This window comes from Rhea pennata, chromosome 3 (assembly GCF_028389875.1).
Source record: "Rhea pennata isolate bPtePen1 chromosome 3, bPtePen1.pri, whole genome shotgun sequence".
Lineage (NCBI taxonomy): Eukaryota > Metazoa > Chordata > Aves > Rheiformes > Rheidae > Rhea > Rhea pennata.
Window position 1 is genome coordinate 10,826,009 of NC_084665.1, and position 69,770 is coordinate 10,895,778.

General features: G+C 40.1%; 1 protein-coding gene across 2 annotated transcripts; it reads left to right on the forward strand.

The window, feature by feature from the left end:
- Window positions 1–28,584: 28,584 nt before the first annotated feature.
- Window positions 28,585–58,630, forward strand: SNAP25 (synaptosome associated protein 25). 2 transcript variants are annotated; one of them, XM_062571552.1, is made up of 7 exons: window positions 28,585–28,656; window positions 29,425–29,466; window positions 38,359–38,407; window positions 47,829–47,946; window positions 52,023–52,148; window positions 54,047–54,191; window positions 58,364–58,630. In XM_062571552.1, the coding sequence occupies exons 1-7, from the start codon at window positions 28,585–28,587 to the stop codon at window positions 58,430–58,432; spliced, it is 621 nt and encodes a 206-aa protein (XP_062427536.1). In that variant the 3' UTR covers window positions 58,433–58,630. The 2 variants fall into 2 exon arrangements, with proteins under 2 accessions (XP_062427536.1, XP_062427535.1); XM_062571551.1 differs by lacking the exon at window positions 47,829–47,946 and adding an exon at window positions 48,084–48,201.
- Window positions 58,631–69,770: the final 11,140 nt, after the last annotated feature.

Genomic DNA, 69,770 nt, shown 5'->3' on the forward strand with positions numbered 1-69,770 from the left:
GTATTCCACAAATGCCATTAGGGAAACCTCTTTCACAAGAGAAGGAGATGCAAGAAAAGAGTCTTCAATGAGGCTATGTTTTACATGGTCAAAGCTCTGCAGGAACATGAATCAAAATACAGTTGCTCTGAGACACGGCCAACTGCGCACTGCTTACTTCTGTTTTAGTGACTTACAGAAAACAGTCAGGAAGGCCAGGAAGAGACTCTGTGATGGAACCAGGACATCACCAATGCCACATTAATTTCTCCAGACCACACTGAACAGCAGTATTAGCAAGTATCAGTGTGGCACCCAGCAGCCCCATTGAGGACAGGGGTCTCACTGTGCCTGTGCAGGCACAGGGAACACGTTCCACACCACGGACAACCCACAACACAAACATACAAGCAAGGAAAGAGTAGCAAGACAGGAATGCAGTGCATGTGCAGATGAAGAGCTGACTCTTAACTCCTGGCTATATAAGAACCCTTAGCTACAAGGACTCCAGTGCTTCCCTCCTCTTTGACTAGCTCATTGATTAAGAGGCCAGAAGAGATCACTCATCAGCTAGCTGAACCTCCTGTAAAACAAAACACCCCACAGGCTATAAGGCTTCTCTGAATTAACTGCTTCTCTAGCAATACAATTATCTATTCTTTATTTTAAGAATTGTCACTGGTGGACAACGTGACAATACATATTTTTAACTGAGCAGTGAAATCTAACAAGGTTTTCATTGTGGATGTGATCATTCATCTCTAAAGTTATTAAACTGCTACCTAGATTGAAGAGCTGTTATCTCAGCCTAGGGACAATGGCAGTGGTGTTGTATAAACACCTAGATTTTTAAAATACTTGTGGGTAAGAAGTTAGACTACTTCTGGTGTGACAAGACCAATCAGAAGAGTTTTCTTCTTAAAGAGTGCCCCTACAACCTACTGTATGTTAGCAATATACTCTGGTGCTCAGTTTGACACTGACAAATTCCTATCTGGCCAGTCCCACTGGCTTACTCCTCTTGTTTCTTGGATCAAGATCGAGCTCTACTCATGCCCTAGTGTGATTTTTTCCATAGTTATTCACATTCCTCTGTGGAGTAAGACTTGCTTTCCTCTGTATCATTCATATTCTTGAGGGCTCTATTCTTTCCCAGTGAGGATCCTACTACATTTATGTTCCTTCCTTCCCTGGGTCTTTTCTTGCACTTGGTAGACTATAAACAAAGTTTTTAAAAGGATCCCCCAGCCTGGCAGGTGAAGGGATAAGACACTGACCCAATGGCTAAAGCATGCTTCATGATTAGACCTTCAAGGACGGAATGCAGGACTCTAAAGCTGTGTATAGATTTCAGTTTCTTTACCTTCTACTGTGGTCTAGTCTGTTTTTCTCTTTATAAAGAGATTTGTTTTACACTCAGCTGTTCACCAGACAAAGAGCTCTTCCATACATGCTTGCAGCCAGAATCTATTCCCCAAAAGAAGGGACCGTGTTTTTTCATATTGTCAAATATGGTAGGACAAATTCTGGACTCAAAAGGGTCGTTTACATCTTAAACAAACAACGATCCACCAGGGAGGCTGAGGAAGGAGACAAGAGAATAAGAATGAGAAGGGGATAACTAAAGCAGTAATAATTAAAAGAAGGAAAGAGGCCAAAGGGCAGGCAAACTGAAGTAAAATAAGAGAAAGGATAGGATGGATTTTTTTAATTAATTCTCTTTCTTACTGATATTTCCATGTCAGCATGCCAATGGCATTACCTAGACTTAAAAAAATAAACTTCAGCAGTCAAGGTTTTGGCAGTGGCACTATAAAACTGCACTCAAGTGTTAGGTTATACAATGTTCTCTCTCTCTGTCTTCTGCCTATATCCTTTCACCACACAGCCTTCTGTATAGTCTTTGTATTTTAATCAGGGCTCATCTCTGCTCCCCTTTATTCCTAATCTCATTAAGAGTTTGCACGAGTCTCAATTCCAATTCTTTCACTAAGAGATGAAAATCTATTGCCTTTGGTGGGCACACACTCTGAAAGACACCCATGCAAACCACTTTTGCAGGCTGAGAAAAAATAACTGACAGCCTAGGATGATCTGTGCTTCGACCAGCAGACAGCATCCCCAAACTCACACCCTAGCATGTGCCCTTTCCTTAAACCTTTCTGCTTGCTGATTTTCTTAAGTGATAAACTTTCTGGCACCAGATCTCCTGGCAAAAAAAGCCAGCAGGAAAGCAAAGCCACCTTAGCTGTTTCCCACCTTCAAGTCTGGCTGATTCCTGAGTCAAAATCCCTGCAGTGCCAGCTGCAGGCGAAGATGAGGAGTGGAAATGCTTGGCTGCACACTGTCTTTCTACTTCCTTACCCTGCTGCTGGACAGAAGACCAGTAACCCATGGAGAGGGAAGCAGCACCACTGATCCAGGTGTCGCAGGGAACAGTGTGAAGCCAGAACAGTTCTCTCTGCTAACACCAAAGACCTGCATACCTGGTTCTTGCAAGGCCCATGGGGGTGGTATTCACATTCAGGCACATAACTTGGCATCGCATCTCAGGGCAGCACAGGCACATCATGACACTATTTTTTTGCAGGGAATACATGTTCTTTCATGTATTCAAGCTATGTTACTTTTGACGGCTGCAGCAAGTTAATTCCCTGCTAGAAAAGGGGGGAATTAAAAATCAGCCACAAAGTTTAGCCACACTGAAGTCTTGCATGTGTATATACAGACACCAGTTGGATGGTAGTATTTGTGAGAACTCAGACAACTGTTCCACTGTAGTTACTGTTTTGGAGACAAATTACTGAACGAGACATTAACCACTACTATCTACTTGCTGTGATATTTGAAATAGCATTTGGTCTGCAGCACTTGCTTTGAAAATCAAAGCAAATCATTGTTTATGATATCACAAGGTAGAGCACAGACTTCTTCTAGCTAGAAAACCCCAAAGAGGCACTCTTTTTAAGTGCTTTAGAAATAGAAACCTATTTTAGAAGAGACATGAAGTTATCTGTGCAAATTAATGGTGTGAGATGGGAGAAGAGTCAATTACTGCCTCACTTGAAGTCATGAGGCAGAATGAAAGAATGAAATACGAAAAAGGGCATTACTAGAACCGGTAGGATCACACTGCAAGGTGGGATTTGTGAGCTCCACACTCAGGCTTGTAAGCAGTTGCTCAGGGGACTGGTTCTATCAGAGCAGGAGGAAGGAAAAAAGTCACAGCTCTTCTCAAGACTGTGTCTCATCATCTACTGCTCTGCTCAGGATAAACTGTTCAGCAGCACATGCACAACACAACACAACACAACAAAAATGTGATGGAGCTTTATCTTTTGACCTGTCTCACAACTGCCAGGACAGAGGAATACCCTGGAGGAGCGGAATAGATGCGGCTGTTCAGCAGTGGTGGCACTAAGTGAAGCTGCTTCCAGAGCAACAGGGAGCCTCATCAGAGAAATTCCTAGCAAGTTTCAGGGCGTTGTTACTGAAATAGTTCACGCATTAAGAAAACAATTCCTTAATACAGGCATTTCTCAAACATTTCAGTTTCATATCACTTAGGTAGGAAAAACATTTCTACATTTCTTCCTGTCTCATCTCCACTTTCCATGGGTGAAGAGAAAGAACTGGAAGTAAAAGAACTCTTTCACTAATTTTGAATAATGCAGGGAAAACAATGCGGAAGAATTATTCAAATAGTTTCTTATACTGAGTCCTCAGCAAAAAGAGACATTTAAAAAAATATTTTGGATAAGTTTTTTAGAGCAGGACTTGGAATAGGGGTGTCCTGATGCATAAAGGTCTACAGGTTTGGTCCAGAAACACTTGTGCGGGCTATTGGCAACAGGACGGCCAAGAACTTTGGTTTCGTAGTACACTGCCACAGGCAGGTCTTATCAGCCAGGGAGACGGCCCTTCTTCAGCTGACAGATCACACTTGCAATAAGACATCCTGCAGAGCTAGTATAACCAAAACAGCAGATAAAGCAAAAGGAAGTTGTTTCAGTGGCAGGAGGCTTCCCATTTCAACTGAGTATTTAGCCCCTGATGCTTAGCTGAGGTAAATCAGTACAGTGCCACTGCAGTCAGCAGAGCAAAGCTGATCTGCACCATGTGAAGATTTTAACTAAAACTGACTTAAAAACAGACTTTAAGAGGAAGAGGAAGGTCCTTCTGGCAGTAAACAAGCCAATTTTAACCCTCTGGACACAATAACAAGCCTATTCAAAAAGCAAATAGCTTAAGTGCAAGCACATTAATAATGCATAGCCATAGTGCACGGAAGACAAGCTGTGGAGCTTCTCCTCCTTTGAAAGGGAAGCGCAGTGTGCGACTGGAACGCACAACGCAGGACGGAGGCTTAGGAAGCATCGAACGTGAGTCCTCACGAGGCCTCAGCAAGCAGGGACTGTGCTTTTGGTCTTTCACACGCAATTATGTACAAATAACCGACAGCACAGCCACAGCCAACTTTACCCTATATCTCACTCAGCCAAGAGTAATTTAATTTGCCAGCTGAGAAGCTAGCCAGCAAGCTACACACATACAAACATACAGTGGATTATATAAAACAGGAACATAACCTAAGAGAAGGTTCAGTTACTTACTATCTGTAAAACCCTCATCCAGTTGAGCTCAATAGGAATTTTGCTAATAATCATCATCTGTCTAAAGGAAAATTTGGTCTGGTCTTCTCTCCAAAATGGCAGAACTGAACTGACTCACTTCTACTGAATCAGCTTTGTAAGTACAAAGCAGAGGCAAAGCTGACAAAACTGGCTCATTGGCACCTCAGTAATCACACAGCTATCTGAGGACATATTCTTAAAGCGTGACTCCATTGAAGAAACAAGGGAGCAGTTTTCAGCAAATCAATTATATAGAGAAATTTCCATTATTTTTCTGGCTTTTGGGACTGCTCACCACCAAATTGTGATTTTTCTCAACTTCTTCTTCATTTGAAATTATTTGCTGAATCATTTCTGAGAAAGTCTTTTCTAGATCTTCAGACTGCTCATTGCACACATTCAAAACGCCACCTCCTCTGTGTTCCTTTGATTTAGTGTGAACGGCGCAGAAGCTTTTCTGCTCTCTTACTCCATGTGCAAGGGCTACAGAGGTTGCTAGAATGAAAAGCTTGGATTTCAAATCTAGAATTTTCTGTCTGTGAGAATTCTTAATTAAATATATAAAAAATTGATGTTTCTTCAAGCATTACTTCCATCAATTTTGTCTGCAGAATTTTCATAAGAATTCTAAAAGTGGGATAAAAAGCAATGCTATTTTGAGGCATAATGAGTTTGCTATTAAAAATGCAGAACTAAAGTTGCATGTTGGTCACATTTCCCCAGCTGAGGCTATCATGTTCAGCTCTTCAGAAATAGAAACTGTCACTAGCAACAGTCAATAGAGATGCAGCCCCAGAAAATCACATTGAGTAAAGAAGAATATCAGAATGGAGATTTAGCTTGTCTGGATTACAACTTCCCTCATAGATGCTTTATCATCGTTAAAGACCTCCTAAATGAAGATCGCTGGCTATTCAGATCTGCCGTGGCTACAATAGCGCAATAAACAGCAATTGCAGGAATGCTAATATAGTGTGACACAAACAGTTATATGAAAAATTCTAAGCAAATTTCTGGAGATGCTGGAAAAAGAACATTCAATTCGATTTTTCCGAAAATTCCTCTCTCTGCTGCTAAATGTATAATGTGTGGAGGAGGTCCAAAAATGGCTTTGAACCACTGAGACATAGACAGTTTTGCGTGTCTGGTCTCGGTTTCACAAGCTCACAGGTCCAGGGCCACTGGAGACTGGACAGAGTACAAAGATGCAGGAGATTAAAAAACTGTAGACCTCAAGCCAGAGATGAATCATTTTGACCTCTGCAGAGGCACATGTGATCTGCTGCTTAAAACTTCTTAATAGAATTGCTGGAACCGGTCTCTCTCCCCAGAAAGACAGGATGCTGCAGCACGTGGACCAGCAAGGGTCAGCAGCAATCTGGCATTCTCTGAGCAAATTGTACACACTGCAGGACTGCCAGATACAGATGGACCACAGGGAAATGTCCAGATGTCACCACAAATGTCATAGGAAATTAAGCCATTCACTTGTGTTTATAATTCAAGAAGTTCCATTTTTAGGTCAGATGACAGTTTAGCTGGCTATTATTGCAAACATCTCTGACTTTCCTTGAAGTTTTCTGTCAAGAACTTATAAAAAAAAAAAAAAAACAAAGGAAAAGCACCATTTTTATGGGAAGCACATTGTAAAATCATGTGAAGAATTAACTTCATAGTTAATAACAAATTAAGGGAATATGATGTTAAATCATGAGGTTTTGTAATACTCAATAAAAAAGTTAATTGAAAAGACTTGTAACCATTTACTATCTCTGTGAAAACTAATTTTGCTAATTTTGCTTATATAGAAAAGTAAACATTTGTTCTTGTAGATACAATTATTAGTAGTTGTGCTGAATTAGATTTTCGAGTAAAGTACTAGTAAAGTTTATTCATCTGTACTGTTGCAGTGTCCTGCTGAATGAAATCTTGGAATAGTTGTTATCTATGGGTCACTGAGAGGCAAGCAAATACATTGCACATAAACTGTTTGTTTAACAAGTCAGTCCAGCAAAGAATATAGGAACATTCTTTAATCAATGCAGTTGAAATTAGTTTATTTCAGAATTTAATCACCTCACTGTATAAATGTCTTCATTACTACTTAAACTATTTAATATTTCTTAAATCAGGTCATTTCAATTATATGGTAAAATTTGAAACCTCTGAATGTAAAGTACTGGGGGAAATTCAGTATTTTAAATGAGAAATTCTATCCATTTTCTACCTATTCCAATAGCAAAGAGTACCCTCCAGTAGTAACATGATCTATTGCATTTATTTTAGCAGTTGGTTAATCAGCAGAGGTACAGAAAATGTGATAAGGCAGTCAGATTCCTAGTCACTGAAGGTGGACCTTTGCTTTTCTAATGAAGAGGAAAAGTCAATGCTTCAAAAAGAAGCTTTTAGAAATAAATACTTCTCCTTTATTTAAATTTTTTGCTGTAAGAAATTAAGAGTTTAAATCCTCTTAATAAGTTTTGATCATTATTTGTTGAGTTTGTAAAATCAGTACATTGTGTATCTCTAATGATAGCAAGCTTTTTTTTCCTGCTTCTTTGCTTTCTTGCATCTAGCTATGTATCTGGCAGGAGTCTGGTGGCTGCCGAAGAGTCTATTCTGATGAATATTGCACTGTTGTTCAGTTCAAACTTCCCCAAACCACTTAGACTGGTTATACATTTCAGAGCCAAGGAATACTGATATATAATCAGAAAGGGAAAGAGAAAGGACCAGGTTTTGTTGCTTGTGCTTTGGAGATGTTAAAAAAGTTATTCTGGCCCTGTAGATTTGTCAATGAAAATACAGCCAAGGTCAGAAATTTTTACATCTCATTTTTGGATAAGATCAAGCAGATAAAGATGGATTGGGCTTCCCATGGCTGAGCCACTTCTGGAGAAGGTGCATCAGCTGTCTGAGATATCATGGAAGCTGTGGTTGGTGACCTCTGAGGTGGACTCCTGCCTCTGTTGTACAATAGCATCAAACATAGTATAGTCTTGAACTGGAAGAATGAATATTGGCTGGAATAGTGAATGCTGTGCCATATTTCAAAAAGGAGCATCTTTTTTTCTAAAATAATACAAATAACTGGAGAAATCATATTTTAATACTGATAATTCTACTGAATTCTGTATTTAATTTGTATCATAAAATACATTTGTAATTCATGCCCATAAGGCACCTGCTTGAGTCTTAGGCTTTCATGGGAGAAAAGCATCCACCACAATCGCTGCAAAATACTAACAGTTCTTCTTTCCCTGGCTTTCTACATGGTCCACGCCACTTTTGCTTGTGAACCTTAGGGTGTCTTAAAATAAAATATCCTAAAAAGCATTGCTGTTCCTTAGTGGCCCTGGATGAGGCCACTAAGGGTCTGAGGCTAGGTATCTATAAGGGATGACTGCCAAGTACATGCTGGAAGGTGATTTTGCGGGTGCCTGAAAGGCTTATATTTTGTAACTTCTGTCTAGCTTTTGAACTGGTCATGATTAGAGACTGCTGCTACCCTGGGAGTGGGAACACTGAGGGCCAGAGGACAAGTATCTGCTTTCATTCCCTTGTCTCTGCGAGCAGCATTCACACTATGAAGTTCTGGGATTTGCCCAGAGACTTCTAGTGGGTCCAGAAGAGCTCAGGTAGGGAATCCTAATGGTTAGACTTCTACTTCGAGAAAGGGGGAAGGGGAGCATGTACTTAAAGACACCATGCATTGTGTATTAAATGGGTACAAATGATCAGTATACTGGTTTGGGATTTTAGTCTAGATTTTGTAGCTTCTTGGGCAGAGGCCTCTAAGGCTCTACTAATATCATGTGCTGACTCAGAAGGAAGACTATCTTCACAGGCCATTTCACATCTTACCGTTACTACATCTGCTAACCAGGGTCAAATGTTAATTAGTAGTGGAACGAAGAAGCCTTCTCAACAGCCCAAACATGGCACATCCCTTACCTATTCAAGCTTTGCTGGCTCAGTGACACTAATTTACTCCTGACCTAGTGCTCCCAGTGCTGCAGTTCAGTATGTTTATTAATTCTAGGAAAGAGTCTTTGCGTGAATTTTGTTGCTGTACTGAGACAGAATGAGGTAAAGTTATGTGGTTTCTACTCCGTTCTACAAATGTGCTATAGAACAGTGTTTGCTGTGCTTGTATCATTTCTGAGCTGGTATTAGTGCTTAGCTTAAAGCCTAGTGAAATCTCTGGGAAAGACAACAGCCTCCATAAACTTTGCAGTAGATCTTTAATTACTGTTCCTGTTTTCAGTCAGATGAGGTTCGAAGCAGTAAGGCTTGCCAAAGATGAGAATTCCTATTTCATGTGAAGTTTCATTAACCTGCTTCAGAAATACAAAATAATGAGGAGAAATTTCCTAGTGGATGATCATTCTGGACATTAATCAGCATCTAACTGAGGACTGACAGGTTGCTCTATTGTTTTTCATCTCAACGGATGGACCGGATTAAGTGGACTCCTATTCTGCAGTATAGGAATTGCCATATTTCAGTAGCAGAGAGCTTTTTCTTCACCAAAGGGGAAAATCACTTGATATTGCTAAACAAGTGAAATCTCTGCATTCAAAGAATGATTATAAATACAAATAAATGCTGATTGTTTTCATTATGAGTAGATATCTGTAGTTAGACAAGGTAGTCAATGAGCTACTAAAATGTATTAGATATACTAGACTTTTGAGTTAAAAACTGCTATTACTGAGTTCATAAGCAAACACTTTGTTGCTTGAGCAGAAGTGAGGTGAGAAAACTCAGGAGACTCCTCCGAGAAAAGGACTGCAGGACTTTTTTTCTCACCCTAGCCTGACAAGAGGAAGAATCTTTGGTGTCACATTAAAATGAGAGTGACTTGTTCCAGGCTTTTAGGCCAAATCCTCAGAAGAGATCCACTGATTTTAAATCATTCTGTCAATGAACCTACCAGTGGTTTTGTACACCCAGCCTAGGGTATGATTTTATAGGCTTTTTAGAAGTGAAGAAAAAGAGGAGGGCAGAGCTCTTCTTCACAAGCTGGCTTTGATTTCCTAAATATAAAATGAGTCTAAAATTATTTTCCCACATTTTTCAGTGTCAGCCACCACTACAATTGTTTCCAATGCTAGGACAAACTTTTCAGTCATGGTCTCTATTTTTGGGGTGCCTGAAATACTGAGATTGAAGTTGAGCCTGAAGTTGAGTGCTGCCAACTGTCTATGAGCCATCAATGATGGCTCCTGTTCACTAGGGTCTGTCTGAAATTTCAGACAGAGATTACCCTCAGTGCCTAAATCTGAGCATGTGTTTGGTTGTTTTTGTGACTCCACTATCCTGTATTACTTAAACTGGATTCTAGGCAGCCTCATGATGAGGAAAGGCGGGTGTAGGGAAAAGGGAGAATACATAAATAATTTGTCAGCTGGTGGCTGTGCTTCATTGCATCTATGTTGGAATAAAAGCAGGACACAACACAAAGGCCTGGCTCACAGCTGTACAGCTGTCTGGTGGAGGGGGAAGGAGTCTGTCTCCTCCCTACTCAGAGGCTGAACCTGACCCCATTCCCTGCCCTATCGCCTGCTGCGCCCTCTCCTCCGGGGATAAGCACTTAGGCATTTTCGCTGCCCAGTGAAGCCTTCTTGTTCCCACAGTGCTCCAGTGCCATATCCTGCAGCAATCTGCAAATTCTGCGGCAGCTCAGAGCAAATCCCAAAGGCAGAAGGTTTCATTGCATCAAATATTAAAATGGATACTGCAGCACGCCCTCTCTGCTTTTATCCTGTCCCTATTTAACACACCTCTCAGTCTCCTCACTACAACCTTAGAAAGAGCCCTTGGAGCAAAGCAGACCCCTTGCTGCAGAGACCCAGATGTGGACACATTAGCCCGTAAGTACTCCCTAGCCATAACAACACTCACCCATGCTCAGCAGCTTCATGGTTTTGTCTGCAGCCGACCCTCACCCACAGTGAAACTTTGCATGGGGAGGTAGAGCTGGCAAGCGGCAGGCAGTAGTCATGCAGGGCCAGGGACCAGGGCTGGAAGACAAGGCAGGCAAGGAAGGACAAGAGGCCCCTTGCACCACCATGAAGAAGCCAACTGTGCTACGACACTGTCCGTACAAGGTGAGAGACAACCCATGCGAGGCCTTATTGTTTTACCAGAGACAACCTGAAGAGCATCGTGTACTGTTTTCCCGGTGTCATCCAGTTTGAGGGAAAAAGGGAATTTCACCAGGGGACACGGAGGCAGCAGTGCCAGCAGCTCTTCCTGCAGGGGAAGAAAATATTTCTGGGTCTGGCTGCTAGCAGCGGGAGACAGGGAAAGGTATCCCACTTCTAGTGGGACCACTCCAGGAAGAGGAGCCAGCAGTCAAGAGCTGCAGAGCCCAGAGAGCAGTTTCGAAACTGCCTGCGATTTTAACAGTAAGTTTAATCAAGCCAGACTGCAACTGCCACCAACACAGAGCATAATTTGGGCCCCTGCACTCTCCCAGTGTAAGAGGTCTCCATCAGGCCAAAAGGAGCCAGCAAGCCTTTGCATGCTCTGTATTCAACCCCCAGCCCGACACAGCAGCTCAAAGTGAAGGAGGGCCAGGAAATCCAGCAAATACACTGTGACCAATACCCGAGCCTGAGCAAGCAGTGAGGATAGGCAGGTGCTGCAGCAAATTTTAAGGCTCACAAAGGGTTTGCAATACACTCCTCTGAGGAGGAGGATGCTCCTTTTCCTCTGGCAGTAATACAGTTCCCAGAGTGTAATCAATTCCCAAACTGGATTATTTTTATTTAAAAATAGAGTACAGCCCTCCCACGAGTTCTTTAAATAAATCTCTTGCCCCTGTTCTTCTCTTCAGGTCAAGGTCATCTGGAAGTGCATCTCTTCCACCAGAGTGTAGGTATTTCATCACACTCAGGAGAAGGCCAGAGGGCCAGCATGTTGTGATCACAGATATGCTTGCTCTCTTTGCCTCCTGCATGTTGTATTTGGGTTGAGGCTAGGATATTTCAGACAATTGTTCAGCCTTCAGTAACTGGGCTCCACACTTACAGAGGTTGAAATACAGTTACAAAACTCTGTTAAGCCATTAACTGATTCAAGTGACATAAATATTACTTTCTTTTTTTCTCAACAATGGCCTTTTTTATTTGCTTGAACAAGGGGCTTCTAATCTACCAGATGGGTCCAGGTTGGATGTCCTCGAGATATGCTCTTTATATGTATTTTCAAAGCTTAAGAAGGTAATTTAATTTAAAGCTGTGGTCCTCAATTTACCCTAAGGTTAAGTGTGAAAACAGCAGCTGCACTACAAGATGTCTAACACCGCGTGGATTTTCTGCAGTATGTGTCATTAGAGTTTCATGAAGTAAGGAGTCATAGTCCTTTCTTTATTTCCTGTTATTGAGAAATAAATGTCACTGCTGTGAAAGCAGTCCAGTCTGAAATATCTGAACAATACTCTGAGGAGAGATGATGCTTACAGAAAATAAATTCTGCATGAGATGCGGAATTGTTTCCACATTAGTCTTAGGTCCAGAGTGAGGACTCACTGATCCCTGATCCTGGAATTTAGCCAACATAAAATACACAAGAAAAAAATTAATATTTTACATTTAAATTGTATTACATTCAAGCAAAGTTAATGGTCCATCCTCATGTCTTTACTTGCAAGAGTAGTATCTAGAAATATATTAGTAAAGCAGGTCAATATTCCTGATTGGAATTTATTTTCCTGAGGAATTATTTCATTAACAAGTATTGTTCTTGCTTGAAAACATGCCAGTTTCTGAAAATCCTCAAAGAAACATTTGCAGAAGGGGTAGATGGAAGGAGTAAGCGCTCCAAAACTAAAACGAGATGAAAAATAAAGGATTCTTGGATGATACTGAAAGACCAGAGCATTTCTACCAAAACCTGAAAAGATGGATCTCTGGTGGATCTCTCAGAAGGGACACATGTACTGTTTCCCAAAGAGCTCCAGCAAAACACTCAGGTGCCAACAGACTCAGTAGTGCACTATCTGCTTGAGAAGCCTAGCCTGCTTGGCTATTTTAAAGTGTAAAAGTAACCTATAGGGTAGAATTTCCTTGCTCTACAACACCTGATCTCACACACACCACTGTGTACCAACTGCTAACATCCCATTTGGGGACCTAGCCTGCAGCCACCTATTGCTGCTGAACGTGGCTTTTGGGACAACACGTATGCTGCCACCCCTATTATTCAGGCATCTCCTCTCTGCTGTTGTCGTGGACTGTGCTTGGCCAGATGTGCTCAGTGTTATGAACTGTACAACCCCCACTCAGTCTCGTCATGGACTTTGCCCTGTGGTCCTTGTCATGCTGCAGCTTTGTGCCTGTGCTCTTTGTGCCTCTTGCTCCTGGGTTGCTGGCCTGAGTCATCTGTGTGATGCTCTGGAGGCAGAATTGTTGATAGTCGCCTGTCCTTGGGACAAACTCTGCTCTCATTTAGAGGGCTGTAAAGGCAGACTGTCTCAACTAAAACCAAGAACTCCTCTAGATTTATGCTCAGGTGAGTAAGTGTAGAAGCAGCTAAGTATGTACGAATCTTAGGATGACAGAGGTTAGAAGGTGAATCCCATTTTTCTGATGTAAAATAAGTATCATTTCAATGTTTTGAAAATCAGATTGACTGTCACTATTCATCCACTGCAAGGAGTATTTTATTCCTGCATTTTGGCATGACTCTTTAGAAAGCCTCCAGTCTTAAAGGCCCAAAGTCACCCCATGTAACTCTCAGAGATGGTAAAAAAAAGGTTTAGGAATTTGAAAGAAAAAAAAAAGAGCTTTCACTGCTAGATTGTGAAGCAAAATCCTTCTGCTCTCAACTACATAGCACACATTTGCTCCCCAGCTTGGAATATGAAGCTGTAGAGTATTGACAATGAGATTGTAGGAACATTCAAGCACAGTTCAGGGGAAATCCTGCATTTGCTAGATGCTATGATTTGTCCACGACTAGTACAGCTGTAACTGCTGTAAAATGTCAGCTATTAATTTGTTTGCTGAGTTTATTTTTGCAGTTGGTTGTATGTGAATTGGTCTCAGCTCAGCTCACTGCTGTGGTCCCCCATCCAGCAGCTGAGTGAGTGAGTTAGCCTTGTTTCAGCACACGCTGCAGCCAAAGAAACTGCTTGGTCACGCTGTGCGTACACATGGTCCTCACTCGACGTAGTTCTAGGTGTGCTTTCACACCTTACACGTAACCAGACTGTTTTTATGTTCTGTTTTCTTCGGTAAAAATATGCCTGTGCTACAACAGTGAATGTACATGGGTTCCTTCCTGCTATTGTAAAGAGTTTCAGCAGGAAGCCCCATGTATCTCTACATGGTAAAAAACTACCACATCAGCTTCTTGGTAGCCAGGCTGCTGTGGCCAAGAGTCAGTCAACTGTTGTTTAGTTTATTTACATGATCCAATTTCATCCCGTGGCCTACCATTTAGAAGAGCCTTGTGAGTTTAATGCAACTGCTAAAGACCTACTCAGCTCATGCCTTTCCCATGCCTTTCTCCAGCAGATTGTATGACTGCCTACTTCAATGTCTCCATCTCCCTTCAAAAGAATATGAACTTCAGTATGGAAAAAGGGGGAGCTTTTGCAAAACATTTTAAGTTTTCACCTTTCAGGACCATCATCTGTGGGTTAATTAGGTTCACACAACACTAATGCAGCCATAAGGCCCAGGAGAGGGGCAATATTCCCACGAGGAATGTGGCAAACATGCCACTCTAAAATGCACACTGAAGCAAAAAAGATTAGAAGCCAACACAGACCATCTTACTTGTCCTTGCAGGCCCTAATTCCTTCACAAACATGTGCAAGCTGAATAAAAACGACCAGTTAAATAAAAATCCCCATGCAGAGAGAAAAATTTTGATCCTCTGTTAGAAACAGTTTGAGCGGAAAGGATTTTGCAGCCTCTCTGCTAATCTGCTGGTCACGTGGTTGAAAGCAATGCCCTTGAGGTACAATCCAGCTTGTTGTTGAGTTGATTGGTCAACAAAAAGAGAAAAAGAATAGAAGTTGTGCTTCTGTACTTGCACAGCTAAATCCTCGCCTTCAAGTTTGGGTAATCTTCAGCACACTGCAGGAGTGTGCTGGATTTTTTCATTAGCTTGTGAAGGATGAAATTGAGTTCAGAAGAAAGAGAGGTTCAACCTCATGAGCCTATAACGAATAATGAGGAGTTCTCATACACTGCACCAGGGAAAGCCAATGTATGTGCGTGCCCTTGGCCTCTTCAAATTTTTATTACTCAATAGTAGGAAATGAGTAGCAACCAGGAATTAGTTGTAGGTGTGAATCAAAGCAGCAGTGGGTTTTGAAAATGAGTGAATAAGTTTTGCATATCCATGGGGTACTATTATACATTCCTGTGGCTAATATAATTTGTTATTTAGCCTAGAAATGTCAAGTACTTTCAATATTTGACTTGTATATGTGTGTGTGTATTGCAAGTATACATTTTTAAACAGTCTTTCACAGTTTTTCAGTTTTAATATAAATATTCACATGCAATCAACAACGAGTATGATCCTAGGATCTTCCCAACTAATCTCCCAGCCATGCCCACTGAATGGAACAGGCAGCTCCTCTCCCTTGCCTGAAAGGCATCTTCAAAGTCTCAGGCTTTTGTGGGTGGGCCTGCACTAGTCAAGGGGCTAACTTCACTTTAGAGAGATGAGCTGTTTAATGGGAGTGGAATTTTCAGCCCTTGTGACTCTATAAAGGAGCCTTGAAATAGCAAAATTTAGAGCTGGAAAAGATCTATTAGATTAAAATTGGGTTCCCAAGCATTTTTACCATATATATTGCCTTTAGAAAAGAGACTGTGCTGCCTCCTTCCGTTGTGTCACCTGCATTTTATGTACTCACTTGCCTGTCTGTGTTTCGTCTGTAAATAAGCAGATAAAAAGGATAGTTCAAAAGTGAGTAGAGTTCTTCCTTTTTATTATGTAGCTGGTGATCCAGGCAATTTTAGCATAACAGCCTCATGGTTACAGCCACCAGTGATTTGAGGCCTTCTTCAGCCTAGGGGGTTTCAAAACCACACCACTTGACTGTCCAGGAGAGTAGCCCAACTGCCAGGCTGCTAGACAGATGCGGGGCAGAAGGCGACAGTCCCTACTGCAGAAAGCAGGGCACCATTTGGCCAGTCAAAGACCACCAGGAGATCTCTGATGCCTAACCAGCAAATGCTGCCTGGTTGTTAGGATGCTTCCCTCTCCAGATGCTTCCTTCTCTGGGGAAGGGAAGCTTAGGTACTCAGAGAACTGTGCTAAAAAACATTAGCATCCAAAAGAAATATGTCAAAAAAGAGTTTATATTTTTGGATTTTTTTTCTTTTTGGTGGATTTAAGCAGCCTACATTTTGCTTCAGTCCTTTTTAGCCATCGGAGGAGTCCCTCAGTATCTTGCCTCTCAATATCTCTCTGGACCTTTGGTGGCTTACTCTGAATTTATATAAAGACTGTTTCAGAAATGCTGGTATTACTTCTTTTTCTTTCTTGAAGGGGAATAAGGTTTTCAAAAGCCAATGGACTTTCTTCAGCTTTAACTGGTATTTCCACAGTTCTCAGTGGAGACTAAGGCACAAAGTAGGAGACAACAGAGCTCCAGGTAGGGCTGGGCTGCCCTGGGCACTTCAGAAAGTGAACTCTGAGCTGAGAGTGTGGCTGTTGGTCTACAAAACACAAGCCATCCTCTGGGGTAGTTCAGAGTTTTGCAGAATGCTCTGCAAATATCAACTCATTTGTATTTGCTTGCCTACTACTACAGCTAGAGGAAATCCACAAGGAATTCCAAAGATATAGAGATGGTCTCCTGAACTCCTTTTGGACATATTTGGATACAAATTCCTTGACATGACAGAGTTTTGGCTCAGACTTATAACCTCTTGTGCCTATTCCATTTCGCTTGTGGCATTGCATTTCCACATGATAGTGGCCTCACCACAAACAGCTACATGTATCAGGGGAAAAAAACTCAAGGTGGTGAACTCCTTTCCTTCTTGCTACCTGCTTCAAGTGCCATATGATATATGATATTCAACCCACTGGTTGAAGGATGGATGGACAGACTGATGGATGGATAATGAAATATTGTGTCATTGAAGTCTCTTTCATTTGAAAAAGTAGAGCATACAAATGAGCTGTAACTAAGAATCAAAGACCAGGAGATCTTTTCCTTGACATGTCCTTTTCCCCCCCTATACCTCATAGGTTAAAAAACCCCACTCTTCTTCAGTTAAAGAGTGAAAATTAAAAATTCCATTCTACAAATAACATCAGTCCAGTTTCATAGTGCTTATATTTCGTCAGCTGCTGATTTGATTCTGGCAATTTAGTTAAAGAAGCTTTATTCTTTCTGCTAAAAATATATCAGGTCATTGGTTGAAACCTGTCCACACATTTACCATCAGGCAGAAATGAAAGGAAAGGATGAATATAATAAGCACAATTAATTGCTTTGTTTACTGCATATATATATCTAAAGGGGTAATCTGTTTCTTTACATTCCTAACACCCTCATGATTGTAGCATACAGAATTATATTCTTGTACTAGAATTTTTGTATGTAGCAATAGTTGCATTCATTGTCTTTCATTCATTTCTGTCAGTGCTCAAAATGGCCTTTTTGCATTTCTAATCTGGAAGATTGTTTTCAACAACACCCTGTCCAGGCAGTCTCCTTTTGGAGCACACAGATTAATCCTGCCCTGTGACATGACAGGAATTATGGTCTCTGACTACCATCCTTCATTGTTAATCTCCTGCCCCGAAGACCTTCTAGTTCCGTTCTGGAGATGTTACTGCAAGATGCTGTACAGTTATAACTGCACTTGGGCCTCATCCTACACACACTTTAAAGATTCAAGGATCATCACAAAAAGAGATTGAAATTTTGGGAATAGCCTGCTGAAAGCCAGGGAACATCACTGTATTGACTGCCTTTTTTTAAGGAGGTATGTAAGCTATGGCAGTGTGGGACAAACTGCACACCATGTTTGCTGTCCAGTCAGAAGGAAATGGTATTTCAAAAGGGCTATGCTGGGAGCACGGTCACTGCAGCTGATACCTCTCCAAAAAAATGGGCCCAATGAAGGTCACAGCTGCATATGCCAGAATCTGTCTGCATTGCCATATCTTGCCAGAAGAAGGTGCCCTTTGGCACTGCACGTTTGCCTCAGTCCCCACACAAATGTGCAGAAAGCCAGTAAAATCTACCCACAACAGTCACATCCCTCTGGCTCAGCAGCCAAGTGCACATATGCTCCACCGGCAAAGCAATATTGTAGTTACAAGGTGACAATACTTCTGTGAGACAACAGTAAAAAAAGGGCAAAAAGAGCATAACTATAAGGCTGAACACAAGTACCATGTTGGCAGAAGTTGAAGGTGAAAACCTGGCAATATCAGCTCATTAACATGGTCTCTCCCATGACTAGCCTCACATTCTCTTTTAGTTAGACAAAGCCAAGACCACTTTCACCTAGCCTATCAGGCAGAGGGACTGTGCTGGTTCAGTCACCTTAACTGGACAAAAAGAGATAAAAGTCCAGTCTCATGGACACCTGATAACCCTCACCAGCTGAATCCTAGGGCTGAGTAAGAGGAGTGAAAGGATGAGGCTTGTGCAGCAGTTAATTCAACAAATACTCCTTTATCAAGTACCATTCAGCATATGAAAAGCAAGAATCTAGGAGTAAGACCCTTCTGGTACGATAGTGCTCAGCGGCTGGGGCCAATGTGTGTTCTAGACTGCATAGAAACCTCTTGAGTATGAAATAAGCAGAAATAAATGGAATATTGTCTTTTGAGTCTGCTGAGAGCCTATAAGAAACATCATGAAGTAAAAGCTTCCCCCACCCCATCTATCAGTTTGAAATCAAAGATAAGACAACATAGATGCTGGTATTAACAACCTCAGTGACAATCTTATTAACAGAAATACTGGGTTATTGTTCTTTTTCCTCAAAATTTCCTTCCATATTTTCCCAAAATCATCAACCATCCCATATAAAGCATGTAAAAACACTAGTTTCACTTACAACCTGTCTCATCCAGTTCTAAAAGCATCAGTATTGGTAAAGAAGGGTGAGCACCAAATTAATCATTTTTTAATATAAAAATGAAGAACTCACTGACTGTTTTAATGACTGAGTTATTCTTTGTTCCATTCTATTAATTTTAAAAATTGCTTTTTAATTAAAAAAATTACCACAAAATTTCCACTTGACTTGCACACTACCACAAAATACAGCAGAAATTCGCTCTACTTTGTGACAGAGGCCAATGCAAATGCACTCTCCTTTCTTCCTGTAATACCAGTGGGTGTTCTTTCTGTCATCCATTTAGATCAAAGAAATTTTTCTCCCGTTGTCTATCTGTAAGCAATTTAGGGATGATCTCTCCTGTCTTGCATTTTCTGCTGTTGACATGATCTGCACAAAATGTAACTGTGCAACTCTCTCAAAATGGTGGCATTTTTTGTTGACTTTGCAAAGGCAGAGGAGACTAAGCAAGGGCTGAGGCAATAAAGAGCGAGTCCTTCTGAACAACCACTCATTTAACGTTCTTTTGCAGAATCTCAGTTTTCTTTCCCAGTTGCCACTGGGACTGCTCCTCTTGACTGCATAGATACAGAGATATAGAGAGAAACCCTTCACTCACGAACAGAAAACAACATCAGCTGGTCAGTTGCTAGGGCATTGATCTGTAAGACGTGCCCACTGGCAGGACTATGAGCAAAAGAATGAGCAGACGGGGCTGAGTTCCTGTAATCTTTTCATACTGCATTACATTTACGTAGCTGAAGTGCTCCTGACTCACAGGCACCATCTGAAGCTCTAGGGGTTAGTTAATAGGCAAAGACATAGTTAATCTGGTAACTTTGTAAGGTTGAATCAGATTCCCTTGGGCTCTGCTGCAGACATGTGAAGGAACAGGCTGTTGGTCTCTGCCCACCTACCTCCCAGACTACGACCTACTCCCTTTCCTGAGCCCACTGAACAAGATGTGTCATACCATCTGCAGACACTTAGTGCTCAGCAGTCATGGTCCATGAGCAAGAGCTTTAACAGAGAGAATAAATAAATAAATAAAGAGAACTAATGCTTTGGTGCAGACCAGTGCTGAACACCTTTATGGGGACTGCTGCTGGGGGTGGATAGATAAAGGTCCAGCTCAGCTTCCTGGTAAATCTGCACCTGCCTTCACTTGCCACTGATTTCCCTGTCGCTGCACAGGTTTGAATCTAGCCCTCACCCCAGTGTGGGTTTTGATGTGGGACACTTCGCAGAAGGGGTGACTAACTAGAGTAGCAGGTGTATGGAGTCAAAAGGCAGAGCCATGGTCTGTTTAAAGTCTGACAGGGTCAGGCAGACTCCTGGAAGGAGGCAGAGCTCCTTGATTGCCTCCATCCCATGCTGTCTATCATGGCTGGGGCAAGGTCTGTGTTCTCTGAGAAGACTGAGCAGAAGGAGCAGCCTCTTTCCTTCCCCAAAATCAGGGACAGCAAATGCAGCAGACCATGTACAGCCTAGTGTAAGGTAGGAGTAAACTCCTTTTATGCTCCCCAAGAAAATCTGCTACCGAGTTCCTAATCATCACTCTCTCCTGAATCCCTCAATAAACATCTTCCAATAATTCTGTTAGATACATAAGAGAAACATAAGGGGTCAGGAAAATCTTGCACAGAAGTGTTTAAGACTCCAAGACACTTCTGTCATATGTTCACATACACACACATGCATATAGCGCACTGTTCACCATCTACACACTGCCAGAATCTAACAGCATGTTGCCACCCAGTAGCCCCGCCTGCACGCCTGACCAGGCTAATGGCAATGGTGAAGAATCTACCAATTTGAAGTGGGGCCTGACTTTCCCCTTAGCTTCTAAAATTGTCCATTAATCAGATTTAGCGGCTTAAGGAGCATTGTAAAGAAACACAGAGCAGAATATAACCAAGAGAAGTAAGATCTGCTGTTTGTCATTGCTGCAGTGATGGTGAGTGAGTATTTTGAGAAGTGCCTATGTGAGTTTAAGGGGAGTTACATTAAAAACCATGGCACAATAGCAAATCTCATCCTCCTGGTGAAGCAATGCCTTTTGGTTTGCTTCCAGATTCTGGCTACAGAATGCAAATAACTTCATCATGAGTCAAGATACTTCCTTTAATCCTCTCTACTAATGCCTGGATTTCTTTTACTGAGCCACCAACAAGATCTAGTTATGCAAATGGCAAGTGAGGTTGTAGGGTATTTTGGAGAAGGTATCACCTGTAGGGACAGGGAAGTACCAAGGCCTTTAAGCAAAGCCTGTGCCCTCATTTAAAACACATTGTGAAATGCTGGCTATCCATCTCCAAGGAAGATCAATTCAAATTGAACCAGCATAATCAACAACTGCTAGGATGATCAGAGGAGCAAACAATCCATCTACCAAGAAAGGACTAACAGGGCGTGATTATTCACGTCATAAGAAATACTGAGAAAGTTTATGATTGCTGTTTATATACCCATGATAGAGAGAAAGAGAGGCTAGGGAAGGAGAAGGACTATTTAAGCCATAGGACAACACTGGCACAAGAATCAGCTAGCATTGGCTGGCTGTGAATTAATTGGAGCTAGAAGTGAAATATTTTCTAGTCACTGGGAAAGAGGGTCTGGAATAGCATCCTAACAGGAGGAGGGAGAACATAATAAACCTAGGGAATCATAGGACATTGCTTGCTAAATTACAACAAAGCTGTTTAACACTGCTACCTGTGATAGCGGGGAATTAGACTTACTGTAGCTTGTTCAGTCCAGGCCTCTGTTCAGTGTCCTCTGCACTGCCTGCAACCCCTTCCAGATAAGGTGCCCCACTTCAGTATGTGGGTTTCTTTATCCTCCACCACTCTGATTGGTTGCTCCCAGGCAAGCATTTTCACCTGTGATATTTTTCTGTTGCTGTCAGGAAAAAAAAAAAGTATAAAAGTATACAGGTACATAGCTTTGGAAATGACTGCAGAGATAATATTGAAAGGTTTATTTTCTAAAGTGGTTTTAATAGAAGTAAAATGGATAGAAAGTCAAGTTATTATTTCTCTGAAGTGAAATTATTACAAAATGGCTTCTCTGAGTATTTTTTTCCCATGTAGGAGCCTGATAAAGAGACATGCACATGTTGAAGCCTTATAAAATAGAATTGTTGTCTGACATCTGACAGGACAACAATGACTTGCTTTACATTTGATGGGGAGGCTCCAGGCATTTCGTTTAGGACCTCCTGTTATTCTCTGAGATCTCAAAGACAACTTTTTAAACCTGTCATTCCCCTCTTGCTGCAGTGCCTGGGGAAGAAGTGTAGGATGTATTGCTCATAACCTCCTTATTTGCAGAACCTGGAGGCACAGAGCAGTTGTGTCAACATGACTTGCCGGCTGCGCTGCAACTGTGCATACCCAAAATCATAATTACTTACCCACTAATGATCACGGGTTTACCAGGGATAGAGGTGCCCACATTTACAGGAAAAAATAATTTCACTAGAAGCACGTTTATATTGCGTAACTGTATCCACACTAAGAAATCACTTTATTGAACTTTATATCATTATAGCAATAATGAAGTTCCCGTTGTCCTGCATCATAAGCATCCCCAAATTGAGTGTCAGTCCGTGTCCTGAAGTGCCTGCAATTCAAGACCAAAAAAAAAAAAAAAAAAAAAAAAAAAAAAAAAGACAAGGCAGGAGGGAAAAGAAGAATTTTATCCTCATTTTGTCAATGGGAGACAGATTCAGTTGTTAAACCCAGACAAGTAGTCCCATCAGAGGGTTTCCAAGATATCTGCAGGAGGCTGACAGATACAGCTAGCAGCAGGAAACCAAATAGCATCTCACATAGCTCTAGGGACCTATTTGTAGCCAACGGAAGCATAAAGTAAAGTAAGTTGTCTAACGCTACACAAGAAGACTGTGATGAACTAGCAATTGCCCCGGCATTTCCTGAATATCAGATCTGCAAGATCTCCTTGCCTGTCTTTTCCAAAGCCATCCCCTGTCAAACCTTCACCTGGAGGCATTACTCTTTACCGCCTATCAAAGAACAGAGTGAAACCAGATACCACCCTACTCTGTTGGTCTGGGCTGTAAAGCCGTGCCCAGAGAGGTGAGGTGTCTGTGTCACAGGTTAACATTAACATACCCCCCAAAAAACACAGATGTTACATTTTGACTTAATCAGCAACACAAACATAATAAAGGCAGTTTCTTTTTTGAAATGATAGGTAGTAACTTTGCTAAACTTGACACTTATCCAGGTGATAGGCTGAGCTGCAGAACTGATACAAAAAGCATTATTCCTTCCTCAAAATTTTATTTCAGAGCTATTTAAAATTTAAGTAACAAATTTAAGTAAATTTTCATTTTTTATGTTTTATATGATAGCATAAAATCTTTAAAGGGGATTTTTCATTACCAAATCAGCTGATTTGTTCTTCAAATGCTTTTAGATCAATTAAAATACAGTAAGAGCAAAAGCAGGAAATGTTTTTGTTACAGGCAGTATTAATTGTAAGCTTTCTGTGAAATGGAAATGACAGAAGTTGAAACCCATGAGAATTAGAACTTCTGAGAGCCCACAACATGTAAGAGCTATGCTCCCAACTCCCTTAAATAATTTCTCGCCAGCTGTTTTTTGTCACGTTGACTGTACGCAGCGCACACACACCTTTCCTTTCTGCTGGGATCTTCCTTCAGACTCTACATCCTCAGCACACAGTTTCAGTGGGAACCTGCTGGTGTCAGCCACATGGGCATGTACTCATAGCTAAGACTCCTTTCCCAGCAGATTCTCACTTTTGAAGTCATTTCGCTCTCTGGCTGATATTAATAGGCAGCCTCTATACTAGACTGAGCTCTGTGGTTAACGCCAATCCACGTCATATAACCTAGTTGCAAAGGAAGGCTGGTAAAGGTGGTAAAGGTGCCAACCTGTCAGACAGTTGACCTCTAGGCAGCTCTCAGGTAAGCAGCAATATTGCTGGGATGATGTGGTGGTGAAAAAGATGCACACTTTGAGAGGAGGATCCTACAAAGCTTCAAAAGTAGCTAGTGACTGGCCCTGTCCTGTGACCGAACGCACTTTGCGCAGCATGCGTTGCAGCAGCAGCATGGGAGAGACCAGCCCCCAGGAGCTGCAGCTGAAATTCTTCCCGCCGTCTTCCCCTTCGTCGGCATGCGTTTCTCATTCTACCAGGGCAGACTGAAAGGGAACAGCTGCAATCCAAGCACCTAGCTTTAAATGACTCTACACTCTTCCTGAGATACCTGATGAGCAAAAACCCCTTTTGATTTTCTGTAGCTCTAATAACGCTACACTACCGTGGCAAGGCTCACTCAGTCCTACAAGGAAGAAGCATAAAGCATGGTATTGACAGACTCTGACTTTTTTAGTAGAATACGCCAATGCAGTCATCCTCTGGCAACAAATATCCATGGGAAAAATAGATGTGTCCTTTAATAACTGTGAGAGTGCTTAAAAAAGAACACTTTATTGCAGGGTTGCCTTCACCACAGTAAATTGCAGCATTTTTATTTGCCTGTTATTTATTGCACCGAAGTGTATGTATCACTGTAAAGCAAATATTTGCTTTCAAAGGTCACTCATTGTATCTCTCTTTCTCTGGAGATACATGCAGGGTTCTCTAAGACTTCGGTATAACTCTATAAATATATACAATGTTCTTGCTGTGAGATTCTTTATTGCATCTGAGCACTACTAAAATAGCAGATGCAGAATTCAAACTGTAACAGGCAATGCATTTCCATTAGCCAGTTTCTCTCTGAATTTTTCTTTAACCCTTGATCTCCTACTATCCTTCTGTACCAGTACCAGCATAATGTGTAAGACTGGCTCACAGTGATTTTGACACAAGTCACCAAGTCCTTGAAGTTACTTGAGTTATCTAGAAAATACAGAGTACATTAAAAAAATGAAGCAGTTTTTTTAATGATGTTTGGACTTTTATTTTAAGAGAGCCTAGTGTCTGTTTGTATGTGAACCCAAAGGGTTTTCCCTTCTTGAAATGAAAAGCCCCAAACCCTCATGAATTTTTAAGCTTGCATTTGTAATACAGTTATTACAAGTGTAAACTTATGTTGAAACTAAAGAATACATTTTTGGGATGTTAGGCCCCATCATATTGGGGGTTTCAAAAACAATTACAGGATTTTGTTACTTGCTTCAAACTAGCTGGAATGAGCACAAAAATATTCAAGCTTTGAAAAATGGAAAATATCAGGTATTCTTAAAATTATAAATTCTGCAAGGAATTTATTCCCCAAAGTCCTCAACAGTATTTTCACTCTGTTCCCATTGTACTAAAACAGCAGTAGCTTCAGTGGTCCAAAGTTAAGACTAATGCTTTGTGCTTTTAAAAATCCATCCGGTAATTACTGAGTGCAAACCCATTATGGTTTACCTTTTCGTGGCCATCACTGTGATTATTCAGTTTCAATACGTTTTAGTACATCAAGAGGACTGTGTATAGACCCTAGATTTTTCCTAAGGAACATTACAGAGAAAAAAAGTGTTAATTCATATTGTAGAGGAATAACACCCTTTAGAGCAAATAAATCTGCTGTCCAGAGTTATGGGATTTTATTCATAACAGATTTCAAAATATATTATTACTATAAAGAATAAGCACGTAATGCCCATGGAATTTCAGTCTATATAGGACTTTTCGAGGAAAATCCTTGCTCCAGTCTATCCCATTCCACACCTTGAACAGCCATATCTGCAAAAATTTAAATCTATACCCAGACACTTGCAAAATATATACAGTTTATCACACTGAGAGCAAATGAGTAACCTTTATTGATTTTGTACATGGTTTTCTATTAAATAAAGTTGAATCAGCATTGCTATAGGGTACAATTGTTTACGACCAAAACTTGATGTAAAATGACTTGTCTGGAAGAGTAGTTCTTGCTATTTCACAATCCATTCTAAGTGCTTTACAAATACCAAACAATATCAATAAACCTGTCAAGTTCAATTACTTGCTACATAACATCCCTCTGGTTACAACCTCTGACATTTTTTAAGGTTGATGTAAAATAGGATGCATCTGTCACTAAGAGGTCAACTGATGGCTCTACTTAACCGAAAGGATAACTCTAGAGATAAATCACAAAGTTTCACCACTTTTTTGTACCACCTAAGGTTACTACTGATTCATTATCAAAAATTAATATGCAAAAGATCAAGAGTAAGGCTGGAATCTACTTGAGAACTGGTTTATCTGTGCAGTTTTTATCATCTTTGGTGACTGACAGACTCTATTATTTGTTATTGTCACTAGATGCTCTCATCTCATCTTCACTTACGCTTCTGTAATCACTGAGCTCACATTGGATATGGTTAGAGACTGAACCCAATCCCCTGTTAGCATCCTATCCTCTCTCTGGATCATCATCTCCCATTTTGCAGCTAGTAAAATGCTACCAGACAGACACAATGCAGAACTAGTTTCATTTTTCTCACAGCTACATATCAATATTAATTGGATCAGCACCAAAATCATGTCTAAATTTTCTGTATTTTTGCTACAGCTCACTGATGCTATGCTACTGGCACAAGCATAGTGAGGAATGCAAGCAGAGGAGAATATTCTAAGCACTAAATCTAGATCCACAGACTTGATCCTGGTATACTGCTATAGAGGCTCTTACAGAAATATTTAAATGCTGTTTTTTGCTTTGATTTGGGACAAAAACAATCTGTGAGATGGTGGAATTCCTGCCTGACTGGCTCTAGCATCAGCCTGTGCCAAGAGGAAAAGCAGTTTGGAAAGCAGGTCTTTACTAAAATAAAGTCTTCTTATTCCAGTGGAGCCGGCCCTTTCCTCCTCAGGGGTGGGCTCTTCTTGGAGCTGTATGATGTGCCACAAAAGGCAACGCACAAAACCCAGGCACAGCTAGTGCAGCAGCATGTGGGAGGACCTTGAGCAGCACAAGATGTCCCCACACTTTCATGTGCCTTCTAGGAGGAGTCTGCCTCCTGATTCATCTTTTCCTCCTAATACTCAGAGTGTACTAGTTTTTATAAAGCTTATTTACTGTTATTTGTGAGCATCCTTGAAGTGCCTGATATCACATGGAATATTAGGCAGAAAATTAAGCTCTGCATTTGCATCAGCTGGGGCTACAAATGTGCTTAAGCTTGGTTCTTCGCACTGCAGTGACTGTGCAGCTGTCAGAATCCAATGGGCTTCGGGCTCCCAAATATTGTGTGACCCATCACAAAGTGCCAGCCTCCCTCAGACAGGGATGAAGGGATGTAGTGATGCTCTCAGTGATGAAAATAGGATATCGTGCCAGTAGCTTCAGGGCTGACTCTTCAAGATGGATTTCTTCCTGCTGTAGCTTGAAAGAGCAAAAGCAACCACAAGTGAGGACACAGCTAATGCGAAAGCATGAAGGTCACATACTCCCTCCTAAATAAGATAAACAGCAAATTCTTTGCTGAAGCTGCAGAAGAAATGCAAGCAGCTGTCTGCTTTCTTTATAAGTAAACAGGCTATGATCCAGGAAATATCTGCCACCCCAGCTGTACCTGTTCAGCCTGCACTCCTGTTGTCCCAATAGAGAGCACTGTCAAATAAGGAACGGATTTATTTCTCCGTTTAAGAAGAGTTGTTACAATTAAAATTTCAGAGCCAAACACTGCCCTTTCTTAGGTTGCTTTATAAAGGTGTGCATGTATCACAAAGACAGGGTAGAAAATAGCCCCTGGGATCTTACTCTCCTAGAGCACCTTTATCCTGGGCTGCTCTAGGAGACGCTTTATCCCGCTTCTGTAATTGAGCATGATGGCATGTGCTTTACTGCTGTTTAATCTCAGTCCCCCAAATCTTCCCCATCTCCTTTGCACCTGGGATTATATCTTCCTGCAATGAACAAATCTAATATTCAGTGAGCATTAATTTGCAATGTGCCATGCCTGAATCGAGCAGAGAAATAAGCCAGTGTTGTTGTTATAAAGACCTGACAGATGGTAGGAGGACCCGCCTTTCTTAATCAAGGCATGCTCAGTAATCAAAGCTAGCTCAAACTTAAAATAAAAAAGAAACCCTACCTAAATGAGGATTAATGGGCTGCATCCTGATCCCTGGTTAGGATAAGTTCTGTAATATTATTCTGTATTGAGAAGGATAATTAAGATCAAAATTGGACCCACCTGGGGCAAAAGTCAGGCACCAGTTAGGTCATACTGTGTATTTCCCTGAAATGAAGGATTCTCCCAGATAAACATATTTACCTAGTTTAGCTGTAAATATTTCAGAGTCTACACTAGAGTCTCCTGGACAAGTCATTAGCTGATAAAAATCGGCAAAGTTCCATAGACTTTAGTTTCCTTGGAGATACATTAGCTGAGCATTCAGCCCTCCAAACTGTGCAGCTGAAATATAAGACGTGTGGAGCACAGACTTCACCTTTAACTCCATCATATTACTGCTGTTAATTCTAGAGAAGAATGAATGGTTCTCAAGCCCATTTCTGGTAGCAAACAAAGCCCCCCGAATTTCCAGCTTCAATATGTACAGCATTTGAAATGTTTCCCTTGAGGGAAAAGGAAGAGCTAATTTTTCTTCAGTGAATATGACAAGGATACATTCTTGTTCCTTCAGAGTGATTAACAGTACAGGAATAAAACATTACCTTGAAAAATCCTGAGTGCCCCATACACATACAATCCTACACATAAGAATTGCTATCCAGAATGAAAGAGTTTGGGTAAGAGAACCAATGTAATAAAAGCACTTCTGGGGCATTGACATTTAAGCACAGTTCAGTGCGTTAAGCACCGGGAGTTTAACCACACTGTTTCTTTCTTTTTGCTGTCTTACAGACTCACAGGCTGAATACAAATCCCTGATCTGCAGCTTCCACAAACACATCCACAGCTAAAATGGCAGAAGATGCTGATATGCGCAATGAGTTGGAAGAAATGCAGCGGCGTGCCGACCAGCTTGCTGATGAAGTGAGGCTCACAACAAATAAGAAACCTGGGGTTCTTTCTGTATGGGAGGCACATCCAGAAACAGAAGCAGAGCTGGCTAAAGACATATAGGGTTGACTCTATTTTCCATCAGCTTTATTCCAGGGAAAGCTGACTCCCATTCAACTCCTGCTCTCTCCAGTGGCAACAGACAGTAACTCAGCCAAAGGCACTCAGTCGCTCCAGAGTTACACTGCTGTCACTGAGAGCAGAATTCCTGCACTTGTCACAGAATTTCTGGGACAAGATCCTTGTGGAATAGAGATAAATGGGGACAAAAATTAATCACGTCTCTAGATTACTAGACACATAGACTAGACAGTCTAGATTACTGATCACATGTTTGGTCTAGGTATTGGGGTCTGCATAAATTTGGCTGACCTCAGAACAAAAAGCAGCAATTTTTTTCTGAAGGTTCCTTCAATTTGCCAAATATATGGAATCTGAAAAGTTTTAGCTGAAAAACATGGATTTTGTTTTCAGAACTGGAACATCAGCTGTTCCAAGTGCGATCACTGAGCATGTAGGCAAAGACGGTGCAAGCACTAAAAACTGCAGCCACCCAGAGACATGGCAGGAACTACTGCATAACAGATAGCTGAAGACGAAGAGATCACTAGTACCTGCTGATGGCATGATTTTGAGGGAAGGCAAAGAGCACAGGAAACAATATTGTCAGCATGAGCCTGCACAGTAGTGGTGGAAACTGTATCTGCCAAATCTAAGCATCTTTTCCTCCATTTTTTTCAGTCACTTGAGAGCACTCGTCGAATGCTGCAGCTTGTTGAAGAGGTAAGGACTTACATTTTATTCACACTTCCCTTATGAGCAAAAGTACTGGACAGTGTGACACAGTGAAGGTTTTTTTATTCACATTGCTAGGGCATGGCCATGGCTTTATATGCCACTCTGTCACTGATTATCCTTATCCCAACCATGAGGGCCATTTAAGACACTGTACCTCAGTTTTCAAGTGTCAAATTGTAGACCAGTTGCTGAGGTACTGTGTTTCAGCCATATCTGAGTATTCATTGAGAGAGACTGTCCAAGACAGAGCAAGAAATAGCCTCTGAAGGTGACCTGAAGTCAGGGACAAATAGCTGAGCTTGCTACAGAGTTCCTGGAGCCTCAAGCTGGCATGACTCTGATGTCATTGCCATAATACTGCAAGTGGGGATGGTGAAAAAGGCCTTTGGTCTGTTTGCCCTGTCATCTCTAAATAGCTCCTTCTACATAAATACTTGCAGCTATTTATAGAGCACCAATCACGACAGCATTTAAGTGCCAATTTCTTATGTATCTTTGAAACATTTATTAGGATTTTGAGGCTCATTAAATGTCATAGATTGACAGCTCTGGAGAATGAAGTTCTCTGTTTTTCTGCAGTGCTGGGAAAGGAGATTCAGGCACAGCCCTCACAGCTAATGCATTTTATACCCACCTGGAGGGAGCACTTCCAAGGGGGAAAAAGTAATTCAGTCAGGCCTCATTTCACAGTCTTGATAATGAAGAGGTTTAAAAGTCTGACATTCCCAAACTCGGTTCAGTTTAGAGTGATCAGCCATCAGGCAGCGAGAAACTTTGGTCCTGCCTGACAAGATGTATTATTTTCAGATATCATGCTAGAATTGGTATTGGAGCTAGTGACATTTTTAATCAGGCTCTTCAGGACTGACAGTCCCAGCAGAGTGACAACTGTGGGAGTCTCAAGCAAAGATAATGTGTAGAAAATGACACCAGGTCCCATGTTCATGAATAAACACAAGCCCAGCCTTAGGCTTCACGGCCTTGAAATCAATCACGATTGCAGAAATCAATGGAGTTCAGCAGAGACAAAATGAAATTCCTGTGTACAGATAGATAGGCAGATGGATCACTGAGCATAGTCAGCACTGTTTTTCCTCCATGCACACTTCAGCTTTGGCTCTCTTATGGCTTGGGCCCCTCCCAGCAGGAGCATGTTCTTGTCTTGTAAGCGACTTGTCTTTTTTCTCTTCACTGCTTAACTATCCGGACATGCCATTTCTAACTATCACATTATTTCAACTTGATGCTGGATGCAGCTCCTGATTAAATAAGACTGTCTCACATGGATATCTCCACAAATATAAAATAGGAGAGTCTGCTGCCCCAAAATGCCTATGATTTAAATAGATGAGGCAAATGATAAGCGAGAAGAAAGAGGAGCACAGGAAAGCGAAGTGATTTGCCCAGGGCCAAACCATCAGTAAATATCAGACCTGTCTCTCCTGAGCCATATTTGTCTGACCTGTGCACTGCTTGAATCTTCGTAACATATTGAACCAACATATTGTGAATGCCATTGAAATTTCAGTATTAAATCACAGCAATTGACAATGTGGGAGGAGAACTGGGACTGCTCAATCTACCAGTGAATTTAAGTAGGACTCCAGTGTTTCTTGGAAGAGCTCAGCATCTCTCAGATTTGACTATTTTTCAGATTCTACAACATCTTCCTATTCAAATACAGAAATTTTTAAACTGGTACTGAGTAGTCAAGAGAATTCTTTTACAAGGAATTGAATATAATTTTCACTAAGGTAACTAGAAAAGATCTTTCAAATTCTTTCTGTGGCCTAGACAGCTGGTTGTTTACTCTGACCCCATTTCCTAGATACTTTTAAAGGAGTGCAGTACTTAGTGGGTGAAAGATTCTATACAGAAAAGATAAATGACAATTGTCTTTAAAATCATACTTGTACTACTCTGGTTTAATAGACAAAAAAAATCCAATTAGACTCAACTTGCTCAGCAGAACCTGTCCAGTGAGTACAGATAGAAAAATGCACAGCTCAGGGAAAGAACAAGTTTTATTATGTTCTGTTAATAGAGCAAACCTGTTATTCTTTACTTGGAAAAATGAAACCTCTATGTTTAAACATTATCACTATACATACGTAGGAACTCGAATCATGGTCAGCTATACTCTGCTTGGTGTTCGGAAAATACAGAACAAATAGATTGACTTGGCCTCTGAGAATGATCTCAACAGCACTCCAGAAACAGAGGACTGCAGTCCACTCTCTGAAGCCTTCCAGCAGTACAAGCCACTCTTACATGCTGAACATAGTGTAGGGCACAAAACCAATGTCCCGCGAGGACCCTTGTGCTACTTGTCCAAGAAGACTAGACCAAGTTTGGAGAGAATGGACTAAGCCCTGGTGCTAGTCCCAAGGAACATCAGCACGGAAAACTGAGCTGTTCTCCTTGCTGAAGGACCAAATCTGTTACTGCTTCTTATTTTGATTACCCAGCTTTGCAAGGAGTTGATTGTTTCAGTTCTAGCACAACAGGCGAAGCAAAGAAGGAATGGTGAGTGGCCATCGTAAAGGAGCCTCTGCTTTGCCTCAAGGCAACTACGTACTGGGAAGGCAGATTAAAAAAAACAGTTTGGTCTGTGATGCTGACCATACCCATATAATACATAATTACATCTATGTTAACCAGCGCTCATTAAATGTCATACACTGAGAGGCACTCAGTTACACAGTGCTATAAATAAGTGTATTTTATGGTTCTGCTGTGCAATGTTCCAGTCAAAACATAAAATAAAAATGAACTGAGGCAGAAGAAGTGAGACTAAATACACAGCTTAAAGCTGGCCTTACTTTCTTGTTCAAACTTTTTACCTCTGAGCTAACTCTATTAAATACAAAATAACACATACGCAAGGACTCTACTATCATCTTCCAATGAAACCAGCATAACTTACAAAAAAAAAACTGTAGGGGTAAGAAAAGTGGTTTCCAGCTATGATGCAACAAGAGGAAAAAAAAATCAACAAGATCAATACTGCAAAAATCCCAGGCAGAAAGCACTTAGCAAAGGTGCTCTTTGTATATTCGAATCCAAACAGGACTGCTTTCTATTTTTATATGCTAGGGAGTTAGAGTCAAGCTTACTAACATTTCAAAGCTGAAATGGTAAGTTATAAATGTTTAATTTGATAACCTCATGATGCTGACCCTGATGTATGACATTGAACATACAGTATGCCACTTTACTGACTTACATATACATTATCATCCCTTCATTTGTGATTGGGAAATAAGCTTCCCTGACATTATTATCACAGTCAAAATGTTCTTTAATGATAGTCTAAAGAATACAAAATATAAGATTCTGTTAATTTAGAGTCTGATCTAAAGCTCGTCAAAGCTAATTTTAAAAATCCCTTTGACATCAGTAGCTACTGGAACAGTTCTACTCAGCAAAATATTTTAATCTGTGTATTTCCACAGAAATATTCATTATTCTGCTGTCAGTTTTTGCTGCGCAGGATTAACCCCCTTTGTCCTTGTAGACCAGCAGGACAGCACTGGAGCCACCGACATTGTGCTAAGTGCGATTAGGCCACAGGACCCGGGACAGATATACAGATTCGTATCGGCTGAGGGTCTAAACTACAGGGTGAACAAACAGAGCAAAGAGAACCAACATGACTCTTTAACCAGGCATAAATAGACATTACAGCCCTAACAGGGTGGCAGTGAGCTTGGAACAGGAACTGAGGAGATGCATTAGAACGGATGACTAAAAAATGTTTCTCTGACCACACTTTTGTCTTCAGGGAGTCGACACTTCTCTTTAGTTTCTCTGTGAACTGCCAGGAATGTTGGCCTGTCCTGGTATATAATTTTCTGTATTAATTTATTCAAAACAAACTCTACAATCTATACTGATTGAAGCAAAATTCCTCACTGAAGTGGAATTTTGTTTTTCACATAACAGAGAGCATATAGTTGTTTTCCAGGGTACTTCCTGAAACGAACAGAAAGTGATTTCTGTAATTTGGAATCTCTGTCTGATACATCATTCCTTCATACTGATACGCAAATTATGCCTAGAGCTTAAACAAAGCTGGAGTAGTTGTCTTTTCTAGCTGGCATGGGTAGGACACAACATACTGTGCTTCTGGAATGACCGAGGGGCCTTTTCAGAAGTCATTCCAATTGCCTTCCTAGCTCTATTCCCACTTTGGGAAATAACGTGACATAATAGTAATAAGAAGAAATGATACAGCAAGGCATCTCCCCTCAAAGTGCTACCAAATTTCAGTGAAATTCTTGTCATTGACTTTAGCAGGCTTTGAGTGAGACGTTAATAACAGAAAGGTTTAAAAAGCTGTTAGAGAAGTGAAGTTAATGTATACCACAGCCTCTGCCAGGGGTCCAAATTTTGTTGTTAAACAGGCTTCACTGAAGCACTGTAAGACTTTGAATGATGTAGAAGTTGAATGAAGCTCAGAGTTCTTAAATCATAGGCTACAGCTTTCTAATCAAGAATCCCAGTGCTTAGACCGTAGTCCAGCAAAGAACTCAGGCATGGGCTTCACAAGAGATACGGCGAATCTCACTGTCAGCAATGGGGTTCACATAGTTAAACACAAACGAGTACTCTTTGTTGCTTTGACTTTATTCAAAACACTAGAGTTTAGTGTTATTTAAAGGTAGAAGGACACGGACTAACTCTGTTTCGTAAACTCTGTAGGGTCGATATTCAATGTGTTATCGAATTTTTTAAAATCAGTTATAGCCTCCCATTCAGTAGGGTCCCAGGAGCAGCAAAGCACCCGATACCACAGATTTGTCACTCAGAACTCTCACACTGCCTTCCCTAGAAAGCATCTTGTGTGTGACCACCACAGGAGAGGGGCCTTTGCCCCCACCATCTGAGAAGCCTTTCATCTTGCACACAAAACATGTCAGTTCCTCCACTTCGCAGAAAAGCAGTTGGCAACACATGACAGTCTCCATGGAAATCAAAGACTGGAAGGACACAAGGACTGACCTACCATTTCTAGACTTAAGGCTCAGTATGTTTGATAGATGTATGGGAAAGATTATATAGTCTACTGTTGGCGATATACATGCTTTATGGATAAACAGAGGAACTCCAGAGCTGTCAGTTTAATGCCTTAATAAAAGAAATATATTCTATGCTATAGACAGAAGTGTAGGAAAAATGTTGGTTGTTCCATGGCAAAAACTGGCAGTTCAAATTCTCTTCTCAAATACAATGGGAAAACAAAGAGAGTCAAAAGTAAATCTGAATACAGAGGGCGTTACTTTCATAGATTTGAAAGCTGGATTAAAATGGGACACGCTCCATGAACTCTGTAGTGTTCTATCAAAGATGTATTTTTCATCCCACTCTGGCCTGAACCACCATAAGAATCTTGTTTTTTGAGAAACTTTGTTTTGCAGCAAACTGAACAAAGGATTGGAGGGTCTTAACAAATTCCACCATCATGTAGGAAGAAATAAAGGCCCTATTCCTTGGGAAAGTTTATCATTAGCACAAATTTTCATAACATGGATGTTGCTGCAGTTCTACTGATTTACAGCTTCCCACATAGGATTTTGTTCATGTTTATGAGCAGGGTATGTGGAGTGGGAACTTCCCAGCACTGTCACCCTGCCACTGCCGTGATGGCAGCTCTTCCACAATCCTGTTACCAAGGTTTTATGATCAGCCGTTGTAAAACATGTTCTTCTGGGCTGGCACGTAGCAAACACAGATTTCGTCACCTCCTGTTACACGCTCTCTAAGCAACCAGTTCAAGTGTATTAGCTGACACCTGCTGCTATTGAGACCAAGGGGAATTTCCATGATAGTTTTAGTGCAGAAAATGCCAACTTTTTCCATGGTGGAGAATCCATCCCATTAGCCCCATATGCACTGGTGTGGCACCTTTTATTCCTCTGTATTCCTTTAAATGAAGAGGGTTTGAGTCTTCCAGTGATACCTTAGTCTGCTGTTACTCAGGGTCAGACATGCAGTGTTTCTCCTCCGTTCAGATACCTGGATGATGAGCATATTTTCAGAAAAGTTCTGTATTTACAAGTGTGTTGGGTTCTGAGCTGTCTAAGATTGGTCACAATGCAGATCTGAAACATTTAGGGAAGTCTGGATCTATTTAAAAAGCACAAATATGATTGGTAATATTTTTTAATTGGCTTTACACAGTTATTTTTTGTGAAAAACCTGACAATTAGAGCTTAATAGAAACTTGGAACAGGAGGCGATTGTCACTTGATGCCTGATTCACTTCTCATCTTTGACAGTGAGCATCTTTTATTACCTTCAATATGTTTTGGATTAAACCTCAGATGCAGAAAAGTGTATTTAATTCACATTAGTATTAATGCTGTGGAAAGCTGAGCTACAGCTGTCTTCTCAAGAGATATGGTATTACCTGAAAAAAGGAAATGGCATGATGGTCAGGTAAATAGAAGAAAATTGTGCCTCTTCTGCTCTGCGCAAGGATTTAATACAAAATACAAACCATAACATTTTTGTTAAGTCCTTCCATAAGGAAGGACTAATTGCCGAGTCCTCCTCTCAGCAAAGCTCTCATTCAGGTCACTGGACATCTTAATTGAATAAAGGCAGTTTGGTCAGATCTTAAAATATCATAGGAAAATAGGGTCAGACAATTCAGTTAACATTTCTTAGCCTGGCTATGTCTGACTTGCAGAAAGCCAACAACTATCAAACTACCAATTGCGGGTTTTCCAAGTCCAGTATCTGGAAGGGCCCAATGTCAGATTTCATCCATATTTACCCAAATCCAAGATGCTCAGGATTTAAGCAGCTTGCTTGCATTTGCATGAGATGTATTTTTTAAATACGTATCAGGGTAAGACATCCCTGCATACCATGGGGCAAGAGTACATAGAGAGAGCAGTAGCAAGCTGCTGCACATCAGATGCTTAGAAGATCTAACATCTGTAAGATCATTAATGGCTGCTTTGTTACTGTGCATAGGCGAATCTGATGACCTTTGGACATTAAGTTTTCTAAAGGATGCAAAAGAAGCTGGCAGGGGTTCAAGTAAATGCAATATCAGCTTGAAGGGAAAGAAGGAATCAGCAATTACCCAGTAGAACAACTGACCCAATGAGCAACAGGGCCCAGGGGACTACGGGGAGGAAGCAGGTGGATTTTTCTCTCCACTTAGCAATTCATATAAGTAAAAACACAGCGGAGCCAAGCAGGCTGCACATATGTGATGTTTTCCCCAGCTTCTACAGTGAAGCAGACATTAAAGACAAGAATGGGAGTGTAATGAGAGGTGGATATAAGAGTGCAGCAAGAGACATCTTGTATCTCTCTTGAACGGAGCAGTACACTCTTGAAGCACCAGCTGCACCAGCCAACTGCTCCTTGAGTGCACAGAAAGTCAGGCATGTAGCTGAGCCAACGTGTGGAGCTTGCAGCCAGCCTGCATCGGAGGGCTGAGAGAGTATGGACCGGGCTGCTGACTGCCTGAAAGACGTTACTGCTCCCAGACAAACAAGTGATGGCAGTGAGGAGGGCAGTTGGAAGGAAGGATAATACTAAGTCCTTAATTTGCTTCAAGGAGACAGGATGGCTTGCAACACAAGCGGGACAGTCAGGACTCCAGGTTTTGGTTCTCAAGCTCCTGTGTCATTGTGGGCAAGCAACTTCATCTCCCTTGGCCTCTGCAAAATGGAGACCCTGATCCTTATCTACTTCAAAGGGGTCTTGGTGGTGTCATGTTCAGGGAAGCAGCTGAATTACTATGGCACATGCCCAGGTAATTCCACTGGCATGATGCACAGATGACTTACTTCATCTGTTAGCGAAATGCAGCAGTCACAAGAACTTTCAGACTATTAATTATTCACAGACATCATCACTGCTGTAAGCAGAATGAAGCTAGTTTTTGCTTAGTAATTAAAAGGGAGCTAATATGATCTGTGATATAACTTAGTATCACAGCATCCAGGAACCTGAGATACCTGATCACATCTCACAGTGATGATAATGCATACAAAACTGTATTTGTGAAAGGTGCCTTGCTGCTAGTTTAGACAGATGGGACCCCTAAAAGTGCTCAGCTTTGCTCAAATTCTGCTCCCAGCAAAGACGATGCTAAAATTCCCAGTAGGATCAGTATGGGAGCAGGGGTAGGATCAGTATATGTGTTTTGAAAATCTTGCCTTCAAATTGGATCCAAATTCTATAGATATTAAAAGTGTCCACTGGCTGAATTGAAACTTGGCTCATGCCTTTATCTATTAGATCTTTGAGCCAAAAAAATGGCTTAATCCTACAAAACATTAGCGTGCTTTAAGATGGAAGCCTTAGGAGACAAGCTTTTTGACTTCTTGGAAGGCAAGGGCTTAGTTGCAAGGGTATGTACAAGTCACTATGCCTCCTTATCAAACATATTTGTGACAGCTATTTTCCCTGGGAATTTCTCCTGTGGGATGCACATACATCTGCAACATGACCATTCTCTTCTTCCCTTCTCCCGCTTCAGGGAACATGGAGATAAACCTGGAGATAAACCCTCTTTTTAGAAATGATTCTTGCATAAAATGATTATTTTAATCTCAAGGTCTGGAAATTTCTCATTTCTGCAGTAGTTCAGCATGGCATTGAATCCTAAAGGGCTGATGATACAACAGAGAACACCCAGTTCCCTTTATAGTATTCACTCATATAAGGGTTTCAGATTATATAACCAGCCCCTTACGACCTTGCCATTCCTTTCACTGTTTTTCTTTTGTCTTCCTGTGTCCCATACCTAGGACTGAGTGTTCCCTCACTGATCTCTCTTTCTCTCTCCCTCTCTCTCTTCCTTTTTCTCCCCCTCTCTCTCCTAACCTTGCTACCACTATCGGGATGTAGAGTAAAGATGCTGGTATCAGGACTTTGGTTATGTTGGATGAGCAAGGAGGTAAGTTCAGATTGCTTCAGTAAGGAAGTATAACAGTTCACAAAGTACTGTATTAACTGTGTACAATTACAAAAATAAGGGCCATAAAATGTCTGTGTAGCTGTGCATGAGAATTCAAGAATCTCTCTGTTTTTAGCTGTGTTGTCTAATAGAGGAACATAAAATAACTGCATAAGAGTCTGTACTTATTTTGATCTGTTTCCCATTAATGTCAAAGGGACCTGCAGGCTGAACTCATCAAAATCATATTTTTTTCAGTGGGTTGTGGGTCAAGAGCCAATAAAATGATGAGAAGATTTGCCTTCATAAATGTGAAATCCAGCATTATTTACACAGGTGCTATGTAATTTTCTCACTTGTCCTAGCTACAAGTGAAACATGCAATAAATGCATCCAAAGAAAGGATAAAACAGATATAGTTCATGTAACATTCAGTTGCTTTTTGTTCACTCTTAGTGAAGGTAACAGGAGCTTAACATCAGAAGCCATAGGACGACCGGTTCGTTATAATTCACCATATACGAGCTTTAACATTCAGAGGAGCCCCAGGCTGGATGACATTGACAAATCTATTCAGTACAATCCCAGAAAATTACACTTTTGCTCTTCATAATATTAAAAAGCAGTGGATTTTTTTTTTTTTCAACAAAACTATTAAGTCTCCATTCGCAGTAGACCCACAGGAACAACAAAATGGTGACTCCAAAGAGAAGTTCATCAATACAGCATAAATTTCTACTGCTCTAAATCAAACCAATCAAACCAGCTAAATCAAACCAGCTTCCAATGAGCCCTTGTTATTATTTAGCATGTGGCACAATATGAAGCAGTATTAGGAACAGTTTTTTAGAGGGGCAAGGCTATATTACACAGCAAGCCCAGGTAACGACTATAGACAAAAGTACTGGACTTTACTGGACTAAGTAAAGACTTAGAAAATGGACTACATAACCTGATAGGCCATATGTAATTTCCCTGCTTCTCTGGCACTGAAACGAATGAAAAGTAATAGCAGGACCTAAACAAAGATTCTCCTGTTTGCTTTTACATGGATGTCTCATTGCTTTTTTTTTTTTTTCCCTCTTAAGGAAAAGAATTTATCCTAACCAATTTGTCTCATGAATGTGTCTAGACAAGCAAAATATTAAAGAGAATATTTTGGTGCCTTTGAAATTCTTCTATTTCCAGAATAAAGGTGGTAAAAAGACTACCAATGAATACAGAAAACCAAGGATCAGTTGTGTTGAAACAGACACAGCACCTGTTTAAATAATGTTTTTTTGTTTCAGAAGTGAATTATACATTTAAAATAAATCAGAAATATTGTCAGAGAAATCCTATAAATATCTAGGTGGCTCTAGAAATGTAATTCACAGACAGAACAGGAGAGACCTCAGTGGTATCTAAAACTTTGCTTCTGTTAACTCTTGGGAAAGCATGTTCCTGGGGTTTTTTACCTGTTATTTTTCATAATTTTGTAGGCCTTTTATTTTGCTTTTAACTTTGATTTTTGATTTTTTTTTTTTTTACTTTAGAGTTCTACTATTGCTAAACCCCTGCATGCACAAGTTGTCACACTGACTCTGAAAGCACTAGTCATGCTAGGGAGGAGTGTCGATGTGAGCAAAGGAGCTGATGCTGGACACCCTGAACTCTCTAGAGTCCAGGAAACTCAGTAAACCTGAAATGCATATTGTATGATCAGAGATGGAAGTAGCCAATACTTACAGGAAAAAAAGCAGACAACTTAAAAGCCTCCTTAAACTGGTTATGGTCATGCCTTAAGTGGTTCAGTGCATTAAGCTTATAATTACACTTTATGGGTTTCTCAAGTAAAACAGCCTAACAATGCTGCAAACCCTGGGAATATTGCAATCATTGTACTATGTTAAGTGTTTGATTACATTTTGGCCATAAGTAGCTCTAATAATGCCTAAATATATATGTATTTTTTTTAGTGGTGAAGGACTTATTATATTACTGGGCAAAATACACTAATAATGATTTTGAAACCTCTGTAATTAATGCAATATGTACAACGCATGGATGTCTCAGCAGATTATCAGATTAAGGAAATCATTTGCTAACACTGCCATGTGATCTCTTTTCAGCTGACTGCACAAGTGTCAGTTAAGATTATTAGGTGTTACATAGACAAAGACCATGACACTGATCTTTCCAGTGGGCGGCAAGCAGAGTATCTAATCTTCACAGTTGCTCAAAGCTCTGTTTTGAGGGTTTTTAGAAAATTTGTTTGCTTTAAAGTTACATATACTTTATGAGTAAAATTTCTTTGAGCCAATAGCACAGAGCAGAACTCATTTTCTGACTTTAATAAGCAAAAGTTTTTGGGACCATAAGGAAAAAAGTCAATGTAATTTTACAATAATAGATATTCATATAGTCTAGCCAGTTTAGCTAGTTCCTGTTGCCTAGAAGAGTTCAGTACATCTGGCTGCCCAGCAGGCCACAGAGTATATTATAGCCCTACAGAAATATGGAACTTCACAAGAGCTTTTGTTACTCCTTTTTCACAGAGAATGGGACTGCCATGAAAATTAGAGACCTCCTCCAGTACCCTTTGAAGTCACTGGAAATCTTTGCATGAATCTGAGTGGGCTTTTGGAATAGCCCCTCTCCAATCCCAAAAGTTCTTTATAACTTTTTGGGCCAGGTGTTCTCATTTCAACACTGTCCTTCTCCTGCAGAGCCCCCAGGGGACAGCTAAGAGGTTAAGTTCTCCTTGTTGAAATTCTACATTAGTGAGAAAGTCTTTCTCAGAGCCTATCTACATCCACAATGCTTACATTTTTTAAATCTGGCCTTGGGACACACTCTCCTGTGTGTGTGTGTGTGTGTGTGTGTGTACACATTTTAAACAAATGTGTTTACATTTGATACTAAAAAATATGTCATACTGCAAATTATTATTGTGTAGTGGCAGTTGCTGTGCTTCATTACATATATCTTCAAAACATGCTAGCTTAGGAAAATGTTAACATTTGGATGTGTTAATATTCTGTTGGTTAAAAGCAGACAATAAAAAATGAAGCTGATAGTACAATGCAAGGATTTGAAGATAAACTTGGCTTTTACACATAGCAGGAGGTCCCAGAGCTGTAGCCCCTCTTCCTCCAAAGGAGCAAATCTCTGTCCTTCTCAGAATGTCCCATCACTTGGGGAGTATTGGCAGGCAGAGCTATTCAGACCTTTGAGGACGTCTGAGTAATGATGTCTTTGTGCAGTATATTACAAAGGAATTTCATTCTTCTTGTATTGAAAGTGCTGGGGGAATGTTTCCACTAACGGTAATAACAGCACAGCCAAGACAAGACAGAGGACTATCCTCAACTGTCTTTGATAAACGACAATGAAAATGCCACAGCAATGGAAATTTCTCCCTGCAGCACAGCAGTTGCAAATGCTCAACCACCAATGCCAATAAACACAGAGCGTAGCTTAATATACCCAGCTGCATAATGCAAACTTAAGAAACTAGTGTCTGTCCCCTCTGGACAGGTAGACCCAAAGTAGCTAGAATACACCCACAACTAGTCTATCAACTTCTTAGTGAAGTGAGTCAACGTAACACAGTCTGAACAGATTGTCAAAACATAGTATTTTATGATTAAAAATTCCTTCTTCTGGCTTTCATCTCCAATAAGCTAGGACAAATAGCTGAGAAACTAAGATTCAGAAACAAGTAAACTCCACCAGTGCCTTGGATTCACTGCAGATTTGTGCTTCAGATTAAGTTGAAGTATGGAGATAAAACGTTTGGCATAACTGGGAGACTTTACATGCAAAAGGATTAAGACCTCGTATCTCAGTGCCCATGCTAGCTGAAGTCTCTACAGTTTTTGCCAAATGGGGTATGGCTGACCTGCTTCTATGTCACTAAAGAAATGACTGCAGTAACTACAAAGATAACAAGAATTTCTTTCCACCATAGAGCAAAACAACATTCCCATGTGGGGGAGTCCTTCCCAAGCCTACCTCGATTCAGTACCTATCACGAAACAGATAAGCAGTGAGATGCCAGAGGCTGAGTTACTAAAGGTGTTCCAACAACATCTAGGCACAGGTCTTGTCCTCCACAGAGGGAGTCAGGTGAAATATCAGTTGTCTGATGGAGAACTGCCTCAAATTTTACTCTTGACAAGGTGCTGTAAAGAGTCCCAGAAGTGAGCAAGGCTTCAGACCTGAGCTTTGTTTTTTCCACCCAATGACATAAATCCTCACGGTTTGTTGAGCTCATCCACAACTGCAGACAAGCAGATAGTGCTGACATCAAGAAAATGGGCTTTGGCAACAGTCATTACAGTCTCCATCACCTCTGTGCTGTAATTACTATAACCCTCTGCACCCTGGGCTGACCCCAGGAAGCTGTCACTATAAGGAACTCCAGCTTTCTAGAACATAGCAGCATCCCATATGTAGTGCATGTTCATTTTTCCACCATGAGTAAGCAGACAATAAAATAATAAACACCTAAATATACATTTCTTGTCCTTCTACCGATGGTGTTAGGATACTGGAAGGACAAAAAGCAAACATCCCTTAATCCACCTTGAAACTCACACTAGCAATCTAATTTCCCTGTGCAGGAAATGAGGATTTCTATTGAGAGACGATACTTTTAGATTATAGGATAGACAGATAGATAGATAGACATTCCAACGTCTTGCAGGTTACCCTTTCAGTTCATACCAGAACAAGTCTATTAAGACTGAAAGAGCTGATCAGAGTCAGAAATGGTTTGCTAATTAGTGAAAATAATGATAGGTATTGACTATTTCAAATTTTACAGAGAAAATGGCATTGGTTGTGTTGAAACTCTAACTGCAGAAGAAAAGAGAGCACAAACCCCCTCAAAAGCCGTTTGTGCCTTGCCCATTGTTATTTTTAGCCCAGCAATACATGGTTTCACAAGCACTCCCAACAGCTTTCTTCCACTCATATGCATGCTTAGCAATGCCTTTCAAAGAAGAGCTAGGTCAAGACTCAGGATTTTTGAAAAGGTCGTCCTAGAAATGTAGCTCAATCCAATCTGATTTTCCTTTGTGGAAAATGGGATCACTGAGTATCACTGAAAGTAGTTAATCTGCTGACTCTCCTTCAAACGCAGCCCTCTTGTATGCAATTATGATTACAATATGCTCTTAAATGTCCTTTTTTAAATTAAAATTGTCCTTGGTGGAGGTTGCTTTGTTGCACAATACTCCAGGCAGAAGACCAAGTTCCCCTCTCTAAAAGCACTTAAATAACATTTGAGAAGCACAGGCCCCAGATCCTGGACACTAATTAAGGAAAAAATCTTATAAATTGCAGACAAGGTTGTAAAGGTGGAATAATACTACAGCTGCTCTGTGTTGGTCCTGCATCCAACACTGTGCTAAGAGCCCTTTGCAACTCAAGGGACCACAGGAACAACTAAGGGATACCCTTGCCACAGCTTCCTCCTCCCAGCCGCTCACCCCGGATCAGTCACATAGCGGGGGTTTTTCGAGCTCTTACAGCTGATGCAGTAATACTTGAGGATTTCACACTTGGTGCTACACCTGGGATATAACAAGCTAGCTTCAGGGATATTTTGCCCTGGCAGAGGAACACAATGCCACTGTAAGGCTAATAAGACTAGTTTATGGTCTCTCAATTGCTTATACTGTTAATGCATAAATAGTTTACAAGTCTAATGATAGAGGTATAAAAATAGATTTGCATGTTTCTTAAGACATGCCATCAGTTTGCTATAAGCTCTGGAAGCAGATATATGGCCACCATTTGTGAATCAAAGCTTCCTGGGGGCGGGGGGGAAGTAAATCTCAATAAAAAATACCTCTTATGTACATTCTGCCTCGAGATTAAGACAATGCCAGTTCTTATATATCATATATATATATAGTGCATGTGTGTGTATATATATATATTTATACACATATATACACATATAAAAACATATCTAGAGATGCAGTTTGTCTAAAGAATAGTGCAACAAACCATCAAAAGATAAAAGCCTGATCTTGATCTCTCGGAGATGTGAACTTTCATAGTTTCTTGGCAGTATATGCCAGCAAAATGTCTTCCCTAAACCTTTTAACACAACACACAAAATCAGAATAGGGAAAATCTAAGAAAATTGATATTAAATTAACCTTTTGATAGCTATGTAATTTCTTATATGTGATTTCTTACATTTCTTACAATGATTCATTCTGGGCCAGATTTTAGTATCAGTTATACCAAAACAGCTCCAGAGTGACCCCATTAAATTAATTCCTCTGTAATATTTATGACTCTGTAATGGTAGAAAATACGATTCATGAATCCATTTACTCGCACATGGGACCAGATCTGTGGCAGGTATAAACTGGTGTTGCTGCATGAAGACAGTATAACTATGCTGATTTAAGCCAGTTAATAATCCATCCCAAAACATTTACAACATGCAAATGGCTTTAGGAGCAGCAACCAGATGTCTGGACTTCTGAGCTACAAATGTCACATGCATTTTTACAATGACGTAAATTTAACGAAATTTAATTTAGCTTTAATGAAAGCTAAATTAGTTGTATTCTCTTCAGAAACAGCATAAGCATCATACACACAAAATATACACAGAGCAAGATTGATTCAGAGTCCTGAAGAGAAGTATAACTTAAAGGAAAGTCTTTGAGTCATGTCAAATATATTCTTCAATTAACATTCACCTACTCAGGCAGAATAGGAAATTGAGAAAGAAAGCTCAAAGAACCCTACTATATATTTGACTTCAGTGAAGCTGTTATCTGAGTAAGGAAACATGCTTAGGCTGGAAGCTGACCAGTAATACATGATCTAGGACTGATCTCTGCAGTCTTAATGCTTTCTCCTAGTCAGCCAAGGTTAGAGAAGTATAGGCAGTAAAATCAGTGAAACAAAGGTCAGTATCATATGTCCCTCCCAGTGACTACTTTGTCAAAATATGCATGTGGAAACAGGACGATTTTAGCTAATAGCCCTGAAAAACGGCCTCTGCAATCACAGTTGTCTTCTCACAAGCAGGAGGAAGGAATTTGCGACTGAGATTTAGCAATTCCTGGTCATGCTGCATGAACCAGTATAAAAGCTGTTCACACTCACACAGTTGCACAGGCTTCACACAGCTAGAGCAAGCGCTGCCCAGCTACACAGGAGCAGGCAAGACTGAGTATGTGGGGAGCAGGAGTAGCACCTTTTATCACATGCTCACACCTCTGATGAGAACGTCTCCTTAAACTGGAATGGCACAAAACCCATTCGGCTAGTTAAATTCATGATCTGTGGGTGCAAACATGAACTAAAGTTTCTGCTCAAGCCTCCAAACCAGCAAACAAAATTGCAATGCATGCTAAAACAGTCTAACCTCGCATTTCTTTGTTCAGCAGTTTATCTGGCCAAACTTATACAACACATCTCTCAGGTTTCCTTATTAATTTCCTAATCCTTTGCTCATATTAAATGTGCTCCTTTCAGAGAATGTTGCCAGATAATTCTGATCCCCCCAAAATGCATCTTTGGATTCAGGATCTATAATGCCTGTGGTATCAGGAAGCAGGCACATCCAGCTGAGGGGAATGAGAACTGACAGCTGAAAAGCAGACGTAGCTGGCAATACTGATATGGTGTCTCCATCTCAAAGCCCAGCCTCATGCAAGAATTAAATAAACAGCACAAGTTCAATATTATAATTATTTCACTTGAATAATTTAGGCTGGGATTTTCAAAGCCCTCTAGGGGTGAGATGCCCAATTCCCATTAAAATTAATTTTAATTAATTAATTTTAATGGGAATTGGGCATCCAAATCCCCCAGACAGCTTTGAAAATCTAAAACTCAATTGTTAATAGAAACCCAAGTAAGAAATTAGACCTCTTCCTATTCCTAAAGAAGTCACGGGGACTTTTGTACTAATATGAATATGCACATCATTTTTTTTTCTAAAATGCCTTCCTTTTATCCTGACATGGCTAACCTTACATCAGGAAAGGCATTATATTTCCCCTATAACCTCCTGTGCTGTCTTAGTTCCTGTCCTCTCAGCTCTAATTCTGTGTTTATGTTTTCTCTACTCAATACAAGGTATAGAAATGTAATTGTGTTTTACTGGGATTGCTTTACTCAGTCTTCTTAGGTACAGTGAAAAGTTCCACCACATTGAAATACCACTCCAACTAACTTTTTTATTCCATGTAGTAATATCTGGGTTTATCTCACATTAAACAAATGGCTGAGCTTTCCAGCAGTGTTAAATGCCATAGTTACACCAAACTTCATATAGCAACCCTGATCCAGCTGGATCTATGTTTGTTTGCATCAGTGAAGGATCTGGTCTGAAAGTTTTATATTGTGGTGTTCCGTTCCTCTAAGCCGTTTTTCTCAGCTTTAAGATTAGTGAAAAAATTAACACAATAAATTACTCTGAGCTATAGAGCCATTGAGAAAAATCCACATCATGTCAGCCTCAGCAGAAATAAGGAAAATTCTGTTTGATACGAGTGGAGAAACCGAGTGCCTGTGTGTGGCTGGTTACTGGGCTTGTTGATTTGGTCACTTGACCTGGGGCAAATCAGAAGTGACCCCATGGAAAAATGTTAGCCTTTGCTAACGTTTGTTTATGTAAGATCCCTCGGAGTCAGAGACAAAATGTGTCATAGCCAGTGCTCCTCTTTCAGTGGGCACTGGATCAGGTTCCTTAGGTTGCTGTAATTCCTCTATGCTCACTGGGGTACCTCCTAATTTACAGCCCCAAAGAGAAAGAATCAGCCCTGCGGCCATATTCAGATTAGAGATTAATATCCAATACCATCAGAGTGGCAGCTCTCATCTTCCTCAGCCTCTGGAAAAAGGAGTACTTGGACACTGCTCTTTACAGCTCATACCATCTCTGACAGAAGTACTACCAAATCTCTTACTCAATCACTCACTAATTAAAGCAGTTACTCTGCCAAACATCATCTAATTCCAAGGCATTTGTAAGTGTAAGTAATTCAAGTATTTTCCATGGAAGGACACTTCTCTTGTATTAGCATGCATAAATGCAAAATAATAACATTGTATCTTTCTTTCTTTTGGATGTCATTGGTGTCTTAGTAAGTGGATGTATTGTATTATGTTTCCGGACCTTAAAGTTTATAACTCTTCCTTTCTACACCATTACATCTTGTTTAAATTAATATATTTCAAACATCTGCCTCCTTTGTTTTACTCTTTCCATTTTAGTAAAAAACATCTTCAGCATCCAGTCTGGCATACATCCTTGCAACAATGCATCAGTTGAGATTAATGCATTGTAATATCATTATTAATTCAGTTTTACATGGTCATTTTTCATGTTCTGTTGAAGACAAAAGCAAACAAAAATACAATTCATTCCACACTGTCATCCCTTTGTCCTGACCAGAACAACTCGATCGTGTTGAAGAAGGCATGAACCATATCAACCAAGACATGAAGGAGGCCGAGAAAAATTTAAAAGATTTAGGGAAATGCTGTGGCCTTTTCATATGTCCTTGTAACAAGTAGGTACTGGGTACCGGCTCTGCTATGTGGTGTCCAGTTTTTTGTCACAGTGAATGTCTGAAGTTTTTGTCTTTTTTTTCTTTGTCCTTTTCCATCTGCTTCATTCTGTGGGGATAAAATACTTGTGTTTAATCAGAACAACTGGAACGCATCGAGGAGGGAATGGACCAAATCAATAAGGACATGAAAGAAGCAGAAAAGAATTTGACGGACCTAGGAAAATTCTGTGGTCTTTGTGTCTGTCCATGTAACAAGTAGGTGCTGCCTGCCTCATCTCTTTGAGCACTTAAGGCTGATCCCGAAGGCCTTGTGAAGCTCATCCTTGCTAGGCACATGGACAGGATGAGCATGTGGCATGCAGAAAGAACGATTCTGATTCAAATGCATTCATCTCATAGCATAGACAACTGACTGGGAATTACCGTAGATGCATTAAAATCAGGCATACTACAGTGAAAGCTTCACTGTCAACACCTTTTACCAGCAAAAATTTCAACATTTTACACAAAGTGTACTAAGCAGTTCCATTTTCCAGCAAACAAAAACATTGGGGCTACTTAATCCTAGAGACTCTAAATTTTAAAAACTGTTTTCAAAAAAAAAAAGTTTAATAATACAAATTCATAGCTTAAAAACACAGAAGAGGTAATAACAAACATCACGAAAAATTATGGAAGGAAATCATGTTTCCTCTTGTTGTTCAATAGACATTGTCCTTGATGAGATCTTGGAGACGTGACATTTTATAATTGGAATCCAACCTGCAATGATTTTCATCCTGCCTTAGAGAACCAAATTTGAGAAAAACTGAACACGTTGTGTCATTTTCTCTCATTTGGGTAGAATGTACACTAAGCAGAAATGTTGAAATGCATTGAATTTTGTTTGCATGCCATCACACTTGAACGAAACTGTTCTCCGAGTAATGTGAAGCTTGATTTAAATGCCAAAGGAAAGTGTTATGTGCATACTGTGGGTGCATAAATTAGGGACAAACTGGAACAACCAGAATATCTCAAGGAATAGCAAATCCAGCATGCAATGAGTCAGCTCTCAACCAGGTTACAGTGACAATATTTATAAATGGTTAGCCAAAGATTTTGCAGGAAACAACGTAGAGTGCTGTGGTTCTATCTTGTTATACTCTCTTTCTGCGTAGCACAGATACTTTTTTCACAACCATGGCCTGATCCTACCATAATTATGAAGGCCAAATGACTGAAAGCTGTTGTGGCATTTAGTGGGAATTTTGCCTGGAATAGGAACAGCAGGACTGGGTTTCTGTCTTAACAGTCACCATTTATTTCAAAGTTAATTCCCTTGGGACAAAACACAGATACCGTCTCAGCTTTAAAAATAAATTTTGCTCCTGCATACTAAGCCACAAACAATTTGCTAGGGTATGCATTTTGCCAAGAATATTTGTATCATTGCCTACATGGGCAAAGTGGGAGAGAGGAAAGTTGCAACTAATAGGAACACTGCCTTGGCTTGCTCCTCCTGGAGCATAACATCTATGTCAAAAGTTCATCCTTAAGCTGCAAAAAAACCCAAACAAACAAACAAAAAAAACCACTTAGGTATTTTGCAGGAAATGTTCATTTTTTAGGGTAGGTTTAATATTTTGTGCTGCAGAGAAGACTGCACAAAATTGAAAGGCAGACCTGTGGGATTAAGATCTGGTATCTGGTCTGGAAACATTTACCACTCCCCAATGACTGCAATATAATGAAATGTACAGGTGCAGGGCCTGAAAGATACTGCCTGCATTTGGTGGGGTAGGCCTTCATTTTTAAAGGTTTTCCCTTCCTATTTCAAGGGAGCATTCTGACTGACCTTTACAGACTGCTGCCAGGTTGGATAAACTAGCATTACCAATCAGTCAACATGTTTAAAAAAAGTCTTTGACTCACCATGTCAGGAATGAACTGGTGCACCTAAGACGATATGCTGAGAAGCAGAGTTAAGGAGGAGAATTGTCCAAACAATTCTGGGAATCAGTATGATTACACCATCATCCCCTAATGATCTTCTGACTAGTGGCAAATTGCATATATTCCAAAATGTTTAACCATATCACATACAATTATTCTCTGTTGCTTGTAAATACAATTCAGTGAATCATACTAAAATGTAAGGCCTGATCCTACATTCCTAGAAGACCCAAAATTCCCATAGCATACAACTTTGACCAGACTAAAGTCAGTAAGACAACTGCTATTGATCATGAGCAGGCCCAGATTCCACCTGTTGATTTCAATGGGAAGTTTTACATGCACAAAAATCAAGGGATCAAGCTCTTGGTGTATAAAATCATTCACCTCAAACACAAACACTGCATCACTCTCAAAATTGTGCAGGTCTAAAGAACAGACAAACACCTGTGATTGCATGCGCAGCAAGGGAACTAGCTTCACTCATTTCCAGAAGCACCAAAGATGATGTATAGTTTCAGAGAACTAAGAACAAACAAACCAATCAAATACCTCTTCTAAGTCTTCACAAATTTTAAAAGAAAGCAAGCAGCAAATAGAAGACTACCTGTGAAAGAACCTTTTTTAATTTAGATTTGAGTTCTGTATCAAAGTATGCTACACATCTTTAGACTCAAAAGATGCTAAGCAGTTTCAGAGAGCATGGAGAGAATGTAGCTCCGGAGCTGGGCTTTTTGTGTCCCTTCCCAACTAGAAGCATGTCCAATTTCTCCCACAAAAGCCAAGCCACAGGGCTGTTTATATGACTGACTAGAGCGAAAATGAAGAACATGGAAACCATAGGGATTTGCAGTTCTCAACAGCTTTGTTGAAAACAGCTCCATTTCTAAAATAAGACCAAGAATTTTTAGCTACAGGTCCCAAACACTCATGCTCACCTGTTTAAGTGTCTGATCTTGTCCAATTACCCCGAAGACAGCAACCCAAAACATGCTGGCACATGCTGATCTGCCACTGAAGGTATGCCTGGATTTTAATTTTTCTGTCCATGGCAGCTCAGTCAAAAATGGCTCCCTGAAAGCTAACATAACAATCATAAACAGCAAATACAACCACCTGATAGACTGCTTTAAAGTCCTGTGGTTTAAAGCTCCTAAAGGAAGTGATGATCCATTTTTGCCTGTGTCTTGCTTATTGTGAAGGCTGTTACTGCTGGTGCATTGAGAGTATGATGAACTATTGGGGCAACTGTGCTTAGTGAGAATGCTTCACTTCTTATTCATGCCTGTAGCTGGTGCATGAAGAAAATGTAGAAAATTTTCCCTTTCTGATGCTAGATTGCTTGTATCTTTTCTTTTCTCCTGCACTCATCTCACTTCTGCCTATTTTACTTTTTGTCTCTGTGGAGAAAGGTTTGTACATCAACTGTCGATGTATGATTACTACTTTCAAGTACCGATATATTATTTAGGAATCCAATGACTCTTATGATTAGGACTCCAATGACTTGTATGATAAAATCATTCCCAAATCACCTTGGAAAAGGTTAGTGGCTTTAAATGCCTATTATGCCACATACATGTTAAACAACAACAACAAAGCCCAATTTGCTGCATGGTAACTTGTTAAAATCTAGCCAAATCTGTTTTTCTCTAAGAGGGTGCGTTGCTGTGATGTGATGTACATACTATACTTGGCTGTTTTGTTTTTATGTCTGTTTGCCAGTACGTTCTGTGTTTGATGTCAAAACATATGTATCACTGAAATGAAACAATGTTTTCCAGTTATCTATTTCTTCACTTTTTATTTTCTTTTTTCCTTTCTTTTTCTTTTTTTTTTTTTGGTGTGTGTGTGATTTTTTCTCCTTTCTGGAAACTAAGTCAACATCCAAAAACCTGTGTGCAGTGTTGTAGACTTGACAATTGCAATTCACCCTGTTGGAAATAAAACTTCTGATCAGTTGTTGTGGCAATAAAATAATATCTCCTTTTATTCAGGCTTATGATATATCGGTATACGACCAATGACCCTCTATCTGAAAACTCATTTGCTTGATTCAGCTTTTAGCTTGGAGAAGTAAAGAGTTTTGAATTTGTCTTTGTCCACTTGCTGCTTTGTTACTCATCTTCTTTTTTGCGTAGGCTTAAATCAAGTGATGCTTACAAAAAAGCCTGGGGCAATAATCAGGATGGGGTTGTAGCCAGCCAGCCTGCACGTGTCGTAGATGAACGGGAGCAGATGGCCATCAGTGGTGGCTTTATCCGCAGGTGAGTCTCTTCATCCACTGTTTTCTCTCTATTTTGCTTGTCATCGATATATTTAGAAATCTTCCATATGGTCATGAGTTCTGTGATGTTCATTCACTCCTTCAGTGACACCTGGTAATGCAATGCAGCCACTGTTTTCCACTGGGTGGTAGATGTTCAGATTTAGGTTGATGTTGATTCGTAGAGGCCCTAAACACCCACTGCTTCCATCAACTTCACCTGGCCTTATGGCCGCTTGCCTGAGCTAGTGCAAATAACTATGAGGATGCTGTTGAAAATCCTGGAAGTCAGGGCCTCAGTACTAGGAACCAGAAGATATTTGCCCTGAATCTTCTTCCTTGAGATTGCCAAGGTTTGGGTGATAATTACACAGATATAATATATACTTATTTCCTTCATAGCAGAAATGTTAGGGTTAAGATTCTCAAGGTCAGTTAGCACTTGCCATGTGACCCATGTGCTCCAGTTCCCCAGCAAGATCTGCAACTTTTACTTGCAGCCTTATTTTGGGTTTCATTAATGACAGTTGGTAAAATGTCTTCAAAGTGTCAAATAAAGCTAGCTTATAATTATTTTGGTCTTCAAAATATATAGGGCTCATTATCCATTATCTGTCCTTGACAGAGGGTATATCAAAGCATTCAGCACCCCTTCCTTTCTTTTCTGAAAGAGAAGAGCCTCAGGCCCTTTGTCAAAGCACACAGGCAAGTGCAGAACATGAAGCACACTTTTTACTAGAGGTACGCTGTCTTCAAGAAAAACACTTTCCTGCTTATGGTTATTACCCAGAAAAAAACTCATTAAATGGGAGATGATGCACTGTTCCTCAACTGCTGAAATGCCATAACTGCTGAAAAACATTGACAGTTCAGTGGCAACCACCGTGCATTCAAATGAAAGCTGGTTTTAAACACATGGCTACACTAGTAGCTGAAAACCAAGCTGAAAACTTTCAGCAATACACAGGGATCCAATGATAAGTACATACTGATTACAGTACTCACTGAGCAGGTATTTAGATGACAATGCTATCAGCTGAATGGATAAAGGCATACCAGCAGGCAAAGCTTTGATCTCTGAAGATTAAGAATACTGGATTAATAAGTAATTATCTTTCCAACAACTATTATCCACTTATTTTTTGGCTGCTGTATTAAAGGGAAATGAGTGTCATAGAAACAATATTGTCATGCAGTCCAGAGTGTGGGACTGAGTTGTCATTTAAGTTCGCTTGGCTCAAGGGCAAGTTTTATTTTTCTTTTAAAGACCAAGCAATTGAAAAAGATATGGCTAATAGGAAAGGCAAAGGATCTTTACTGAAGCCAGTAAATCAGAGAAAAGCTGCTTCTGTCATTTACTGGAAATAAGTTTAATTAGGAGTTTAGGTCTGTACTTTCACACCTGAAGCTGCTCATGTCTATTATTTCAATTAGCCCCAAGTCTCAAGGACTGTACTGTACTAGTTAGCTGCGTGTGGTCCAAGGCTGGGAGCTAGTATAGCTTCAATTCCAAGGCCCTCCAGCATTTCACATATACTGTAACCATACATAAGTCCAAATGCCCAAATGAAGATATTTTTGTTGTTGAGAAGCACCATCACTAGCAAACAGGTGTGGTATGTGGACTAGGCAAGTTCAGATGGTAACACTTCCAGGAGCACCAGGAATGAGCAGTACAAATGGAGCAGTAATGAACTCGAACAACTAGTTCCAATAGTTAAAAAAGCAAGAATGCAAAGGTTTTCAAGCTAACTTCTTAATAACTAATCCCTTTTCTTCAAAGCTTAGCATAGCATATAATTTGTAAGTGAAGAAGGATGCAGGGGAGGTTTAAGGTGAATCAGAGTTTCAGAGGTACCTCCTCTGCCTCTACTCAAAGAATTGTTTTTTCACTCTCAGAGTAACAAATGATGCCCGAGAAAATGAAATGGATGAGAACCTCGAGCAGGTCAGCGGCATCATTGGAAACTTACGTCACATGGCCCTGGATATGGGCAATGAGATTGACACACAGAATCGCCAGATTGACAGGATCATGGAGAAGGTAAGAGCTGACATTTCTCAGAGAACCCCAAAGAGTTGCTGTGTTTTCCCTTTTGCAAGTCTTTGTTCATGGGCACAGGCTGCTATAAGAAGCGCAGCAGACAGAGAGATAACCCAGTCTGTTCTCAGCTCTTTCAACTTAGGGGTCATGCTGCAGATCCTCTTCAGCTCTTTCAGAGAAGGACAGGGGACAGAAACAGCTGCAAGAGTTCCTCTTTCTTCTTCCAAATCCCTGGACCAAAGCAGAGCTTGCTGCTGTAGATTTTCAGTAATCCTTCACTGCAGGTCACACTGCACTGCTGAGTTCAAAAGACAACAGCTGGCAAGGCTAGCACTTAAGACAGATCAAAGCTCCTTCTGCAAAGGTTTTGGGAAAGAAGTGAGCTGAGCTGTGCAGAACTGGGAAGCTTGCGCCTGAATGCCTGGGCATTTCCTGGCAAATTTTAAACTTTTCTGGACTTTCCTTCCCTCAGAAACTCCATAAATGATTCAGATTTGGATCACTTGCTAGGAGGGCCAGTGCAAAAAGGAGGATGCAAACTTACTAAGCTTGGCTTTGACTTGTGGTAACAATGCAGTCAGCCTTGTCTTGCTGCCTGCTTTTAACTCCTTTTGGATAGAGATCCACCAGCTCACTCCAGGTATATATATAAACCGGGTCCTGCATGGGCCCAGTGAAGGACAAAAGCTTACTAGTACTACTGTGAAATCACTATATAAAAATGCAGACAGCACAATTCCGATGCCAGATCTGCATTGTAGATTTCCAGAGTAGATAGTAGCACCCTCCACACCCAGCTACGAACTCACTGTTGTCCTCAGCTCCTAAGATCTGCAAGCCATCTGCATTCATTACTAGCAGAGCTCCAGGCATGGACACAACCAAGCTGAAGTAACATAAGAGGCTAGATCTCTGTCTGGTGTAAAATCAATCAGTGCTCTTGACTTCAGCTAAGATTTACACAACCTGAGGATCTAACCCAAGGACTTAATTGTACTGCTTAGAATTAATGCTGACCTTAAGCAGTAGAGCTTGTACTCTTGAGCCTTCTTACAGGTGCAAGCTATTGAGAGCAAGCTGTCCATGTCTGTTTTTCATGCCAACTAGCTACACGAAAGCCTAACGTAACAAATTAAAATAAAGAAAATATTGCTGTTAAGGGTTCACACAGTTTGGTAACTTTCCTTTACCGGAGTTTGATTGCAGGTAGAACTGGTTGAAGTGTATGTTGTCTTAAAGGAAGGAAGTTTATTTCAGACAGAGAGCCACATAACATAAAAGAGCATATAGCTTTGTAACAGTCAGAACTTCTGTTTATAAAGCTGCATCTGTTAGTCTGAATGAACTGGAAAATGCACAGTATTACTGTGATGCCATTCTGCAGCAGTTCATATTTCTGGGGAAAAAAAGAATGTGAAAAAGTAGAGAGAGGGATTTACCATTGTTATTCATAAGAAAAGCATTGGAAAGTAGCCTATCTACACTGCAAGAAGGGACTGGAGGATTATATAGTATGTGTCATAACTAGCTTTAAATAAGAAGTCTAGGATGCATATCATTTTCTCAGAGGAAGTACAAGGACATGTACTACTTCATGTTAGCAGCTATTCTATTCATGACATAATTTTAGTGGCATGTGACATGCACTATATTTGGAAATCAGGTGTGTCCCGTCCATGCCTTCAGGATGCTATCACCAAATGTGGCAATCCTAACTTTCTAACACTGCACTGCTCTTCTGTTAGTTCATGCCTGTAAATATCTGGATTTTGAAAACATCAACTAGGCATTTTGTGCACAAGAAGCACATGGACCAAGCTCCTAGGCAGTCCATGCTGACAGCAGCTGACTAACTGAGGGGCTTGTCTTCTACATCTACAGAGTCTCCTTTTAGAATTAGCTATACATCATTTTATATAGTAATAAAAGAGCACTGCCAGCTAGTATCAATCACTAAATCCAGCCTCATAGGCAGGCCTAGCCACAGAGAGATCTTGGCCAAGAACAGCGATACACTTTTGAAAGATGAATTTGCAGTGTATATAGAGGAGTCACATGATAGCAGCACAAAAACAAGACAGTTCAGTATTAACGAAGATCTGATTTTCTCAGGGTAAGTACACACGGTCTGAGCAATAACGATACACAAGGAAAAGAAACTATATGTTAGGAAAACCCTCTATGAAGACACAAAAGTGAATGACAGCTGGATAATGCTAAAAACAACTGCATACATGTCAATTTTGTAAAGAAATACTGCATTAGAATAATGGCCCTGGCTGGTGGCAGGCAACACAGCATTGCTGGAGTTGTTTTCTTTTTTTGACCAGCTGAAACTCTGTGCTTTTGATCAGCTATGACCATTAGAAAGACCCTTAGCTGGCACACTTTGCAAAAGCTAGGGTACATAACAAAGCTAACCCATAGGCTCGTAAAGCATGTATGTTAAACTGGATATGTGTGTCCAAGCCAGAGCTGTCTCACAGTGTGGGGATGTAGTCTGATCTATCCAAGGTAATCAGAGAATAAATAAAACACTTAGTCCTTCCTTCAAGTCAGAAAGAAAGGGAAAAAATAAAATGTGATGAGTGGGTCAAATGGCTTAGCCATCATCACCAGAGTACCCTGCTCTGAAATGAGCCATAAATAGAGGCCAGAGAGAAAGTATGAAGGGCTCAAAAGCGTTCCGTATTGACCCAAGCGGAGAGGTTTTTGACGAGACTCCCACTGACTTTGATGCAACAGTCATTCACCAGAGTTAGACTTTAGTATTTCCATTCAGGACCATTATGTTTCATCTCTGAAAAAAAAAGTATATACACATACAGCTTTACCCTAGTATTTGTATATTTTACGACAGCTTCCTAAACCTTTTTTTTTTTTTTTTTTTTTAATAAGGTAGCTAGACTGTTACAGACAAGGTCAAACTCACAACTAATATAAATAAGTGTGGTTCATAATGAGCTGATTACATGCTACTGTAATAAAAAGACACATCTACATAGTATTTGCAAAAACAATTACAGAGAAAAGCCGAAGATGTTTAAGAATGATTTACTTCACATCAGTGTAACCATTTTAAAGGATTTTGGAATGTATGTGAGAAAGTTGCTTCACCATGCCATATCTTTGCAAATTGAAGATTTAAAATAAATCTGTACAATTTGGATACACCCGCAAAATGGAAATAGTCATCAAAGCTAATAAAATGCAGGCACTAAACCACAGAAAAGAAGCTTTGCTTTGATTTTATGTTTTAAAGCAATAACATAATTCACACAGGGCCGATTTCAAGAGACGAAAACTAGTCCCACTCCCAGCATAAGTCTGTATAGCATAATGGGCTTGAATGGAACTTTACCAATTCATGTCAGCTAAAACAATGTCTCTGTATCCCAAACTAACTTCTCCAGAACTACAGAAGCCCACAGTTAAAGTGTCCTCCCATTCAACAACTCCTAAACCTCCAAGGTGGTGCTGCTTTATTATCATTTTATAAGCATGACAAAGGCTAAACTACAGAAGACAGTGAAGTTAACAGTTTAGCTAGCCTAAATTGTAGCTTGATTTTTTTCAAATAACGGTAGAATTCGTTCCTTTTCTTAATTCCTGTTCACGCTGCTGCCCAGTGGGAGAGGTTACCCTGTCTTGCAACCACACGAATGAATTCTGTTGAGAGAACGGAATAATGGCATCACTCCTACCTATTCCCTTCCTGTCTCATGTAAAGCAAAGAGATCTAGATTGATTTCTTTTCAGATAAATTTATTTTTCCCCACTTTCCCTGCATAAGATGATCTAGCTTCTCTACTCCAGCGACTCTCCAGTACACTGAACAAAACTTTAGTTTTGACTGCATGGCAATCTCAATTTTAGCGCATCCCAGTTATCACCCAGAGCATTGCTATTAATGGAGTTAACAACACTGGCTACATATCTGGCATAGCAGAAGAAGAGTTCACAGAAACTGTCAAACAAAACCTTTACTCAGAGACTATTGTCTGAAACGTCACAAAACCAGACAATACCACTAGAAAACCAGCTCCCCAATATTTTCCTCTTTTTTTTCTCCCCCTCTGATCTAGCTGAAACTAAGGAACTGGCAACAAAGCATTGTAAATGTTTTCTCTCTGCCATATAATCAACTATTTCTTTAATTTGTGTTTCCATAGGCTGATTCCAACAAAACCAGGATTGATGAAGCTAACCAGCGTGCAACAAAGATGCTGGGCAGTGGTTAAATGCAACAAAGTGCATTTCCTTTTAACACTGTCCAACAGGGCAGCACCTTCATGCTTTTATCATGGTATTTACCTACTAGGTTTGCACACATGCACATATCAGCCCCATTGTAAATGTTGTCCTGTGTAGTTTGTCAGCTTTCCAAAAATGATACTTGTAATTATTTTTTCTAGATATCTTTCTTTCCAAAGGTTGTACATAGTGCTGATTTGATGGTTATAGCTCACTATGATGTTTTTGAGATTTTTCCTTTCCTTGTTTCTGTTTGGGATTCCTTTTATTTTTTCCTCTTCTCCCCCTTTTTTTAATGATGTTTGCTGAATGACAACAATGTTGGAATGCTAAACGTGCTGTTAACCTTTAAATATACAGTATTGTTCTTGTAAAACTGTGACATTCCACAGAGCTACTGCCATGCTCCTGTCTTTGGGTATCATGATGTTTAAGCACTTAAACCTGCTGTCTTCAGTTCTTCATTACCATTATCCGTTGTTATGATTTCATGATTAGACAAATGTGGAATTATATTACTATAACAAGCATTGCACTAAAAAGTGATGTGATTTATGCATTTATGCATGAGGAATAAATAGACTTTTAGACTCCTACTTAAACAAGACTTTTCCCATGGCAGTAGCACACCAACAATGACAACAAAAGCATGCTCAGTATTCGGACTCTTTTGGGACTATGTTATACCAGCAAGTTTGCAGTCGTGCCACTTTTTTCTTGTTGATATATATATATATATAGTTATTAATCATGATCATTTTTTTAATAATGAAAAAGAGGGATTTGGCACTCACTATTTAGCCATTGCCAGCAAAATAAAAGCTTGGCTGAAAATATGTTAAAGACAAAAAGAAGTGTAATATATTGGGTTTGTCTGCTGCTTTTGAAGACTTTTTGGAGGAAATGACTACCATACGAAATGGTGCAAAGAAATGTAATTTTTATAAGGCTTTCTCTTACTAGTCGCTATCCCCATGTGGTTTGTTATCAGTACAGTTCTCTGTTGCTTACCTAGAGCTATGCACACCAAATCGCTGAGATGTTTAGTAGCTGACTCAGTAAAAAAAAAATAACAAAAAAACCTAAATGAATGAACTCTAGATAAACTGTGAGATAAATATCATTTACAGCATGTAATATGAAATTCCTTATGTCTCCTGTCAGTTTGTGAAGTGATTGACATTTTGTAGCTAGTTTAAAAATTATTAAAAATTATAGATCTCAGAATCTATGCTTGCTTTATCGATTTGTTGCCCTATGTATCAGTGACACCTAGTTATTTGCCATTTACTTGGGAAAGGGAGAAGTGCAAAGAAGTCCAAAGATCCCTTACAGACTAGTTCTGTATGACAAGTGGAAACCAAAGATTTCTGTTTTGAATGATGTAAAAGGGACAGGTACCAACTTTAAAAATAGTAGTTTACACTGAGCACACTGAACATGAATATTATTTTAAATAATCTGGCTTGGTTTGCTGAACATTGTATTAAAATATATTTTATTGTTCGAGGAAAGAAAAAATGAAATAAATGAGATGGTACAAACGGATAATTAATTCCTGTAGTGGATCTAGCCATGTGCTAACATGTTTCTTCTCAGGGAACCCTTTGAACTAGAGAATTTGCATAGTCTGCTAAGAATAATTTTATCAAATGACTAAAAACAACCAATGCTTACTGCCAACGAAAAGTGTTAGCATATTTTCCCAGGGTTTTTTATTCCTCCTGTATAGACAAATTATAATTAACTATACATGACTGACAGTTCACTCACATGGCCCTAAGTCAAAATACATAAAGAACATAAACGCTTGTGTAATTAAAGTTGCATGATAATGTAGACACAAGCTATTTTTCATTTTGTGCTGTTTATTTTTAGTATCTATTAAAATTTCATTTATGCAAATATTCCCCCCTCTACTTCACAGCAAAGAGAAAGCTTCAAGCAAATATTTTTAATCTGCTGGCCATTTCCAATCCAGTTCATTCAGGGATTCTAGTATTTGTGACAGCACTATCATTCTGGAACATCAAGGGCTACTGAAAGGAGGACAATAATTGTGCTGGGGAATGTGTCAGGGTGCAAATATACAAATGCAAGGATATTTGAGAAATGTAAGAAAAATATTAGGAAGTAATGGTGATATTAGTAGACGTATTAATTCTATCTGTTTGATAAGAATGCAGCCTGTCCGAGGAAAGACACTTACCACAGGTCATTACAGCTGATTAAAAATATAAGTTATTGTTCTGAAGGAAATCACTAGTCTCGACAGTTGTTTTTATCGTGCATGAAGATGAAAAACCAGAATATTGAAATGTTTTGCGAAATGGAAAGTTTTAAAGGATAGAAACATTGAAACATTTCATTGCATTAATCTCTGTATTCTCCTCCACTATATGCAAGATCTCTTGGGAGCTGGCCAAAAACTTGTCAACGGGTAAAGAAAATAAGTGTAATATATTGCATTTCTCTGATGTTTCTGAAGAATGACTTTTGTAGGATTAATTATAATAATTCAAAGAAAGACTTGATCTTATTAGTCGCTCTCCTCATGCAGTTTTTGTTGCTAGAACAATCCACTTCAGTTCATTACGATTTGTATACACCAAATCCCTGCCACAATTCAGTAGCTAACCTAATATAGAAAAAAAATTTAAGAGGAGCTTACCTCAAACATGCCATTTTCATCTTACGCTCCTCCCCCTCCTCAGCTGGCCTGTATCTGCCGTGATCCGCTGCAGGCTTTCCCCAAGGCTGAACAAGCACAGTGCATGACAGAGTGCCAAGAGACTGGAGAAGTGAGTGAAGAAGTGGTTGCCTGCTGGAGGGGTAAGGCTCACTGGAAGAAAAGAAACACAGCAGAGAGCTGGAATTAAAACTCCCATAAGATAAAATGGCTACACTGACTATGGAACTAAAAACTGCCCAGATTTTTCTGAAGCTCTTCCCATCAAAAAAAATTCCACTATGACCAAGTTGTATTTTCCAATCATAAATTTCTTTTGTCTTTGCACCAGTGTCATCTGGAAATCCATGTCTGAGAGAAAGAAACCAAATGTGATTGAAGAACCAAAGCTTAATGAATCTCACTTAATTCTAGACTTCCAATGCAATTTCTCTGACAGACTGCATGCAACATGGCCAAATCTTCATGCTGCTATCAATTTGAGACGGTCATAGGAAGTCCCTTTCAGATTCTTAAGTTCCATAGCTGAATGAGCTGACTAGCCAGATTATTTGAAGTTTTGCTTAAAAACCAATCTTTTAAAAGTCAAACTTCTGTTGAGCCAAAAAGTTTTGTTGAGCCACAAAGCCACAGTTGACCAATTCTTTCAACTCATGCATTCTCTCCCTTTTTCAGTCTAGACTAGAAATGGAAATACCAAAATAACAACAAAGGTAGATATTTGAATGTTACTCATCAACAGAACAAAATTTGTAAGTAGTATAATATCTCATGCACCACTACCTCTTCATTAACTATCTGACCTCATTTTAGGAGTGGGAAACTAAGAGAGAAAACCAGAAGAGCTCAGTAAAACCAAGGAGGCTTACCTGAAAAAAATCCTAAAACCTTCAGGATATTGATGCTTCCTAATTTTAACACAAATGCATATATTCTAAACTGAAGAGAGACTACCATGGCTTTCTAGTCTGACACAAATACAGGAAAGAAACTGTGATACTTCCTCAAACCTTGTGGTCTAATAGAGCACATCTTATGGAAAACAGACAGATTTAATGTAAAGGTACAGAGTGAAAAAAAATGTAATACGTTCCATGAATATATGGGGGTAATATTATATATAACAGGAAAAAGTAACCCTAAAAAACAGTGACAAGTGTATTTTTTGAAAAGTAAATAATTTTAGTTTACATTGTTAAACACAAGGTATCCTTTCTTTCTGATGCAAACTGAATGTGCCACAGTTTGCATGGCAAACTGTAAAGTGCATCCCTAAACAGATGCTCGTGGAAGAATAGGTTTATTACAGATACACTTTAAAACCTCTAGAAATACAGAAAACAAAAGTATTCTCCAGAAAATTCCACATGATGTGTCATAGCTGGTAACCTCAACAGGCTTTGGATTAGGCCCTGAATCTGGCTACACTGCTCAAGGCTTACTTGGGGGATCTGGAGGCAGATAAACTGACTCCTGCACTTTTTTCCTCCCTCTTTCTGTTGTGTACAAGTACATATGTACATATAAATCCTTGAATTTAAAAGCATTAAAAAAGAAAGAGCCAAATACTTAGTAATAAGGAAAACTATGCGTGTCAGAGACAGCTTAAGTATATGCACCGCTGCTGTGTGTGCCTGTAGGCGTAGGTGTACAGGATGTGACTGCTGTCTCCTGAGGCGTTTTGCTGCCTTTCTAGAGAGATATGAGGACAGTTTGTTTGGAATTTAACAGGAGAACATAAATAGAGTATTTTTAAACCTGTAGCTAGCTACAAGAAACAGAGATGTAGGAGATGAATCCTGCAGAGATGTTAAGACACTCGGGTTGGTTTGAAGTTTTTCTTTTCTTTTTTTTTTTTTTTGGGGGGGGGGGTCATAAATATTTATTTTGCTAGGCACTTGCCAAATGGCTGTTACCTCTGGATAACAGTATTCTGAGAGACTATGCTCTAAAATATCAACAAGTTTTAGTGTGCTTAATTTTGAACGTTATTCCCTCTAATTAAAAAAAAAAAAAAAAAAAAAAAAAAAAAACAGGAGAGAGGAAGAGAGAAGAAATTACGTGGGACCATCCTGATTCCCACTCATTCTGGATCCATTCTGGGATCACTGCTACCTGTGCATAGATGGCACGTAATGACTCACGCAGTCAGCAGCAGACGGGGGGCATTGCTTGGTAGGTTTCACCAATACTTGCTGAAAGCGAAAGGTAGAAATTGGGATTCCAGTGTTCAGTTGCTGCCTTAGCAGAAGGCAACGCTGTGGGCGTCTTTCATGGGAGAGTTCCAGCCTTGAACTCTCCTCTCTGCCCACCTACTAAACCCCAGCTCCCTCCAGTACACCATGCACCTGCGTGCCAAGTTCCCATCAACTTTTTCTGCTTTCCCCTCCCTCTCCTCTGGTTTCTATCACCACTTGTCACTCTCTCCTACAGCACTCAGCCCCATCTAATTGCACTTTTCCTCTCCATCTTTCTTGTCCTAATCAGCCTTTCTTTAGTCCCCTCTCTCATTTTGCTTGCTTTACATCCCTCCTCCTGCATGATTTCCACCTCTTTGGTTTAGTCAGGCTGTCTCCCCCATGATTTCTGCAAAAGGAGCACTGAGGACACAGACAGCAGTCTGCTGCCCCTTTCATAGCTGAGCACTGTACCTGTCCAGGGTCACCTGCAGAGATGGCTGCGAGAAGTCCTGTTCAGTCCTGCCGGTCCCAGCAGGGAACATGCATGATGCTAGGTGAATCTTTTGGGTTAGATCTACAAAGATCTAACAAGTCTCTATAGCCTGATGTAAACAGATAAACTTGTAAACTTGTACAGATAGAGACTAACAGGCAAGCCTTGATGGGCAAAGGTAGGTAGATATTTTATAGGATGGCAGTAACAGGCACCTGACAGGCCCTCCAAGTCTACCAGATTTCATCTCTCTGCTCCACAGCACAAAGATACTATTCCTTCCTAAGGAACTAGCTAAAGGATCTTTTCTAGCATGGGCAAAACATAAGACCCTTCCTCCCAAATTTCATTCATCACAATTATATATATATATATATTTTTTTTTTTAACTGAATCTTCCAAAACCTGTGAAGGTGGAGAAAAGTATATTTCTCCCACTCTGCCTGACACAGATACCCAGTGCTGTTCATCCAAAACTTGTGTCATCTCAAGTTGACAAACAGAAGTTCATCAAAAGGAACAAAATAGTTCTTTTCCACACTAATGGGGGTTGATTTAGCCTCCAAAGCATAATACACACAAATTTCACTGCACTATGGATATTCTTAGGTATCAAAATGAACAGCGTGCAAATATGAGCAAAATATTCTTTTAAGAAAACATACTTATTTTGAGTTTACTTCATTAACAATAATAAACTAGCTGATAATGATACTTTATGAACTGTTTTTGATGCTCCATAGGACCCTTAAAAGACTAGGTGGCCCAAGAAAGAGCATAGGAAGTTTTTATACATATACATATATATATATATATATATATATATACACACACACACACACACACACACATATATATATATATATATATACACACACCATGAAAACACATGCAGAAAAGTCAGTTTTGAAGAGACAGGTCCTATGATTCTAATGTTCAGCCTTAAATCCTTATCTTAAAGCATACTTTCAGTGATCACTGCATATTTCTGTTTCTTAGATTAAATTAGAATAAAAGCAGAAACAAACTAGAAGCATAAAATTTAATGAACTGCTGTTCCTCTCAGGCTACCCTTACAGTCTTACCCTCAGAAGTCAAGCCATATTCAGTGATTCTTGCTGTGCCTTGAGGTGAAAAGTCAGAATGCCTATTTGCCCTTAAACTAAAGTATAATTAGATTTTAAAACCCCCAACCACATAACACAAGCACTAGTAAGTCAGACAGAGCTGGAGAAAGGAAAAAGGCTGGGATGAGAGGAAGGCACAGAGGATAGATAAGAAATTAAAGCAGAAAACGGACAAAATAAGCACACACACTGGGAAGGAGTGTTGCTTCAGTGGATATGAGGACGCAGTGAGGACTCAGTCTAGAATCAATCTAGTACGCAATGGCATACTACTCTGAGATGACCTGATTTAAACACACAGTAAGTGAAAGTTAGTAAAGGCTTGATATTAGAGACGATTGTACATATGTACAGCTACGTGTGTGAGCAAAGACTTAAAAATCAGGGGTTCAGCCAAAACTAAGTTGGAAACCTACAGAAACCCACATACTCTGTGTGTGTGTGTGTGTATCACCATATTATGAATGTAGTCTAGAAGACACTCATGGTTCAATACTGTTCTTATCATACTCAGTAACAAACATGAAACAAAAAAGAGCAATCTGGGGGAGAAAGAAAAGTCTATAAAAATATCTCAGTAACTTATTCAAAATATTACTTATACTACCTTTAGAAATATTTCTGTTGAAAGCCAGTCAGGAGAGCTAGATTAAGTAGCCTTAACTCAACTGAAGTCTGCTGGAATGCTTTCCAGGAAAGTGTCTGACTTGTTAAACATTAAGTGCCAGCCAGATGTTCTTCCTGCCTATCAAATCTTCTGCACCAGCATTGTTGTTGCTACAGCAGCTCCTCAAGGCTCTTACCAAGGTAAGCATCCCTTTGGCACAAACACAGGGTGTCGCTGCCCCAACAAGCTTACAGTTTATGTAGACAAAATAAAGTTGTAGTTACAGAAAGGCAACTGTATGGAGGCAATTTGCTGAAAAACACTGTTCATATACATGAGCGAAAAATTGAATTCTGATCTCCAAACTGGCCTAGGAGTATCAACTTATTTTTTCAATCGTCATTACTGATAAAGGTTCGTCTTGGAGTCTGGCTGGCAAATGTGTTGACAGTACAAAGTCAGAATGAATACAGCTCATTCTTGCACGGCTCTGCAATAGTCTAAGCCTTCCTAACTAATCAAAATCCACCTACTGTTTACAATCCAATGCATACAGCATGTTTCTGCAGTGTTTTAAAAGCGAGAAGGGTTGTCAAGGAGTGGAGTTTAGTATATATATTCTTTTGATATACTACTCCTTGAATCATTGCTAGGTACTAGCTTTGATTTTCACCACTATTTTACTGTGCAAAACAACTAGAGCACAGTGTTAGTCATTTAGAGTTCCAACCCAACAAAATGCTAAGCAAAATCTGAGAAATGTTAATAATTTATGTAAGAAAACAAACAAACAAACAAACAAAAAAAAAAAAAAAAAAAAAAAAAAAAAAAAAAAAAAAAGGAAAAGCAAGCTAAGGAAGGGATAGATTCCTAAACAAGTCCTGTCCAAAATTAGCCCTTTCATAAAAGGGTAGCTAGCAGATCTTCAGTTGGAATTGAACACTTAAGAGGCAATATGATAACCCCAAATCTCCCAGGTCTGATATATTTCTTGATTTTCGCTCATCTCTTACAAAATGTCTCTAGAGATATTTTTGCTCTATATATGTGGTATTTATCTAACATCGTTTCCAAAAGCTACCTACTCAAATGACCAGCCACATCAAGTCCATTTTTACACTAAAGAACAGAGTCTTTTTTAGTACCTTTTTCTTGTGAGAAGTATATTCCCTCACAAAGATCTTTGATTTTTCTATTAAAAACAAAAAAATGACAAATCTAAAACAAAATATAATGATCTCAAAACATAAAAGCAGTACTGCTCCTTCTTGTTCTGAGCTGATATGGATCCTTCGTAGAAAAAAAAAAAAGTTGCCAAAGCTTCCTCCCATTTTCTAGCCATCTCTGTTTCAAGAAACGCCCTAATACCTGCAAAGGCATATATCGCAGTAGCTGATTTTTACAGCTGAGAGTAACTTTTGGCAAAAAAATGATTATTTTTCAACTTTGAGAGTAAATAAAATACATTGTCAAGATAAACCCAGCTCTTTAAATCATTCCTCTATGAAAAAGCTGTTTCCCACAGTGAGAATTTCCAGGTGTCTTTCTACATCTGCAAATGCCTTAGCCATTCTTCTGCCCAGCACAGCATGCAGAAAACTGAGACGATGAAGTCATGCTTCTGCCAAGTGGGTGGTTTGGCTTTTTTTTCTTTAATACTTCAGAAGAGGGCAGAACTTCTCCCCTCCTCTGCCCTCATCTCAAGCAGTCCCATCAGAGTCAGCGTGGTTGTACGAGTGGTACTAAGTGTTAAACAGAATGCATACTCTTCGGATGTCACTGGGTTTACAATGCTGCCCTGAGCTATGACATATCACAACCATATGACTGTAAGGATAGCTAACAGCAACACTGAGAAAAAAGCATTCACAACTTGTTAATATTCAAACTAGTTTTGCTCAAAAGGAATTAGGTGTATAGATGGGGGGGGGGGGCGCATTTTGGGGAGATCCCCGTGGCTCTGCGCCAACTGCTATTAACCAACTGGATTCAACCTAGGTTTGCTCCTGACAGCAGGCAGCAGAGGCTAGTGAGTGCCTCTGTTTTCAGGGGCAGATTGGGCAAGCTGGATAACAGCTAGGTAACAGTTGTGCACTCTTCCTAATAGACATGCTCTGGCAATCTAGTCTGCGCAATAAGTAAGCTGCTATCTCACTACCCCTCTCCACATGCACATCCATGTCACTGCTTTATACCAGGTTATGCTCTCTCAACTCTGGAAGCTTAAGATGACACCAGGCACTTCATTCCCATCAGCACAGTCCCAGGATAAACCAAACCTAAATCTCTGTATTTGCCAAAAAAATGAAACACTGAAGTCATACGCTTCCTTTTTCTTTTCAGGTACAACGAAGATATACAGAAATTACACTAGTAAAGCAGGACCATATAAATATGTAGGTAGAAAAAAAAATCCAGTGAGAAATAAGGACTTAAGTACAAACTAAAAGGACAAATATAATTTTAAGTCTGTTGTGATTTTCAGTGAAGTGGTACTGAGGAGCTAAACCCTATGACAGCAAAAGAAGGGAATCTGAAGCTCTTCAGGCAGCCTGAAACTAAATTTCCATAGGACTATGGCCCTAGCTCTTGATAGCTCCACTTGAGGAGCAGATGTTCAGATATTCACTGCAGTTCAGCAGAAATGCTTTTACCTCAAATGCCAGAGCAGGCATCTCCTGACAGCACAGGTTTAAAACAAAAAAGTAAACAAATCAAACTGAAATCAGTCTCTTCCAGTTCACAGAAACTACCATGAACCTCCTCAGCTCACCTTCAGGAAAACAAACAGGCTCTCTGGAAACGCATTGGATTCAGCTGCGCAGGGATCTAGGGATATACTGCACATGGTAACCTGCGCTCCCACGAAGATATGCTTGTTAGGGTTTGTTTTAGAAGTCACTGATACAAAGCAGAGGCTCTGTCTGTCCTGGCACTTGGCTCTCTGCTTTTAGTGCTGCCTGACAGCCTGGCTATCCCAGACACTACACACATTTGTGTTGCCATGGCCTCTGTGGAAGGCGAGCTGAGGAGCAAGGCCACCAGGACACCTCCATAATATTCAGCTTCCACCTTGCCCTTGAGGACTGTGGTCATCAAGGATGAATGCAAACTGGTCTCTGCACATCTTGGCTTGACCTTCTCTGAGGCCCGAGCTCCCTGTGGCATGCCACGGACCACCAGCCATTAAGGGCTGAGCTGAAAATGCCAAAGCAAGATTTGCTAATGCAGCTCTTTGGGGAAGTGCTGGATTAGATCGGATTAGTGGCTGACATTGTAGTCGCACGTTGAATTATGTAAAATGGTCTTGCTCATGTCAAGCAGCTGTACAACCACATGACTTCAACTGCAGGCACAGCTAGGAACAAAAGAGACTGGATTCAGGTGGTAGAGCCTGGGGGAGTATTTCTTACGCTTCCCCACATGCACTCTACCATATTTCTTACTCCAATGACATGTGAAAACAACATAGTACAGTGATTTCAGCATGTGAAGCAAAACAGAGTTCAATTATGTTTAGATAAAACCATTTGCCTTTGTCTTTCTCCTCACAACTACATGACTCAGGAAACACCATATGAGCCTCCAGGAACAGTAAGCAGCTGTAGCCACTATTGAAAAGATACTGGGGGCACAGTCTAATCATTATCCATTTGTATCTTCCATTTAAACAAATGCTTTCACCTAATAAGGTTAGTCTATGCATTTTGATAATGTGCTTCCCTTCAAAGACAGGTCTTCTATCAACTTAAATAAACTCAGCTGCCAATTAAACAACCAGCATTCAGACATTCACCAGCCAGCAAGAATAAGTATGTGAGAATTAACCATGGAAAAGAAAGAAAGACAGGATAGTTAATGTTTTCAAAACAAATATAAATGAGTTTAATTTAGATTGAAATGTGGTCAACATCCCCTTTAATTTTAAGCACGGGAGAGCTAATATGCAGAGAACATGACCTCAAGAGTCCAATGATATCAGACATTTCTTACTTTGGGCAAACTTCACACTAGCTTGTGCTAATTGGTATAAAAAATACATACATGAGGAATATTTCGCCCACAGTTACTAGATAAAATGGCAAAGGCAGCAGGATATTCTGTTTGTACAGGTCAGTAAAACTGTGTGACTTAAGTTATGACAGACAGCTCTTCCCTTCTACTGTTAGTTTTGCTAGTCTGATCAACCACAAAGAACTCCCTAATTACTGACTACTACCAAGCTTTCC

Excerpts from the sequence above, each read along its gene's own strand:
- SNAP25 (XM_062571552.1), top strand. The coding sequence starts at position 28,585 with ATGGCAGAAGATGCTGATATGCGCAATGAGTTGGAAGAAATGCAGCGG. Across the intron at positions 29,467-38,358 it reads TGCTGCAGCTTGTTGAAGAG|AGTAAAGATGCTGGTATCAG; the intron begins GTAAGGACTTAC and ends ATCGGGATGTAG. Across the intron at positions 52,149-54,046 it reads AGTGGTGGCTTTATCCGCAG|AGTAACAAATGATGCCCGAG; the intron begins GTGAGTCTCTTC and ends TTTCACTCTCAG.